At 33.5% G+C, this 72,089-nt stretch overlaps 3 protein-coding genes across 3 annotated transcripts in view; all 3 read right to left on the bottom strand.

The window, feature by feature from the left end:
• LOC145075743 (uncharacterized) overlaps positions 1-78 on the bottom strand; it is a 4,645-nt gene extending 4,567 nt beyond the window's left edge. Inside the window, exon 1 of the mRNA XM_079021872.1 lies at positions 1-78. This exon is cut by the window's left edge and continues 321 nt beyond it. The gene's annotated coding sequence lies outside the window, so the exon portion shown is untranslated.
• Positions 79-35,229: 35,151 nt separating this feature from the next.
• Positions 35,230-37,825, bottom strand: TDX (tetraticopeptide domain-containing thioredoxin). Its single transcript, XM_079021198.1, has 10 exons — positions 37,626-37,825; positions 37,478-37,511; positions 36,917-37,018; positions 36,732-36,819; positions 36,583-36,663; positions 36,396-36,460; positions 36,188-36,328; positions 35,963-36,070; positions 35,814-35,841; positions 35,230-35,700 (listed from the first exon to the last, which is right to left on the bottom strand). Exons 1-10 carry the CDS (start codon positions 37,733-37,735, stop codon positions 35,369-35,371), a joined length of 1,089 nt encoding a protein of 362 aa, XP_078877324.1. The 5' UTR covers positions 37,736-37,825; the 3' UTR covers positions 35,230-35,368.
• Positions 37,826-44,275: 6,450 nt separating this feature from the next.
• LOC145076767 (ankyrin repeat protein) lies at positions 44,276-45,981 on the bottom strand. The gene is made up of 6 exons (XM_079022560.1): positions 45,774-45,981; positions 45,625-45,695; positions 45,370-45,418; positions 45,177-45,283; positions 44,724-44,806; positions 44,276-44,643 (listed from the first exon to the last, which is right to left on the bottom strand). Exons 1-6 carry the CDS (start codon positions 45,820-45,822, stop codon positions 44,454-44,456), a joined length of 549 nt encoding a protein of 182 aa, XP_078878686.1. The 5' UTR covers positions 45,823-45,981; the 3' UTR covers positions 44,276-44,453.
• Positions 45,982-72,089: the final 26,108 nt, after the last annotated feature.

The following is a 72,089-nucleotide window of genomic DNA, read 5'->3' as shown; positions in this document are numbered from 1 at the left end:
TGAGCTCCAACTCGCCGAGTCCCTTCTCAAAACTCAAAATATTAAAACAATAAAATACCTGGAGATCCGGGCTGTTACAATTATGAATCTAAAAAAGTCAAAGTTTGGACTGAAAGCCCAAAAAATGCATACCGCAATGACCATTTTTGCAATTTAGTCTAGTTTCTAATGTTTAACAATTATAAAATGTTAAATAAGAATAATATTAAAGATCATAATATTTTCCGTTCGTATTTTTTTTAATCATATTATTTATGAATCAAATTATTTTGAATTGTAATATTTTGAATCAAATTATTTTTGAATCATATGATTCTGGATCAATAATATATTCAATTAAATATTGTTTTTTGTTCAAAAAAATTATGGATCATTATATATTTTGAATGATTTTATTTTAAATCATAAAATATATAATTAAGGATTATAAAATATTTGAGTCTAAATATTTTTTCTTTTTTTCTCCTTCTTTCCTTTTACCTATTTAACCTTCAAACAATTAATTTTTACAGAAAAATGTCAAAATCTCGTACAAAATTATAAAAACGTCATATCATCTCACGGGATAGTGACCATAAATAAAATCATATCTCCACCTTATATTTTTCAATCATGCGGCAAATATTTGTCATCGTAGTCCTCATTTGTGAAGTTTTTTTTTTTGCCACTTATACACTCTTATTCAATTTGTCAAATGTCATTTTGTGATTATTTTAAATTAAATTTTTTTCTACATGTTATTTTATAAGTTTTTCTATTTTATTAAACTTCACATAATATTTTAATGTAATAATTGTAATAAATGTAGTAATAAATAGATATTAATTTCACTAATAACTTACATTTTAATTTCAAAATTCCCAAAATTAAAACTCTTTAGTTTCTTTTTTTATTTAAATTATTTGTTAAAATTTAAAAAAGAAAAAACATTTCTTTTATAATAAATCATTATTTTTCTTATTTTTTTATAAATTCAAAATTCTCAAATATTTTAACTTTTATAGTTAATTTTTTTTTAAATTAACGTATATAATATTTGTGTCTCACAACTAGTATATATATATATATATATATATATATATATATATATATATATATATATATATATATATATATATATATATATATATATATATATATATATATATATATATATATATATATATATATAATTTCTTAAATAAAAGTTAAGGAAACATTTTTTCTTTAATATAATTTATCAAAGAAATAACAAAAGAGAAATACAATTTGCATTTAGTACGTGAGTACAAATCAGGTGTCCTTTTGAGAATACCTTACAGATCATTGTGATCATATTTAAAAGGTACAAACCTAACAACTATGGTTGAACATTTCAAAACAGTATTATTGTCTTTTAAGATACCCTCTTAAATATAAAATTAGAATTTATGATAGTTGAAGAATCAACCATATCGCTTTAACCCATATTTATAATGGCTTTGATGTTTTACAAAGTTTATTAAATTCATCCATTTTCCCATCCACAAAATTATATTAAAAATGAGTTAGAGAACTTACTATGGAGTGTATGAAAACCCAAAATACCAAACTGGAGCCAAAAAAAAAGCAAATTATTTCTAAAAAAGACAGAAAAAATGTCTTAAGATACAAATCAAATCGTTTGTTATTAAACTTAATTGTTTAGCTTATTAATCAATAGTTCCCTAACAAAGAAATCGGAAAATAAATCAATAACTCATCGGTTGTAAATATATATATATATATATATATATATATATATATATATATATATATATATATATATATATATATATATATATATATATATATATATATATATATAGGGAAGAGTTATTTGGAAAACAAAAAAAACTCTAAAAATCATAAAAATAAATAAATAAAATACCTATACATTACAAAACCTTTTTTTGAAAAAAAAATCGCAGCTTTTTTGACAATTTCGCTGAAAAAAAAATAAAAAATCAATTTCTTTTTTTTCGGAAAAAAATTTCAAAAAAAATTTCAGCGATTTTATGTTAAAAGCTGCGATTTTTTGATAAAAAAGTTTTGTGATCTCTAGATAATTTTTTTATACATTTTTATGATTTTTAGGTTTTTTTTTCCATAGAATATATATATATATATATATATATATATATATATATATATATATATATATATATATATATATCACTTTTTTAAAACAAAACCTTAAGTGAGTGATTCATTATGGTTTATTTTGATTTAAAAAATAAAACTAAACCAATAACATTTATTTTTTAATTTATGTCATGTACTCTGCCCGGCCCCCCGATTTCCTTAATGGTTTCTCTGGCAACTTTTTTGGTGTGAACCACCGTACTACACATGTGCTCTACCCTCTGCCCATTTTCATCCCCCCATCTTTCTATTAATTGCAAATTATGCTCACAAGTTTTTGTAATTAGATAAACTCCACTTTTTTCAATCAAAATTTCAGATTTCTTTTCGAAAAAGTTGATTTCGAGATGTGTTAGAGGCAGTAACATGAATATCTCTTTGTATTTTGCTTCTTAAAGTCCAAAACTTGGTATTTTATTGATTGCGAGTATATAATTCTTTTAGGGTTTGAAATATATATTCCAAATTATAACTTTTAATAGCTTTTAAAGCGATCATATCATCAGTTAAAATGTATATATACCTCGATGATTACTTAAGTCAATTAACTACTAAAACGTATGAAGATTCGAATAATTATAGGTTCAAGAAAATCAATTACTATTGAGTAATCAAAAATATATTTCATTATTATAAGAAAACTAATCTACTTACCAATGAATTTGTTATTATTATTATTATTATTATTATTATTTTATCTTTTTGAATAAGAGGGAACGTAACTATAGAAAGGGAAATTATTTTTTACATTTCCCTTATGTCTTATTCCTAGTTTCATTTCTAGATCTAGCGAAATCAAAAATCCTTTGCATAAACTATATTTGTATCAAGACAATGTTTTATCGTTATAATGCAATAACGCTCATATTTCACAAGGAATGTATATTTAAATATTTATTTATAGTTCTAATTTGTCGATTACATCTACATATTTGCAACATATAAACAAATGTTGGTATACATGGTAGACCTACATATTTCATCTACTATATACATGCATATTTAATATATATATATATATATATATATATATATATATATATATATATATATATATATATATATATATATATATATATATATATATATATATATATATATATATAGATTGTGCACAAAAAAGGTATCATACTAATGTTCTCCCTTAACAAACCCACGGTGGTCCTACTTTTGGTACCCTAGAAAACACTAGGACCATCACTTGTTGGCCTATAAAAATACATATACTTAATGTCTTGAGCATTCCCTAAAAAGATAGTGGGTATGTTTCATTCTGATGCTTTTATTCCATAACATCAAAAACTATCAGATTGATCTTTAAAATCTTCATATAACACGTTTTCCCCAAAGAGATGAAGGTAATGTATTTATTTTGCATATATAAGTGGACAATGGAGCATGTATATGTTCATAATATCCTTTCTCAATTCTGTCCAATTATTACAGTTTGGGATAGGGACTAACGAGAGGATAGAAGGTGTGGTGATGATGCTGACAGAAGATAGAGAGCACAGATGATGAAGATGCAGTCAAGTTTGTGCATCTTACTTCTTTGTGCTCTCTATGCTTCTGTCATTATCATGTATCTTCTTTCCTTCTTCTTCCTCCCCAAAATGTGTTTAGCACTTACAAATTTGATTTTTTTTTTTTTTTTTGAAAATGAGTAACTGAAACTTGTACATTCTATTCAAATCTTGAATCTACAGGTTCGTCTATAAGAACTTAATCCACACCCAATTAGTTGAGTATCATTCGGTTACAAATTTGAATTTTAATTCCTCAATTTGCTAAAACTATTTAGAATTTTTTATTTTTCCATTTGTTATGTGAAATGGTTCACATTTAACATGCTATAATAATGTTATTACTAATTCATCACTTGACCTAAAAACTATTTGAACATATCGAACTTTAAAAATCAGTCTTTTAGAAATCCGACTTCAAAACCTAATAAAAATGAACTATTCTTTTGCCCATTTGTGTTATCTTTCATTAAATGTCTTGGTCAACGTACTTTTTAATAGACGTTTTTACATATAGTGAAGGGTCAAAAACTTTATTATGACAAAGTGTCTATTGTTTACAACAGATAACATGTGAAACTTTTCACGAGGACAAACTTTTTAAAACATTTATATTTTTATTAATCCTTATACGGTTATACCATGTTACTAATTTTTCCTGACAAAAAATATTGTAAAATTTGTAGTGTATCGATCATATATGTAGGATACGATATAGATTCTATTTATTGCTTACGTTTATCCTTAGTTTTTGTGTTTATCCCTTTTAAGCTGTTATCTCTTATGCTTAGGATCTCGCTGATGTTCCCCTATAAGTATCCAATTGTTATGTGGAATAAAATTGCATTTATTTTAATTATTTTAAGGTAGCATTTGATGTATAAGACTACACGAGACTAAAAAGATCAAAGATGGTTTTAAGCTTGGTTTGTCATGGATATAACAAGAACAAAAGTTGTACCTTTTAAATTTTAGTCACATCTGAAAGGATGGAACAAAACAAGTTGACAAAAAAAATAATTAATAAATAAATAAACCCTTCATTTTCATCAGTTTCATCTTCCTCCTTCACTAATCTTATCTTCATTAGTGACATATTTGCATTTGATAACTGCCTCTTTTGTCTTTGCTACTCTATACATCAAGGACTGAAACCACCATGGTTTTTCTGTGCAAAACTCTTCGCAACATTAATATATTCAAGTCAACCACAATCTTCTTGTTTTACAAGAGTTCATGCGTACATCCAATTAAAGAGGGCTAAAACAATTACATCAAATTGAAATCCGAAACCAACACTAGCTTCTTGATTAACTAAATCCAAGTGGGGTGAAACCAAGGGTGAGCAAAAATATCGATGGTAACCAACTTCGGTTCTTTCTTTTCCTCCTATTAGGTACTCATTGCTGCAAGTTTAGGCCCTTATAATTCTTTTGTATGAAGCTCCCTCTTTGCTACATGTTAGGTTCAAGAATTAACTAATTTGGATAAGTATCCTTTGAGTTATATAGCCATAAACGTGAGAATTTGAAAACTTAATAATTTTTCCGGACTTAGTTTTTTTCCTAACCTCTACAAAAATTTTCTCTAACTTTTAAACATTTATAACTCTCTCATGTGAATGTGGATCGAGTTTTAAATTTGTTTAAGCAAATAACAAAACAATAAACACAAGAAAACAATCATTGTATCACATTGTATTTTAACTATCAATTTTTTATGATATTAGCTCTAAATTATTTAGAATAACATTTCACTTTTATACAATTCATATATGCAAAATGGAATTTGTGAACACTGAGGGTTATGCTATGGTGTCGATAGTGGCACCGGTAACATCTGTTTTCCGAACGCAATGCAAAAAATTTTGATTTTTTTGTTTTTTTTACTATTGTGCTGATAAATAAAAAAAATATATGTCATCGACAACATCAGTGGCGGAGCCAGGATCAAAGTAAAGGGGTATCCCAATCTTTTTTAGGGTAACCTAATTTTTTTCCCGGGATACTTGCGTTTCCCCGGTTCGGTTTTAAGCTCAAATCTTAATCGAATTCTTAGCTAACCTCAAGTCTTGTTATATAAATATGAAGTTGAAGTATATTTTGATACTTGAATCGATGTGAGACTCAAAGTAGATATCAAATAAAGCATGGGCATAACATGTTTATATAATAGAAAAAATGGCTGAGTTTACATGTGTTTAGCGACGTAGGATAGAATAGCTGGGAAAATAAAACAAAAGTAAACAAAGAATATGTAAGAAGCAAGAATTAATCTCGAGACCTTTGCTTGAATAAGCCAACGCCTTACCCAGCAAACCAACTGTTTGTTTGTGTTTATAAGTGGAGGGATGCGTATATATACATTATACCGATTTTTTTTTGAGGGATACGTAAACAAAAATTACACTACCGAAAAAAATTTGAGGGGTATCCCGGGCTACCTCGGGATCCCGTTGGATCCGCCCCTGGACAACACCTACTACGAAATTGTGGGTCTGTTCTTATATGTGAAATAACATTTCACTAGGACTATTATTTAGTTATTTTTTCGGATTTCAATTAATAGACTATTTTATGTTTGAAAATATACCTGATACGTAGGCCTTCCAGTATACATGCAACGAGGCCGGCCATGGTTGAGCTGGCCACGAACAACGGCCGTGCACACCACCCCGTTGTTTTGTGGTCAGCCGTTTCCAATGGCGGAGTCAGGAATTTTGATTTGGGGGTACAAACATTATCAATATATATTCAATATAGTTATCATATCTAGGACATTAAATACGTAGTAAAATATTTTAATCTGGGGGTACAATAACATACAACATGTTTACAAATAAATTTTTTTATATACATAAAATAATTTTTTAGGGATGCTGTAGTACCCCCAACGCCCTATCTAGCTCTGTCACTGGCCGTTTCCGTGATGGCTCGTGTTCAGAATAACGAGTGCAAATGACGAATAAGATTGCGACCCACTTTGACCAAATGTTTATAGCCGTTCAACGGCTAGTTTATTTTAAAAACAAAAATTAATTAAGCAAAAATTTAACCAATTTATTTATCTATAAATACAACATTTTTACCCTTTATTTCTTACACCATTCTTTTCTTTCTCTATATACAAAATACACACTACATCTTCACAACTAAAATCATGGATCCCGACCAAAATACCCCTCCAAACTATAAAAATCGCAAACTTGATAACACTTTTGCGTTAGATACAACTCCTCGCCAATTCCCGACTATGGAATCACCTCAAGACGGTTTTGTCAATTTGCTTCAAACCGGTTCCTTATCCAGCAAACACCACTTTTCCAACAACAACTTCCTAAACATACGCAAAAGCGGCTCGAACAATTTTGATGTCTTCAAGGCAGTAATGGATCAATTTGAAAAAAAACAACTCAAACACGCAAAGTTTTTCCGTATATGAAACCGTGACTAAAATTGAAAGATGCTCCAAAATGGAAAGAGTAAACGGAAGGAAATTTGTAATCTTCTGGTTCAAAGTGTTCGAGAAACCTCAATGGAACTTCCCAACAATCGGACGGCCTAACACACATCGACATCAACGATGATCCGCTAGATTTTGAAAACGAGCAACCTCTTTATCGGCTTGTTGGAAGAAATAAAGCAAAAAAAAAAAGTGGCTTCAACATCTTCGAGCTCTGGTGTTATGGATCTTTTGGCGATAAATTTGATCGATATGTGCAAGTTCAAGAAACTAACGCCGAGGTGATGACTCGAATGGAACAAAAAATGATTGAAGCACAAACATCATTTCAAGAAATACAAACGACGATACAAACAAAAACCGATTTGAAAATCTTGAAAATGAAAGCAGACGACCTTGACGGCGAAAACGTTAAGCTTTTTCTCGCGATGAATGAGTCACCCGGCGTAGGCGTAGGGGCTAGTTTATTTTATTTATGCTTGGTATTTTTAGGTTTTTTTAATGTTTTTATTTTATTTTAAGCAATGTAATTTTATTTTTAATGTTATTTTTTATTTCAATTAATGTAGTTTTTATTTAATGTAATTTGGTATTTTAATTTAATGGAAAACTAGTATTAAAAAAATGATTTTATTGTATTTTTGAATTTAAAAAAATAAAAAAAATTTAGGTTGAGTGGTTTGTTAGTTGTAAGTATCATATGTTAGTGGTGGAGAAATGTGTTGCTGAAGTGACACCTACCACATATATGGTATGTGATTGGTATAACAGATGGTCTTACTAAATTATATTTCTAACTACTTCTGTTTTGGGTTTCGTGATTTGGATTATGTGAGTCACTTATAAATACACTTGAATCCAATTCATCCTTACAAGATCTCTCTTTTACACGACAACAACAACAACAACAACAACAACAATAACAACAAAAAACAAAATAGCTAGATCCACATTGGCTGCAACGACTTACCAATCTTACGAAACAAGATTAAAGTTACTAAGATCGTGTCAAAATTATATTACAGATTCATATTAAAGACGTATACTGCCGTGAAAAAAAGACATAAAAAGAGTTAAAGTTTTCAAGAAATCAGTATAATTGCCCAATTTTATTTTTAAAATATTTATTGTAATATATATAAGTAGGATTAAGAGAGGACTTAAAAATCGGTGAGAACTGCGATATAAATCTTGGCCGTAAAATTTAAATATATTTATCGTCAAAATCTCACGAAATGATATTACTTTCGATAATTATTTGCGAGCTTTTATAATGAGAATAAATGGCATGGGACATAGGAGATTTTGAAGAGTTTTCAATGGCAGAGGCGAGAAGATTGATTGGCAATAATATTTTACCGACTATTATTTCTCAAAGCAGGTGGAATCGGTTTCTTCCCTAGGAAGGTTAATATTTTGGTTTGGCGTGTTACTCAACATAATTTAGATAAACGTCGTACTAATGTCCTGTATTATTTGTCCTATTTATGATTTGGAAGCTGAGAATTAGAGCATTTATTTTTCCAATATGAGGTGGCCGCTAGAATGGGGAATGAAATCTTTTAATGGTTTGATGTTTATCGATTCGGGTAGAACTTTGTTTATGTTTATCAACATTCTTGCATGGAATGCTAAAAATTAGGTTATTGACGCGGTGGTTTGTACCACAATTCAGTATTTTGACGATTTAGAAATAGTAAAGTTTTTTTTGCTGGAAATATCAGAAAGGATGAAATTGTGTATTCGATAAAGGAGTTATATTATTTTGTAGTTTTGTAATAGAAATAGAAAATGTTCTAAGATATTTTGTAATTTTGCTTTCTTGCTCTGTATTTTTGTTTTCTTGCTCTAGTGTATTGTCAGTATCATTTGTTTTAAATATATTTGGTTGTTTATGAAAAAATAAAAAATAAAAAACTGGATGAACCCGAATTTGTAACTATTTTTGACAGCTTAGGAATGTTTTTATAAAAAAAAAAAAAAAAAAAATTACGCCGAAATAATATTTTCAAGCTTTTGACGTTTTGTTAGTTTTGTGAAAAAAATAGTGCCAAAAAATATGTTAAATGTAAAAAAGCACCAGTAAAAAGTTTAAAACGTTATAAAAAGTTTAACATTAACTTGAAAGAAAAATAAAAAAATATATATAAACATTAATTTCTTGTAGAATAAAAACAAAATATATTATACTATTTATCAACGCCATGTCTCAACTTATGGTTATCACCTTCATACTTTGTAATAGCATTTTTTACATTTTACTTTATAAAATATCATCTTCATCTATTTAAATTATCTATTTAAATTTGAACAACGACATTTTCCACCATAGCATTTACTAATTTTGTTGATATTTACTCGGTATATTTTTGACCAAAACACGTGGGGCGGTCTTTGTGTATTTCATCAACTCGTAAACGAGTTAAAGAAAACACACGTTCAACAAAATACATGTACACAATGAGGGACGATTGCCAGCATTTTGTATAGTTGATATTTGTGATATAATAGTAAGTATGTAAATTATAATTAAAACATTAAACAAAAATTGAAATATTTTTATTGTATTCAAACTTGCGTTATGATCAAACTACCCAATGAGAAGTCTATTATGTTGGTCGTCGTCCCAAATAAACAAAACTCGAACAAGTGTACAAAAAATATGCTTACATAATGTACTATTTTTTAAATCTATTAACCAATTTTTTTTATTATGTGTTTTAACAATATTGTGTTTTACATATTCTTGAAGATAATATTTTTGTTTTGTTGTGTTAACTGATGTTAAGTTAAAACTCAAAATGTTAGAAGCTGAGAATAAGAGATAGGGAGCATATTCAATTTTTCTATAGTTATTTGTTTGAGAAGTTTCTGAAAAGGATATTTTTAGTACGTTTTAATATTTTATTAATATTAAGTTTATAAATTTTATTTTCTTTGTTTGACTATCCTAATGTATTTTTTTTTATGATATCTATTTATGTGTTTTTTAAATTATGGTATACATTAAATAAAAATAAAAATAATCTACCAAGAAAACGTATCTATATTATCCAAATATAAATCACTCGATATTCATGTATCCAACTTATCAATTAGATAATATGTAAATAAATTATTAAACATTAATTAAAGTTTTAGTACAAAAAAGCAAAAACAATCAATAATAGTTACTTCAACTCAATCAATGTTCGATTAATACATTAAGGTGTTGTTTGGTTTGCAGAATGTTGCCGAAAGAATTTGAATTGGAATTGAAAAATGAATATGTCAGGAATTTGAATCCAATTCCATATGCTGTTTGATTGGCAGGAAATGGAATTGTAATTAATTCCAGAATCTGTTTGGTTCGCTAGGAATGGAATTGGAATTGATGTAAAATGACATAATTACCCTTTTTCCTGTTTTGCTTAATTTCACCTTGTTTTCTAACTTATATGTAAAAATACATTATGAAAATTATAAAAAAAAAGTAAATTTTCGGCGGTGGTGGCAGTGGCGGTGACAATGGTGGGTGACGGTGATGGTGGTTGTGACGGTGGTGGTGACATTGATTGTGGTGGCGGAAGTGGTGATGATCGTGGCAGTGTCAGTTGGTGGTGAAAGCAATGGCGGTGATGATGTTGGTGATGGCAGTGAAGGCTAGTGGCGGTGGTGGTAGCGGCGATGGTGGCATCATTGGTAGTGGTGGTGGTGGTAGTGTTATTAGTGGTGGTGGGGCGGCGGTGGTGGTGGGTGATGGCATTAGTAATGGTGGTGGTGGTGGCAATGATGGCGGCGGCGGTGGTGGTGGTGGTCAGAGGCGGCAGCGACGGTGGTAACGACGATGATGGTAATGGTGGTGGCATCGCAGGCAGTGGTTGTTGGTGGCGGTGGCGGTGATGGTAGGTGGTGGTGGCGACGACGGTGGTAGTGATTGGTGGTCATGGCGGTGGTAGTGGTGGTTGGTGGCAGTGGTGGGGGTGGTGGTGGTGGCGGTGGCGGCAGTGGCAGTGGTGGTGGCGGTCGGTGGCGGCAGTGGTGGTTTTTTGATAAGTCAAGGGGTATTTTTGTAGTCTTCCACTTTCCTTGATAAGAATGAATGTTTTCCATCCAACTTTGGAAGGAATTCACTTTCCTCCATATGGTGGAAAGTTTATTTCATTTAGGAATCATTTTCCTTCCTCTAAGTCCAACCAAACGCATGAATTTGAGGCAATTGGAATCCTTTTCCCTCGAATTCCATTCATTTCCTGCCAATCAAACGCACCCTAATAAATATCGTACATTGATAATAGTTTTTTTACACTATTTTATGAAAAAATAAAAAATATATATTTTATTTTATCCCGGTGAATGAGCGTTACCACCTACACCTACGCATGTTATTAACTTATTATGTCATATTACTGGTCCTACAAGTTTCGAAGATATCTACACATACGGTACCAATAATTTTTTCCCTAAATTATATACCATATCAATTATAGTTTGTACAAAAAAATTCTACCACTACCGTACCAAGTATAGTTGGTATCAAATTTTTTTGGCTACCAATACGTTCGGTTGATACATGTTGGTAATGGTATATACCAACATGTATGAGGGTTTTTTATATGAGGATTTATATGTTCTTGAGCGGTGTGAAACTTAAATGAAGGTTTTCTAAATAAGAGTTTTGTAATTGTTGCAATTGAAAAGTTGATCCGAAAGGATTTCATTAATTTCTAACATGAAAGTGGAGGAAAATGAGACATGCCAACATGAATTTAAAATTTAAACTTTACTATTACAATAAATGCTAAAATAGAGCTCTTAAAATCTTAAACACTAAACATACTAAATGTTATATATATATATATATATATATATATATATATATATATATATATATATATATATATATATATATATATATATAGGGTTAGGTTATTTTGTTTTCACTATCTATTGTGTGCATGTATGACTGATTCTGGACCAATCATTTTAGTTATTTTAAGAAAGTAATTAATGCATATTACATGTTGAAGATATAATGAATATTAATTACATCTTCAGCATTTAATATGCATTAATTACTTTCTTAAAATAACTAAAATGATTGGTCCAGAATTAGTCATACATGCACACAATAGATAATGAAAACATTTGAACCTAACTATATATATATATATATATATATATATATATATATATATATATATATATATATATAGAATTGGTTCGTATTACCGTGGTATTGAAAACTTTGTATCATTATCGTACCACGATCACTCAATTTGTATGGTACTTTTAACCAAACATATTGGTTACCAACATTTTTGGTTCGGTTGATAACATGTTGGTTGATTTTCCATGATATATTTTTGTCAGGCCTACGTAAAACATACCACATTTATAAAAGCGGCTCCTGAAAGATGGTTGTTAATAAAGACCAATGATAGTTTATCGCAATGTCTAGCAAATGCATCATGTTTTAGTTTGAACTTTGTAGTATTATCGTACCACGATCACTCAATTTGTATGGTACTATTAACCAAACATGTTGGCTACAAAACATATTGGTTACCAATATTTTTGGTTCGGTTGATAACATGTTGGTTGATTTTCCATGATACATTTTTGTCAGGCCTACATAAAACATACTACATTTATAAAAGCGGCTCCTGAACGAGGGTTGTTAATAAAGACCAATGATAGTTCATTGCAATGTCTAGCAAATGCATCCTTGTTTTAGTTTCTCAGTGCTCTCAGAAGATTGTTTGCAACAATATTGATTTATTGTTATCGTGAAGATGTTTGTAAGTTATGGAATGACCACTACGATTTGCAATCATCTTCAAGATTACAATAAATCCATAGTGTTGCAAACAACCTTATGAAAGCACTGGGAAATTATAACAATGAAACATCTCCAAGACATTGCGATAAACTATTAGTGGTCTCTATTAACTCTCTTTCAAAAGTCGCTTTTCGAAATGGGATATGTTTTATGTAATTCACTATGTAGAAATCTTCAAAACATGTAGGGCCGCTAATATGACATAATAACAAGCATAGGTAGTATCGCTCCATTCAACAGGATAAAATAAAATATATAATTTTTTTATAACATAGTGTAAAAATTAACTATTATCAATATACGATATTTATTAGTTTATTAGTCGAAAAGTGTATATTAGATTGATTCTTACGTGAAATTCTTATCGTTGATTGTTTTAGTTTTTTTTACTAAAATTTTATGTTATTATAATAATTTATTGAAATATTATCTATTTGATAAATTGGATACTAGCACATGGATTGATTTACATTTGGATAATATAAGTAATTTTTCTTGGTAGATTATTTTTATTTTTATTTAACATATACCACAATTTAAAAATCAAATAAATAGATATAAGAAAACAAAAAAAAAATACATTAACATAGTCCAACAAAGAAAATGAAATTTATAAACTTAACATTAATAAATTATTAAAACATACTAAAAATCATTTTCAAAAACCCATCAAAAAATAACTATAAATTAAATACTTTCTCTATCTCTTATTCTAATCCTCTTACCTTCTCACATTTTTGGTTCAAACACAACCTTAGTTAACGCAGTAGAAACCAAAAAAATATTCACAAGAATATGTAATATAAATTTAATAAGGTATATTAAAATAAATACCATGTAAACAATGCATCTATATATAATGTTGCTTATAAATAACTTGCTCAAATTCCTGATGGACGAACTCGATACATATAAATTATGGATCAATAAATATTGCAAGATATAAAGATACCATCAATCTTATTGGTATATGATTCAACGTCATATATGTATCTCTAATTTAGAGAAAATGTTGTTAAAACACGTAATAACAACAAAATTTTGTTAATAAATTTAAAAGACATTAAATAGATTTGAAAGACACCAAAGAAATATTATATTGACCTATTTGTCTTCTTGTAGTTTGATCTCCAAGTTTTTGGAATGCTCCAAATTCTACTTGAGCATCAAAATTTGGGTCAATACAAGCAAAAACATATCTAAACAAGGTTCCGGCACCATACCAAATGTGTCCGAAGAAGAAGAGCAAAACAATTGAAGCATGTCCAAAAGTAAACCAACAACTCGGACTCCACATCGAACACAACAGACTTCTCATTGGGTTGCTTGATTGTCGTTTGAATACAATAAAAATATTTCAATTTTTATTTAATTTTTTAATTATATTTTACATAATTAATATTATATATATATATGTATATATATATATATATATATATATATATATATATATATATAAGATCAAGTAGGAACTCAAAAAATTGTAGTAATCTTAACTGTGTTAGAGAGCATAATTAATCTTAATTTGTGTTTGGTTGCTTAACTTGATCATAGGAAAATAACTACTATCATTCACAGTCCAATTTGTGTTTATTATCCATTTAGTGTTGAACTTGTGCATGATCATTGCTTGGTAATTCATAAGTTGGTAAGGCCTATATATTTGATCATAATATCTAGTTAACAAATTGGTAATCAATATAATCAATCCATTAGAAATCAGGAGAAAGTGAAATTGGATCTAAGCAGAAGTATCATTTTAATTCTTGAAGTTAATTTGTTTTCTTTGTTTGCTTGTTTGTTAGTTGATAATAAGTTCATCTGATCTTGTAAAATCAGTAAACCCCCCCCCCTCCCTACCCCCAATCAAACTTTGTTTCTTAGTTTAATTAGAAGTAGTTAATTTATTTAATTGAATTCCTTTCCCAGTGATCGACACCCGACTCACCTGAGCTATTCTATAATCTGACTAGGTACACTACATATAAGTGCATAGTTAGCAAATTAAGTGAGGTTATAAATTTAAGACTGATAGGTATATTTGTGCACATCAATGGGGGCTCATGGTAATACATTACAACCACCTTAGAGATCTGACTACCAAGAGGGATGCCTTAGAGTGATAAATAGAATACGTTAGGATTTGTAAAATATCCTAAAAGATAATATGATATAATCGTTAAATATCCTGCAAAGATAGTAAAATTAGGAAGTGTAAAGCATCCTATAGAAATAATAACACAGGATTAGGAGAATGTCCTAAAAAGATAATAATTCAACGGGTGATATAATAAAATATAGGAAACTAGGAATTTAAGAATCATAAAATTTCTAAAAAGTTTTCAAAAGAGTTTATTATACGTTTACCTCAAAACCTGTGAACTCACCAACATCAAGTTGAAGATTTCAAAAATCACATGTGGTCCTAGAAAGGGCGGCTCAACTAGTTTGGGGGCTCTAAGCGAACCGAAATTTGGCGGGCCGCTGTACTCACCTTATACTACAGTAAAAGTTGTCCTACTCATAACTTTGTAATCTTCTTGACTCTTCAATGAGGACCTAAACAAAATCAATATATTTAGTGTACACATTATTACGTTAAACTAAAATTTAGCATCTTCTATTTTATAACATCTAATTAAACAATTATTTACATTAACTTATGTTCATTTTTTAAATATGTATTTCAAGTTAGTTAACTTTTAATCATAATATTAGATACAATTAATGTACCTAGGTAATAAAATATTCAAACTTTTTTCTTAAGAATGTTTTCAATTTCACTTCATTACATGTCAAAAAAAACATAATATTTCATATTTTAAAATCCATTATGTTTTCTCAAAAGAATGATGTTTGTGATGCAATTACCATATCCTTGACTGGACATGCTGGTGTAGTGAGCTCAAACCGAAATGAAACCTGAGATATAAAATTAAATGTTGAGTGAGGTTTAAAATCTTTATGTATAGTCTTTATGGAACTCATTACATTCTGTTCTAAAACACCACTCCTGAAGCATCATCAACATGTAAGTCCTTCACAAATCCAAATGAGGTAATGTCACTTCCAAAGTCTAAATCAATAATCTGAGATAAGGCTTTTAAGGCATCGTTTTTAGCTTCTATTGTCAATAATGATGAAACATCAACTACAAACTTGTAGCAACACAGTAAGATAGCCATATCAGGTGTGACCGGATCAATAAAAAAATAACAATATAACATGGAGGTCAATCATCAAAATCTGATCTTTTGCAATATAGTTGTTAATAATCAAGTCTGTGCTATTTACTCAAAAATCAAAGTTCTCATGCCGAACTTAAAACTTATTAGTGCCATTTTGTAACATGTCGTTTAAATTAAATAAATAATAAAACCTAAACCCCGCAATGTAAATTTTATTTTATTTAGCCCTAACTCTGTAATAAGAAATCAGTATTAGCCATGGGAGTTAAAAGTAGTATTTTGGGGGCAATGAGGGTTAAAGTGTAACTTTCAGACTAGTTATGAATAGATTTTTGGATGCTAGGGGCTGATTGGTAATTTTTGGACTTATTATGAAAGGATTTTTGGAAGCAGGGACTAAAGGGTAAATTCTGGATTTAAATTGAAAAACCTTTATGGAGGAGGTTCTAAACTTGGAAAAATGAGTAAAAGTTTGGTAATAGCATGGGACTTAAACTTGGTGGTCTCGTTCCTCCCGTATTAAGGAACATCACCTCCAACCCTAACCCTAGGACATCACTATTCAGCTACCACCTTATTCCTTCCCTCCAGCCGTCGCCACTCCCCTCCGATGTCAAGGTTACAAACCACCAAGCCAATGCCCGTGGTTGCTGGTGGTGATAAATGATGGGGTTTGAGCACTACAACATCTCTATGGTGTACATGCAACCATAATGCTTTGGATCTATGTGTTTCTCAAGTTATACATGCAAATCAAGTTATCCAAAGCATGAACCCTAATTAGCATACAATTTTCGGAAATCATAACACAAATCTAAGTTAGAAAAATACCTTTCACTTGTAGCTTGTAGATCTTGTCCTTTAAGAGCTTAGTGTCTCAATTGTTACACCTCAAATGGATCACAAACACCAAGTAGCAAGTTGGAAGAATATGAGATAGGTTTTTAATTTGGAATCAACTTTATTATAGTTAAAAAATTTGGCTCCGTTTTTTCTTTTCATTAGTTCTAGAATATGATTTTTTTATATTAACTTAAAATATGTCACTATCTTAAAATAGATTGAGAATGAGATTTTTTATATTTACTTAAAATACGGCACCATTTTCTATTCAATAATATAACTAACAAAAATCGTTAAATATGTATTTTTATGAGGTTCAACATAAATAAACGACCACAAATGAGAATCCATATCTAATCAATCATCAACTAATTACATTAGATACTAATGTGTACATAAAAATTACATTTAAATTTTTAAACTAATAGTAAAAAAATTTCATTATTTATTATGATAAAAAATCTGTAAATCAAAAAATATACATGCTATTTAATCGCATACAAGTTTTATGTATGGCTTATTCACAATAAATTAAACCATATATAACCATATTAAACTACATAATTATCCCACTGCGCAACGCACGGGCATTCACCTAGTTTAGTATAAAGTAGGCGAATGTCGCGCGTTGCGTGGGATATAAAATATTTTATATTAAAAATAACTAAATCTTTGTTATTAACAATTTTTAGTATTTTTATTATGTTGAACTATATTATAAGAAATAAGGTTGGAACTTGAAGTTGTTTTGTATATACAAAGTTATATGATTAAAATAGAAAAAAAATAAAAAAAAAAATTGTTATTGTTATCTATTAAATAATAATTTCATATTAACGTAAAATGTTTATATTAAATATTATTATGTAGAAAATACGATAATAGAGACATCTTTTTATCTAGTTTAAATTTTATCATTGTGTACAACATATGATAATAGATACAACTTTTTATCTTAAATAGTAAAAAAATGTTTTGTATCATAGATATTACCATAACTAGTTTATAACCCGTGGGAACCACGGTTACAAAAGTAATTAAAATTTCATTGTAAAAATTCAAAATTGTTAATCAATTAATTTATATAAATTATTAATTAAGAGATATTTTTATTAGTTATGTAAAATTATATTTATTGATTCAAATAAATATGTGAAATTAATTTTTAATTTATATCGGATAACTTTTATTTGTGAATTAATGTAAACAATAATATAAAATTTAAAATGGAACATGGAAAATGGAAAATAAATAGATTGACAAGTAACATCACATTAATTAGGAGGTCTAATAAATTTGAAATGAAGAATTAAATGATTGACAAGTGGCATCATATTAATTAGGATGTCTAATATGGTGACACATGGTAAAACAACTACTCTTTTATTAGTATAGAGATGATTATGTAGAACATATGATAATAGTGACATCTTTTATAAGGTTAAAACTTTAAATTGTATTACATACAGGGTTGTAAAACTTTGCTAACACAACCAAATACTCGGCATGTTACTTAAACTCAGCCTCCAATGGAAGCGAGTTTGCCTAACTCAGCCAGAAGACACACGTATCTTTATTAAACTCGATCCAAATTTAAATAATACGGTCCAAAATCATTTTCGAAATTCTGAAATTTAATTGGTCACTTGTCAACAAAGACAATCTCACCAAAGAATACACTCAACGTCCTACAAAGTTAGATGTAAGGAAGATCTCATGGCATAGTCCCTTTAAAATATTTCATAAACTTTCCTATTGATAGAGGAGAATACATTCTCTTGTTTACTCTCACGATCAATGTGGGATGAAGACATTTTAATTAAACTCATTTCTTTATTTGCCAATAATTTCATTTTGTTAAATAAAATATTAAATAATTAAAATAAAACGTTATCTAGAAAATTTATTGTTCAATAGTTCCATTTTTCAGTAATTTCGTAAGTTGCTATAAAAAATCATGTTTTTATTGAATAACTTTTTGTTAAATTCTAAAATCATAAATTCAGTTAGATACTTAATATAGAAAGTTTGTTTATATGTATTTTTATGATTCAAAATGTCATTATAAAATGAATTTATTTATAAAATATAATCGAGTATATATTTCGTGCTTTTGAATCAAAGCGATTTTTCAAATAATTATAATTTTATGTTTAGGTAGATTTTTTTTATATTTATATAACATTATGTAGCTTATAATATTATTATAAACAATTGGAATAATCATGAGAGTTTCAAATGTATGTGGTGAAAGGAAAATGCTTCATTTGTCGGTCCAAACTGATCAAACTCAGACCGATTCAGCTTAATATACCAAACTAAATAACGTTTTTTCTATTGAAACCCGGTTTGTATATATTTTGTGTTTTTGAATCAAATTTATTTTTCAAACAATTATAATTTTATGTTTAGGTAACTTATTTATAATATTATTAGAAACAATTTGAAAAATCATGGGAGTTTCAAATGTATGGGCTGAAAGGAAAATGCTTCCTTTATCGGTCCAAATTGATCAAACTCATACCGATTCAACTCAATATACCAAACTACATAACGGTAGGCATAAGGAAGTTCTCATGGTTTGGTCCCTTTGAAACATTTCACAATCTTTCCTATTTATAGAAGAGGAAACGTTCTCTTGTTTACTCTCACCATCGATGTGGGATGCAGACATTGTAATAAAACACGCTTTCTTATTAATAAAACATTATTCAATTATTTAGTAAAACACCCTTTCTCTTGTTTACCCTTTCTTTATTGTTCAATAGTTCCATTTTTCCATAATCTCGTAAGTTGCTATCCAAAAAAGTAAGTTCTTATTGAATAACTTTTTGTTCAATTCTAAAATCATAAATTCAGTTAGGTACTTAATATAGAAAGCTTGTTTATATGTATTTTCAAGATTCAAAAGTTCATTATAAAAAGAATTCATTTATAAAATATAATCTGCGTATATATTTCGTGCTTTTGATCAAATCGAATTTTCAAACAATTATAATTTTATTTTTAGGTAGATGTTTTTTTTATATTTATATAACATTATGTAACTTTTTTAAAATATCATTGGAAACAATTTGAAAAATCATGGGACTTTCAAATGTATATATTTCGTGCTTTTGAATCAAAATGATTTTTCAAGCAGTTATAATTTTAGGTTTAGGTAAATGCTTTTTTATATTTATATAAAATTTTGTAACTTATTTATAATATTATTAGAAATAATTTGAAAAATCATGGGAGTTTCAAATGTTTGTTGTGAAAGGAAAATGATTCTTTTATCGGTCCAAATTGATCCAACTCCGGTTCAACTCAATATACCCAACTACATATTTTTTTTCTAACTGAAACACGGTTTAAACCTGAAAAAAATCGGTTCAAAACCATTTTTGGAATTCTAAAAGTTAACTGGACACTTGCCAATATAGACAATCTCACCAAATAATACCTTCAAAATCCTACAAAGGTAGGCATGAGGAAGTTCTCATGGTTTAGTCCCTTTGAAACATTTCACAACTTTTCCTATATATAGAAGAGGAAACATTCTCTTGTTTACTCTCACAATCGATGTGGGATGAAGACATTGTAATAAAACACACTTTCTTGTTTACAGAATATTATTTAACTTATTTATAATATTATTGTAAAGAAATTGAAAAGTCATGGGAGTTTCAAATGAATGTGGTGAAAGGAAGTTAAAAAAAGGGGTTTCAAATGCATGAGATTCAAGAAAAATGCTAGCTTTATAAGGGCATCTCCAACCCACCCCCATACCCCATTTCTTCCCCCATTCTTCTCCAACCCTACCCCATTTTCACCTCCATTTTTGGAGATATGAATAGTATTCCCCCATATATGGGGGAATACTATTCATATCTCCAAAAATGGAGGTGAAGTTTGGTTGTCAATTTTAGTCCCTCTCATTTTTATTTTATACATTTCTAGTTTATTTTATCTATTAATTATAATTTAAATGCAATATTTAATATTTATAATATCATATTGTATACTAATTTATATTAATTAATCATAAATATAGAGTTTAACTGGTAGAGGAGTGTATTTGACAATATATATATATATATATATATATATATATATATATATATATATATATATATATATATATATATATATATATATATATAAGTTATAAAAATGGAATATTCTAGGAATATATTTTTTGGGTTAAAAAATGGGGTACAAAATGGAGTAGGGTTGGAGATGAAACACTATTTACTCCATTTTTTACTCCATTTATGAAGGAAAAAATGGAGATGGGTTGGAGATGGTCTAAGTATGTATGATATGACCATCTTCTTCGTAATTTAAAACATAATATAACTCCCATTAAAACTTTAGAGAGAATAGATGATATTTTTGGAAGAGTGCAAATTAAAATAATAAAGTATCAAAGATTCATCGTGGAAACTACTCAACCACTTCGTAAGTGAGGCGCATATATCCATTGTATCAGGTGAGTGCATAGTTACTTTCAACTTACACATAGATACAAGTATTATTGCTTAACTACTATATTTGTTTATTACTTGTATTTACAATGCTTGTGTTCTACTTGGTTTATTTGGTTGAATTTGTTTTTGATAAAATATTAAATTATTTATTTTATCATATCTTAAACATATTGGATAGTGTTGCGTTCTAAAAGTTGAAATAATAAGAACGTGAGGGCGTTCAGGTACTATTGTACCAATGGTGAATTATCATCTAGCAGAGTATAGATGACGACCACGGACTATTCTAGACAGTCCAGTGGGAACACTAGCATGGTTGCAACCTGTATGTGTTAATGAACGGTATGTTCATTCGGTGTACTCTATCACCGAATGGTTTCCTTATTGACATATATTGCTAAGGAATCCCCGAGGCAACAATGTCTATTGTTGCTCGTAGGTGGTCTCCTAAGATCATCAATATAGAACGGGAGAGTAAGAGTAATGGGAATGGGTAAGTATGTTATTTGTTTATGGTGAAATGTATAATTAAAACAAATTAATTATATTATTATGGGTTGAAAACCCTATGTTTTCACTAGGCTTTCCTATGCCAAACCCACTCAGTTTCTTTGTATCACAGGTAGCGGCGTAAGAGCACAGGTGTGATGAGTTTAAATCTGGAGTGAGTTTTAAAGAAGAATAGCTCATTAGAACAATAAACTACTGTAAGGCCTGTAATATTACGTTTATGCTTATGTTGATGTATTGACCATGACATCCCAAGGTTTTCAAATATAAATGAAACACATTTCCTCGGAAATGCTTTTCTAATGATATTGTCATGTTTTTGGGAAAAAAATACCGCAGTATTACTCTTTGAAAAGAATACTCTGACTTAAATAAGCATAAACGAATCGGTCTTTTCTGGCCATTAAATTTGGGGATGTCACATGAGATTTAAAGAAGAATATCTCATTAGAATAATAAACTACTATAAGGCCGGTAATATTGTGTTTATGCTTATGTCGTTGTATTGTCCATGATATCCCAAAGTTTTTAAATATAAATGAAACACATTTCCTCGGAAATGCTTTTATAATGATATTGTCATGTTTTTGGGAACAAATTTTGCACTATTACTTTTTTGAAAAGAATACTCTGATTTAAATAAGCATAAACAAATTGGTCTTTTCTGGCCGTAAATTTTGGGATGTCACACCTGGTAGCTGTTTCATGTATACTGTTTTGGCAAGAGTTCCATGGAGAAAAGCATTATGGACGTCAAGTTGTCATAAGGGTCATCGCTGTGTGATGGTAATGGATAAAACAACTCATATGGTGGTTGATTTTACCACAAGACTGAAAGTCTCCTGGTAGTCAATCCTTGCTTGTTGTTGGAACCCTTTGGCAACAAGTCTTGCCTTATAGCGACTAATGGCCCCATTTTTTTCACATTTTAACCTGTAAACCCACTAACAATCAATAAGGTTAGCATTTGGAAAAGAGGGCACTAAAATCCAAGTGTCATTTTTTATAAGAACACTATAGTCATCCGCCATTGCCTGACGCCATTCTGGAGATTTATTCGCAATAGAAAATGATGACGAATCAGATACGTCGGTGACAGTGTGATAAGCGGAAGGATGGAAAGGAAAACATTGTTTTGAGTTTTGCCGAAGGTTGGCGGGACGTGGACAAGGGGCATATATGGGAGGGGAAATGGAGTGGAGGATGATGGACCTGTGGATTGAGTTTGAGCAGGTTGATCAAATGAGTTAGAGGTATTGGTGGGAGTGGAAGAGGGATGGTCAACCGAAAGTTGTGGGTCAGTGTAGGTGGGGAGAGGTAATGTATCAGGCATCTCGTGAGGAGATACCATCAAGGTATATGAAGATTTTGAGGAGATGGGAGATGAGGTTGACATATTTATATTGTAGAAAGGAAAGGAGGATTCATCAAAACGAACATGGCGTGCAATATAGATTCGTTCAGATGATAGATGAAGGCAACGATAGCCATGATGAAGAGGACTATAGCCAAGAAAAAGACATGGAGTTGACCTAAAATCCATTTTGTGAGAATTATACAGTCGAAAATGTGGAAAACATAATCAACCAAAAACTCGTAGGAAGGAATAATCGGGAAGACGATTGAAAACATGTTGAAAGGGAGATTTCCTTTAAGAGGTGCGAGAAGGCATGTGATTGATAAGGTAGATAACAGTTTCAAAGGCAAAGTGCCAGAAGCGTTGAGGCGTGTGAGATTGAGCCATAAGAGTGAGACCGGTTTCAACGACATGTCTGTGACGTCGTTCAACAAATCCATTTTGAGCACTTGTGTAGGGACAAGAACACTGATGAATAATACCTAGATTGGTAAAAAGGTTGGATGGAGGGCAGAATTCTCCACCACATTCGGTTTGAACACGCTTGAGTTTTGTGGAAAATTGTCTTTCGACCATTGTAATAAAATTTTGAAAGATGTTGAATACATCATATTTTTTAGACATAGGGAAGAACCATATATAATGAGAAAAATGATCAACACATAATAGAAAGTAACAATGACCATTAGAGGAAAGAACATGAGCAGGCCCCCACACATCACAATAAACTAAATCAAGTATTTTATTACTACGAAAGGAAGATACAGGTAAATGTAATTTTGAAGATTTTCCAAGTTGACATGATGAACAAAAACTGGAAGCAGACTTGTTTGTAACAGGAAGTGAAAAATTAGAAAACATAAAATTAAAAGACTCTGATGATGATGTCTAAGTCGTTGATGCCATATGACAGGAGATGCACGGGCAGCAAAGAAAGCAACATGAGAAGTAGACTTGGACTGGAACTATTGAGGTTTGAGCTTGTAGAGACCATTTTCACTGAGGCCCGTAAGAAGAGTAGTATGTGTAGACACATCCTTAATGACAAAAAAAAGAGTGTGAAATTCAAAAAAGACATTATTATCTAAACAAAATTTTTTGAACTGAAAGAAGTTGTTTTGTGATGTATGGAACGTGTAGGATGTTTGTGAGTTGAAAAGTTTTGTTTGGTGAGAAGATATGAGAGGAGCCAATGTGTAGAATAGGAAAACCCTTACTGTCACCAATGTGTAGATTGTCATTACCCTGATACGTGCGAGAATCGTCCATGCTGGCAAGATTAGGCGTGATGTGAGCATTGGCACCAGTGTTAGGAAACCATGAGTTGGAGCCTGTGGAGATATGACTCTTAGCAAGGTTGGCAGTGTTGTGTGGGCAGATAGTAGTTGGATCTCTGTTTAGACATTGTGATAGAAGATGACCAATGCCACACCGATTACATGTGCCATATACGGTGTTTTGGTTTGAAACCCAGCTGAATTGGCGGTCACCTCGTCCACAATTGTTGTTAGGGCGAGAGGATCCACGTCTTCCATGAGTGTAGGAGCCACGGTTGCTATTTCGAGATCCATAATAGGCTTGAGGACATGTTGGTGGAGAGCTAGAGATTGAGTGTGGTATAATGTTGAAGCCGAGGGAGTTGAGGGCAGTAGTAAGAGGAACCAATTGAGCTGCCAATGTTGACGCAAAGAATGTTGAGGTTGCATTTGTAGTTGTGTGAAACGCATGAACAACTGGTGTTGTAGGGTGTTGCTCTGATCTCCCCTACGCCTAGGACGTTGTCTGGGCCCACCAAACTTTTTCCTATCATGAAGTCATGATCACTGAGAAGAACATGTAGTTCAGTGAATGAGGTAGGACACTGTCTGGTTGTGATTGTAGATTTAAGACTGTTGTATTCTTCTTTTAGACCAGAAACAGCAAGCATGACAAAATCTTTGTCTGATACAGGAGATCCATTAGCCACTAAAGCATCAAAGTATTCTTGAGTGCGATTCAAATATGCATCAACAGATTCATCTCCCTTCATCTCGATTCTCAATAATTGTGTTTTGAGAGTATATTCTCGAGATGAGGAGTGTGGAGCATATGCACGTTTAAGAGAAATTGTAACGCCCGGGTTTCGGGGCTAAGCATTTTAGATGATGTAATATTCTAGGTCAACAATTGTAACTCTTTTTGAAGTAATAAAGATGAAATATTTGAATACTATGTGAATTATGTGTGCTTATAACTTAATTATAAAGGTATAATTAATAAAGAATAAAAATAAGCGTCAAAATTAAAGTGTGAGATAAAGCCGATATCTTTACATAAAGTTGTAGTGGTCCAAAAACAAGGATTTCGGGGATATAAAGAATGCCAAAATCCGAGTTATAACGAAGAAGTTATGACCCGTCGAAGTTTCGCGATAAAACCGGCACGACACCGGGAAGCGTAAATAGTAAATTTATGGTAGAGTGATTTTTAGCCTTATCGATCTAAACGAAAGTCGTAGAATACGTTAAACCAAGAGCGTCCATAAAAAAACGCCCAAATCTAACTTCGTATGAGGAAGTATGATTTTTCGAAGTTTCGGCTTAGCAGTGCACAGTCCGAAGTTCGAATATTAGATCGAGTGGTTTTTAGCCGACACAACCTAAACGAGAATCGAAGATCTCATTATTTGTAGTGTAACGATAAAAAGACAGACGAAAACGGACGTCGGATGAAGGAGTTATGAGATTTTAACGGACCAATCATGTCCCGGCCTATTAATAATATAACTTTTAAAATAAAGTCACAATTAGCCAATGGATTCTAAAAGAAAGTTGTAGAGTACGTTCCCGCCTATGCGTGGATATAAAGAACTTCGAAAACGGAGCTCGTATGACGAAGATACGAATTTTTAAAGTTGGAACTCAAATTTGCGAAGCCTGTTGCGAGATTAATGACGTGGCAGCATCAGGGCCGTTCATCGCTGATCAGGCCTCGCACCGGATGAAGATACGTCGCCTTCGCTCTACGCCCGCGTCCGAGGTTGGGTACGCCCAGCGTACCTCGATCTTATCCGGGTCTGATGCAAGTGCGAGCCAGCAGTGTGAAGCTGGCAATCTTATCCGAGTTACGCCCAGCGTAACCGAAGGCTACGCCTAGCGTAGTCCGAAGTTCCAGCACTATAAATAGGAGTGCGAGGCTGCCATTCTTCTTCACTCTATTCTCACTTCTTTCTCTCACTACTTTCTCTCTCTGAGGGTTCTAACCCCCCCCCCCCCTAAGCCTAGGTAAACCCCCTAGCACCTGAAGGAAGCCCCGAGACTCCCGGAGTCCCGAGAAAAAGAGTCTTTCAGTTCGGAAACGCTGCTTCGAACGGAGCCCGGTTTTCGAGAAAACCCGTTGTAAGTGGGCTACGCCTATGCTATTTTTAATATAGATTTTAAATAATTATAGTAATGTTATTAGGTCCTTAGAATATTTAATTGGGCTATTATTATGGGTTATATAATGTCGTTATAATATCTTTTTAACCACTCGCGATACGGGGGTTCCGGTTTGGAAGGCCGCTTTGGTTGCTGGATTCAGAAGTGCTTATATGCCAAAATGATCTTGCCCTCCGGTGTTCCATGTCTGGCCTCGTCTGTATATAGTGGGTGAAAAATATTATGTCGCGCTTATATAATAGTAATAATAGTTAGACTATTAATTAGTCATGGTTAACGTCAGACTAAACCCTAGTGATATTGATACTAGGTTTTGTCGAGGGGTAACTATTTTGAGATAACGAAGCGTTGTTCGAGTACAGAGTCACCACCTTTCAAGTGAGTGCATAGTTACTTTCAGCTTACACATAGATATGAAGTATCTTATATAAATTGTGTGTTGTGTGTGCATATTATCTGTATACATGCTATCTATGTTGGATGAACGATTTTATACATGTTTTAAACTGTATATGTATTTTATATCTACAAAATGTGTTGGGTAAACCAGAGGAAGATGTAATAGTTGCTGTGTGACAAAATAAAATAATAAGAGGCATCGTTATAGATGTTATTGATGATCCAGCACTACTAGAAAAACAGCCTTTTACGACGCTCATTGCGCATCGTAAAAGGCTCAGACGACGCGCAAACGCGTATCAAGGAAGGCCATGTCATAAAGGAAGACAACACGCATTCGCGTGTCGTAACCTTACAACACGCAATGCGTATCAAGAAAGCCCTTGTCAAGAAAGGTCATGTCATAAATGAAGATGACACACATTTTTGCGTATCATAATTTTAAATGTTTAAAAAAAATATTATTTATAGATTTAATTATTTTCAAATTAAATTTGTATTTAATGTTTCATAATAGAAAATAAAATAGAATATACAAAAAATAGAATCCATTGCATAAATTTAATGTCATACAAATAATCGTTCCATGGAAAAATAAAACAAATCAATAGAAATTGTAACAAAAATTTACAAACGATTTAGATACAGAAAATACAATCCATTGCCCCTTTGCTTATTCAAGATCAACCTGCAAGTAGCTAACTAATACGTACAAATTCACCCTTGTTTGTAATCATTTTCTTAAATACTTTACAAACATAATTCATCCATAGTACCTGAACTATAGTTGTAGCCTTGTTTCTTCTTCTTCTGAACTCATCTCTTGCAACCATTGCTCTAAGCCTAGTCTGAATAGATACAACAGCTCCTTGTCAATTATGTGAAAAATACAACCGGAGAGTGGCCTACCTTCATAATAGCAACAACTAACGAAGCAGGAATGAAAGAGAAGGCAATACTCACAACAATAGCTACACAGAATGCATCTAGGTCCTACAAGATCATACAAATCACTATTAAAATACACACTACATATAAAGGTTTCAATATTCTGATTGCATGTACTTAATATATAAAGACTCCAACAATAAATAGATATGTTATGTTACCTTGAGACACCTTTGAAGGGGATCCAAAAACTAATCTGTAGTCTTATCAACTTGGATGAATCCCATTGTTGTAACAGATATTTCAAGAAGAATATGACTAACCAGATATATAAACATGTATGTATAATTAATAAAACACAATTAAAAGATGAAGATATAAGATTCTGTTATTCAAGATGATGCACTTAGATATTATTATAGAGATATAAAGATTCATTGTGTACTCGAGTAAGCTCAGCGTCTTTTCTAGTTCTCTTATATTCCATGCAACACTCAGACGCTTCCAATAGCTTATGATGATATTATTATAGAGATATAAAACCTTAAGCATTCCCTCAATATTATGTTCACCAAAATACAACCGACACAAGTTCTGCCTTCAAGTAAAACAAATAAAGTAAAGCCAAACTAAAAGCACAATTGTTATTGCCCCTTCCCTGAAATATAATCATATACAAATTATAAATATATTGGCATTAAAAACAGAAGAAAATAAGCACATTGCTGATATAGGAAAAAATATTTCTCAAACTTTTAGAAAATAATCCATAATTAATGATTGCATACCTGAACCATTCAATTCAATTCCATTATTTGTTAAAATACCAAAATACCCCATCATATATATAATCAAATCCTTTGACACAGATTCCATTCCTTCTGATAATATTCTACAAATCAAATGCCTGTGATTGCTGCAAAACTGGAGAGAAAGTGTACAAGTGAAGAAAATTGAAAATAGGTGGGCTGGGCTTAAGCTTAGCAAGGAGATGGAAACGAATTAGGAGGGTTAGGTGACACAACTTCCAGTGCTCCATACCTGCATTGCATTGCATAATTACAAACATTATTAATTAATTATTTATGATTTATTTTAATAGCAGTTAAGTTTGAGCGGCTAAATTGATAAAATGGGTGCTAGAAATACAATACTTACAACCAATAACAGGGGCCTGTTTGTACTTTTCATGGAATGAAAGGCTTCGGGTCCTCTCCAGGCCCTCTGATGAACCCACTGCATCAATAAATTCAAAAAAAAAAGCACTTTCAATGATGAGGATGAGGTATATGTTATATTGACAGGATATGATAAGTCTTTTATTAATTATTATGCATTATGCAAAGAATGAAAATGAGTGACATACATTAATGATGGGGTTATGATTGTAGCCCTTTTAAGATCATATATGGCGATGAGATATAAAGGTAGGTGGAAAATAGATTGGGTCTTCCCTTTAAAACAACAAAAAAAATGTAGTTTCCTCCTGAGGCAAGAAGAGACCCGGACCATATGAGAAAGCAAGCAATCATATAAAGACAGCATGCACCAACAGACAACAATGTCCCCACTCTTGTATTAAAGAAGTTGCTTTCGGCTCATTAGTTGTCCATCACTTACACCATCCCTGCAAATAAAAAACAAAGTGAAGATTTAGTTTTTTTTTCTTTAATTGTAAACTTGAAATTATATTTATATATACCTGTAGAATATGATCCCTAGTGGTTTTTTCCCTGTTGCCTTCTCAAAGGTTAGTAAAAGCAACAGCGGAGAGTTAACCACCTTTTGTGAGAATTAATTAAGAAGCTAGCCTTTTGGCCTTGATTTGTCCTTGTAAAACAAATAGTTAGTTCACATCAAAGACTCGAGCTCTCATCCAAGAAAACCAATCTTGATTTCTACTTTTATTTATCTGAATATTTAAGATACAATTTTCTTGAAATTTAAAAAGAAAAGGGTAATAACAAAGACAGAAACTTGCCTTCAACAAAGTGTCTAGCTTGTTAAAAGGATTGACCATTTTTTGAACTTCCTCGGTGGCATTAAGACAAGGATTTTTTTGATGCAACTGCTTCAAATCCACTGAGGGCCCTTTCGTAATTTTCCAGATATGTATTCACAGTAGCAGAATTGAAATATAAGTTTGGGTTTGACTTCATGCTTTCATCTTTCTCCTGTTACATAATGAAAGAAAGAATATCAGATAAAAGTTGACTTTTTCAAGTCAAATCTACAAAGTAGATTTCCAACATACAACATTTTGGTATGCTTTTAAAGACTGATGTAATTTGTTGTGATCCCATGCCCCGTGACAAAGAAACATGTCAAACAAGCATTCCCCAAGTTGTCTGTTGGAAGAACAGAAAGGGTAAAATCGTCAATACACATAAATTCTTATGTCTTGATGATAAATTATGCAATAAACTTACACCATGAATTCCCATCCTTGACATCTAAAGCAATAGCTTCCTTTGCGTGTTTTATGCTTTCAATGACAATTTCCTCTTGATTATCAGCACCTAAAGATTTATAAAAAAAAAAAAGTTTAGATTCAAAAAACACTATATATATATATATATATATATATATATATATATATATATATATATATATATATATATAACATAAACAACAACCACACTGAAAAAACAAGAAATGTTTCTTGCCTTGAGCCATTTGTCTTTCAAGCATTGATAATTAGCTAAGTATCCTTTTGTTTGGACCCTGTATTACCATTAAAATGAAAAAAATTGGATGTTTATTAAGTGAATACTAGTAAGAATTTATAAGAATATATACAAGTGAAGTGATAATCAACCTTGCTTAGAGCAAGGGTAAAATAGTTTCTTGTAGCAGGTAAAAATGGAAAAAAGAGTTTAAATTTTTAAACCTTAATCCCTTAATATTCAGATGATTCAAAGTAAATCTATTTGTGGCATGGATCACATGTGGTACACGGGCCAACGAAAAGACAGTATCGATTATACCTATGATCAATGAGATAATTGCAGATGAATCAACTTGCATATCTTGCATTTCATCTTTCTCACTATGAATCAGCTGGTTGAACTCGTTCTCAAGTTGCTTTGATTTTGATCTCTTTATTTTTGCTCCATAACCAATATGATAAACATTGAGAGGAACACACTGAGCACCCAATGATGATGATGATGATGATGATACAGGTTCCTGAAAGATTATGTGAATTATGATGCAGTAAAGTTGCAAAATATTATGAAAGAAATTATATTATTTAATTTATCTATGTTCTTATACTGGAACCCGCTTTTTATAGATCAATCAGAGCCAAAAGAGCATTCAATTTCTCTTCATTATTTAAATCTGAATATTCACCTTCCATCAGTCCAGATAACCACATTTCTCCAGGATGAATCATTGGGATTATCATCAACGCTACCACAATCTTCAAGGTCAGATTGGTCATCTTCAGTATCCTTAACAATGGAGTAGGCTTGTAAAACATTTGGCCGGTACTAATTTAATTTTGTGTCGATTGGGGTAGCAACTTAATGAACGAACCTGCCATATCATAAGAAGAAAACACAATTTAGGTGAAATCAAGAAAGCACCAGATAACATTCTCAAAGTTCTTTTGTCGGCTGCTATTAATTTGAGAGAAGAAGCAGGAGATAGACAATCCATGTTGAATAACTTACCTGAAGTGGATTTCGAGACTCTTTCCATGCCAACTTTTGAGATTACGTCTGACTTTTGCTACTGATTAATCGAACTGAGCCCTAGGCTTTTGTTTCGCCTGAAGGTGAAGTCTTTTGATACGAAATCGGATCCTACCTCCACCTTCGTATCGTGGTTGGATGAATCTTGGAAGACCCTAAAATCGATTCACGATCGACTGTGAGAACGTGGGGGAGGAGTTGAAAACCGATTCCAATTCCTTCAGAATGCCAAATTGAATTCATAGAAATTTTCCAAAATCAGAAAGCAATTCTTAATTCGTAATTTCTCAGAATATTGAAAAATCGATTGGAAGAAGATTAGCGAAAGAAATCAACAGACCTGAAGAAAGGCGGCGATTTTGAAGGCGATATCGATTAGAACTGGTTTCTGAATGGTTCGATTGTTCAAATGAAATTGGGTTGGATCCATTGAACGAGAATGTAGCCAATCACAATCCAGCAAACTTCCTTCTCTCCTCTCGCCAAGCAATTAGCGATTTTCATTTAGCAACCCCCCAGCGAGTGCTAGGGGACGGTGTTTCAAGCTCGCTAGCGAGCCTAGCGAGGTCGGTGGCGAGCTCCACTCCGCTTAGCCTCAAATCGATCAAACCTTGGTGGTCTGGAATATTACGTGATGTACATCAGCGAGGATGTGAGCTGAAGCGGGCCCTCAATTCTTAACTACACGTCAAAGTACTTGATTTGAGATACGAGCTTGGTTGCGTTATTCCTTTAGGATAAACAAAAAGGATTCAGTAGTGGTGGAGGCGGATTAGGGTTTACAGAGAACAGGAGAAGGAGAGAGTGAAGATTGTCGGCTGGTGGAGAGGATGAATTTGTTATTCCTTCCCGAACAGCAACAAATTGATGAGAGAACGAAACCTACAAATGAGGTCTAGGGTTTACATGGAAACCCTAAATGATGGATGAAACGCGGGGTTTTTAATTTTTTTAGGATTTCATTTCCCTGCTATCAAAGAATGGAACGCGCGTTCCATTAAATTTTATAAAGCGACGGCCTTAAACGCCACGCATTTTATTATAGGTGCCCTTCGTGTTTATTTTAGACGCTAATTTAAGGGCACACAATAATGCGTGACATAAATCTTTAAATTTTTTGAAGAGACGACAATTTTTTAATGTCACTCTCTTTTGCGTAACATCAATCAATGAGTGTCGTGGTTTGCGCATCGTAAAAGGGCCTTTTTCTTGTAGTGCAGTCATCTAGCAAAGTATAGATGACGACCACGCACTATTCTAGACAGTCTAGTGGAACGCTAGCAGGCTCGCAACCTGTAGGTGTTTATTTGAACTGTGGGTTTACCAGCAGTACTCCATCCCCCACATGGTTGCCTTATTTGACATGAATTGCTGAGGAATCCCCGAAGCATGTGTTGTCACCCCGATGAAAGTCCTTAGACTAATTCCCTTGTGTTAGATGTTTTAGGGACGTAAAGTGAGGATAACAGGAACGGGTAATCGGGTTTGTTTGGTTTGACAAAGTTAATAAACTTATTTATTGTGGGTTGAAAACCCTATGTGCTCACCAGGCTCCCAAGTCTGACCCACTCAGTTTCTTGTATTACAGGCAGTGGCGCATGAGCATAGATGTTTGGATGAGAGATAAGGGATTATAGGCCTGTAAATACGAAATAATGTAGTAAGGTTTATGTTGCACTATTTATGCTTTTGATCTGTATTGAACATGACATCCCGGGTCTTTTAATGAAATACATTTCGTTGGAAATGCTTTTGATAAATCTTTATCATATTATGTTTTGGGACAAATTCTGCAATACTTTTATTTAAAATGTTACTTTGATTTTCAAACAAGCATAAACAAAAAACGATCTTTTTTGGCAGTGAAAATGGGGATATCACAGTTGGTATCAGAGCATTAGTTTAAGCGAACTAGGAATTTGTAGGATTTCTAGACTTAAACTTAGAATGCTAAGCGATGATTTTGAGATGTGAGCACTAGTTTATTTTAGGAATTATGCCTAAAATGTTTTTATGTGCTAAATGTTGTGTGTCTGATATGTTGTTATTTGTTCGGATCTATGGTTTGTTGCCGACCGGATCTGGAAACCTTATATGTTTAGGATTCTAAACGTACGACTACGATATTAGAACTAACATGTAAACGTTTCAGAGGGATAAGGATGATTTAAACGACCATCCTAAATAAAGATCTAAATTCACCTTATTCGGTGTATAGATCAAAATGGCGAGAACCCACAATGGAGCCGGGAATGCAAATGGAAACAGAAACCAACCTCCAGTGATTGAGCAAATACCGGTTGATATTAAGAATTGTACACAATTTGATGTGTGTGTATTGATATTAGATACCCTCTATTATAACAATATTATAAATATGTCTAATAAATACACAAATTACGTTCCAAAAAAAAAATGAAAGGTACAGAGGTTAGAAAATACTCCAAGCATTGATTACTCATTTACTAGAAATTGGAGACATCATGGAGGCCGCTCAAAACCGACTTCAATAACACTATACCCATACAAGAAGAAGACGGCAACTACAAAACTTCATAAACCATCATTGAAGATGCAAGAATCAAAGATATCTCTATGAAGACAATATATCGTTTATGCTTGCATCAAGAATTGGCGAGTATAAACAACTAATGAAGACCTTATCAGAGGAATGAATGGTTGTTATATGACTTTTTTTCAAATGTGTAGTTTCTGTTTTTTATGTGATTCCGATTCAGTTGTAGTCGCTCCTTCCTAAAGTATGTATGTAAAATAAGTATGTGACGTAAATATTTATAACTTGTGTACCTTTTCCTGTTTTGAAACAGGACATTAAAAGAACAACACAAAAAAATGAAAAAAAAAATGTCTCTTTGTTAAAAGAAACATAAATCACTATACGACCTACAAGATTGTCATCAATAAGCTACCACTTTTGCTCGTACCACCAATCTTTTCTCTCTCTTTTAAGTTAGTGAATTTCATATGCTGCCATTCTTATTTTACTAAATGCCTTTTATCTAACCTTTTATCATATTTTATCCCCTTAGATGTTGTTACTTTAAGTTTTTAAATGGAAATAGTGACGTATGAACTTTGTTTGCTATTTTATATTTATATTTTATAAGACCACATTTTTCTTTAGAAGGCATTTAGTTAATATTGATGATGGTCTTGTAGGTGTCATACTGATTTATGGTAAATTTGTTGTTCTGCAATATATAGAAGATATGAGGTCGTTTAGTGTTAACATTCGTTACATGATGCATGATAAAAAAGGTTAGATAAAATGTATGGTAAATTTGTTGTTCTTCAATAAATAGAAGATATGAGGTCGTATTTTTCAATCCTCTGTACCTTTCATTATCTTTTTTGGAACGTGATTTGTATTTTGATGTATGTATGTCAAAGCAAGGCATGTTTCCTATATAGTGTCAAAGCAAGGCATGTTTACCAAAAAAAAAAAATGTTTTCAACACAACCACATATAAAAGGAGTCCCAGAAAAGATTTCAAAAAACTTAATAAGATATGTGCAAGATCCATATATGATAATATATCACACTCACCAAGTATGACACTTTAAAGCAAAGAAAAACAAGTTTCTACTTTTCTACACACACCATTTCAAGAGTATAAAACTAAACTCATGCAGAAGCATACTTAGCTATCTTTGATTCAAGTGAAGTTTTATCAGCACCAACAACTTTATCAATCTCCTTTCCATTTTTAGTAAAAAAGAAGGATGGAACACTGCTGATATTCCATTGTGCAGCTACATCTCTCACTTCATCAATGTCAATTTTCAAGAACACAACTTTTCTGTGTTTTTCTGCCAATTTTGCATAAAGAGGAGCCATGAATCTACAGGGCCCACACCATGTTGCTGTGAAGTACAGAATCACTAGTTGGTTTGACCTTGAAGAAGCAGTCAACCTTGTTTCCAACTCAATTGCTTTGTGAATAGCAACTACTTCACCTAAAGATCCAAATACAAAAAAAAAAAAAACAATAAGTCATTCTTTCTGCATTAAATAAAAAGAAACACATATGTATAGTAACATGAACATAAAAGCTAAATAAATGGCATACCATTAGTTTGAGCTGGAGTATGCATGTCCTGCAATAAATAGAAGTTATACGTGAGACTCATATAAAGTTATAAAACATCCTAAAATTTTATCCAATATGAAAAGGCCATAATGGTTTTATTTTTAATAACAAGTATCAAGTATGCATGCCTCAGTTTTAGGCTGTGATTTTTGCTTCTCACGTTCATTTGCTTTAACCTTCCTTAATCTTTCATACTTGCGTCTATGCTCTTTGATCTTGTGAACATTAGGTTCAATCTGCAAAATCCATATCCATAAGAAAAAAAAGTAAATGACTTTGATTTATTTTTCACCATTACACAAAAGAGCAATAAATAGTAGAGTGACAAACAAGTTGAAAGCTAAAAAAAGCACCTTTTTAAGAAGTGAACCAATCTCATCATCATAATCTAATGATGATGCTATACCCAGATCATATGCTGCTTCTTCCCAAAGACCAAGCATAGCCCTAGCAATTCCACGCATTTTATAGCCTTTTGCTGAGTCAGAATTGATCTAATTATTCATAAAATGTCAGAAATTAGTTAACTATAATCATACACGAAAAAGTGTATATACAGACCTGTAAAGCCACATCAGCATCTCGGATCGCAGCATTTGGTTTTTGTAGTTTGACATAAACACTAGCTGCAAGTACGTGTAACCAAAGGAAACATAAGACTTATTCGTCAAGTTACAATAGTAGCAATGCAAAATTACAAAAATACCCCTGACTTGAATCAACTTAATGAGTTGTAAATAAGAAGTACCTCTAGTTGCATATAATATGGCTGAACTTGGATTCAGTATAATAGCTTCGGTTAGGTGTTCAATGGCTTCATCAAGTTTACCTGTAAGTAATGACAACAAAGTGAACATGAATACTCTTTAAATTAATAGTTGACAATAAAGAACATACCTTGAGAGATTGCATCAATAGCTTTTGACTTCAGTGTTTGTGCAAGATCACGGTTTTCATCTGTAACTTCAATTAAGAGGTCTCCCATCTGGCACATAGGAGAAAATTGATGATAACAACAAGAGGAAAGAAGGGTAATTGTGTAATTTTACAGATGATGTGAAAGTTCGTCACTTTTTGCACACCTTTTGTGGAGGGTCAATGTCGGGCTTTACAACATCAGAATCATCTAATTCGAGGTCAGACTCGATGATGTCTTCGTTGAATGTATGTCCATTTTCGCCATTCTTCAACAAGAAAAGATACATTAAACCCAATGATGTTAATATCGTGAACACAATAATCATTTTTCTTATAGTCAATTTATACTATATTACCCAAATCTAACTACTTTGGGACAAAATTATCAGAAAATGGCTTAAATCACAATCATTAGTTCAAAATTCAAATGCACCCCCAAATACCCCCTAGTGGCAGATGCTTAAAGCACCTCAACGAATCAACTTATTCCTCTATGCAAAATGATATAGGACTGTGACAAATGAACACGAAATTACTTCTTTAGTTGCAAAATTAGAGCCAAATCGGTCAAACCTTCGAAAGGCAATGTAATTCATTGACATATCAAGATCACAATCTTTCGTATTTGGTAGAATTTCTATATAAGCATAATAGGTAAAGCTAATTTCAAACCGAAACAGACTCTCTGATGAAAAGGTGCTATAAAATCAAAATTTGGGGCTTACCGATGTTGATGTTGGTGGGATTTTGGCGCCGAGACTGAAAACAAATAAATGAACAGATCAATATACTCAAAAGGTTACTAATCGCACATAAGTAAGCTTTAAGTTGATCTTAAAATGGTATCATAATAAATAAGCGAGGTGATTATACCTTTGGAGAAAGGTTTTGAAGAAACCTAGAGATGGGCTATGGAGGATTGAAGGGTCGGATTGGCAGCTCTCGACGAAGAGCTTGAGTTCTTTAATCTTGGAATCATCCATGACAGTCGTCTGCTTCTCCGCTCTAATTTGGGATTTTCTCGGGAACAGGGGAAGGGGAAAGACCGAACTGTGAGAGTGTGAGTTCAGAAAAGTATATATTTAGAATATATACCAAAAGGGAAAATGACTCTCTCGAAGGAAATTAAATTTTATATACCAAAAGGGAAATTAAATTTTACGTTAGTACTTATTTGGTTCATTTTTTTTTTTTTATTTAGTATACCATTGAACTTGTTGTTGGTGTTTATTATAGTCCTTTTGACCGGCTTTTAGTCCTTTTGACCGGCTTTTGACCTGTGATAGCCGGTCAAAAGGTTATGGTGAACACAAACAACAAGTTCGATGGTATATTGACTACAAAAAAAAAAAAAATGACCAAATAAGAACAAACGCAACAGTTGGTTACCCTCCTGATTCATTTTCCATTTACTCATTTACAACAAATCTCACATCATCTCCTACTGATATTAATGACTTTATAAGATTCATTCTTGCTTATCTTCAAAACATAACTTACGAAAGGACATTATTCATACATGTACAACTTTATAATGCACTTGAATATTTATTAGGGGAATCTTGACTAAGCAGGCACATTTCATGACTACATTTACATTTCCAATCAAATGATTTATCGTACCATGGATTCTAGACAAGTCTACAAACGAGTGGATTCACAAGTGCTGTGATTTTTGAGTTTACTTAGCTTTAAGATCGAACTCATGGGATAAGATACAACATCAATATGTACAATATTATGGTGATGTGTCTACAAAAGCAACATGATATTGTATATATTGATGTTGTATCTTATCCCATGAGTTCGATCTTAAAGCTAAGTAAACTCAAAAATCACAGCACTTGTGATTCCACTCGTTTGTAGACTTGTCTAGAATCCATGATATGATAAATCATTTGATTGCAAATGTAAATGTAGTCATGAAATGCGTCTGCTTAGTCAAGATTCCCCTAATAAATATTCAAGTGCATTACAAAGTTGTACATGCATGAATAATGTCCTTTCATGAGTTATGTCTTGAAGAGAATCAATAATGAATCTCATAGTCATTAATTTCAGTAGGAGATGACGTGGAATTTGCTGTAAATGAGTAAAGAGAAAATGAATTAGGAGGGTAACCAACTGTTGCGTTTGTTCTCATTTGGTCCATTTCCTTTTTTTTACTCAATATACCATCGAACTTGTTGTTTGTGTTCACCATAACCCTTTGACCGGCTATCACAGGTCAAAAGCCGATCAAAAGGGCTATGGTAAACATCAACAACAAGTTTGATGGTATATTGAATACAAAAAAAAAATGACCAATACAAACGCAAAAGTTAATTACCCTCAAGAGTCATTTTCCCAAACCAAAATGACCATTTATGATTTACTAGCATTTAAGATCAACATTGAATTCTTGTTTTCCGTTTTTTACTTTAAATTTATAAAAATAATAAATATAAATAATTTTTTTTTAACCGGCAAATCCCTATACTAATAAAAGAGTAGCTCTTTTGTCATGTGTCATCATATTAGACATTTTAATTAATATGTTGCCACTTGTCAATCTATTAGTTTTCCATTTTAAATTTATTAGACCTCCTCGTTAATATGATTCTATTTTAAATTTTAAATTTTAAATTATTGTTTTCATTAATTCACAAATAAAAAATATCTAATTTATATTAAAAATTAATTTTATATATTTATTTGAATCAATGATTATAATTTCACATAACTAATAAAAATATCTCTTAAATTAATAATTTATTTAAAATAACTTATTAATAATTTTGAGTTTTTACTATAAAAGTTTGATTAATTTTATAACCGTGGTTCCCACGGGTTATAAACTAGTACAAATATATAATCTACACCTAAAGTAACACCTAATTCCACGACAGGACTTGAACCATCGACCTCAAAGAAGGAGGGCGCCACCTAATACCGTTGGCTAGAAGTCATTTGGTAAATATAAATAAATAAATTCTTATATTTAACTCTACTGAAAGTAGAAAAAAAAGGTCATCCATATTTTTTATTTATTTATTTATTTATTTTTGCAATTTAATCATTAGAATTAACTACTACTTGCAATTTGACTTAATTTTTAGAGTTTCCTTTATTTTTTTCAATGGATAATAATTTTTAAGTTCAAAATCTTATATATTGTAAAATAAATTACAGAGACGGTCCCTATGGTTTGGTTGACTTTGTAATTTTGGTTTCTAAGTTTAAAATTTGATAGATTACATCCTTATAGTTTGTGAAAATTACACTATCATTGCTCCATATAAATCGATCAAATTACCTTTTTTTTGTCTTTTTTCTTTTAACAATTTATATATATATATATATATATATATATATATATATATATATATATATATATATATATATATATAATCTTATTTTAATAGAATGCATATAGATTTTTTATAAAATTATATTTATTTTTTAAATCAATTATCTAAATTATATAAAAACACATTATTATTTATTTTTAGATTTATTTATTTATCTTTCTTTTGGTGATTTTAAAATCTTTTAATATTTTTGATGTTTTATTTAAATATGTTATTTGATGTTGTTTTTTTTAACGTTTTGTTTGTTTACATTATATAATGTTTTTATATATATTTTTTCGAATAGACAAATTAAAATAATAAGTAAGAGATTTTTGACGTTTTATTTAAATATATTATTTGATGTTGGTTTTTTATAGTTTTGTTCATTTACATTATATAATGATGTTTTTTTATATTTTTAATAAACAAATTAAAATAATAAAATTTATTACTATATATCGTCCAATATAATTATTTAATGTTGTTTTTATGTGTTTTTTGCTTACATCATTCATTTATATATAATGTTTGTTCTTTTATTCAGTTTTAAGAGGTTTTATGTATTTTTCTTTTACTTCATTTGTTTATATGTCAGTGCTTCTTTATTTATTACCTAAATAATTATATTTTTCGTATAACTATTTATGAAAAAAAATAAAGTAAAACTATTCAATCTAATATATATATATATATATATATATATATATATATATATATATATATATATATATATATATATATATATATAAAACGTCAAAAATATTAAAAGATTTTTAAACAACAAAAATAATGATAAATAAATAATAATATGATTTTATATAATTTAGATAACTGATTTAAAAAATAAAAATAATATTATAAATAATCTATATTAAATCAATTAAAAATAAAGAGAAACAATATTCTCTCTCTCTCTCTCTCTCTCTATATATATATATATATATATATATATATATATATATAGTTAAAAGAAAAAGAAATAAGAAATAAATGGTAATTCGGTTTTTCTATATGGAGCAAGGACCTGCAGTGCAAAATTCATAAACCATAGGGATGTAAACTATCAAATTTTAAACTTATGGACCAAAGCTATGAATTCGATCAAACCACAGTGACCATTTATGTAAGTTACTCTATATTTTAAGATTAAAAGAGTGTTTGAGATTTCATTTTCAACCTCAAAATGATTTTTAGGCAAAACGACTTAGTGACATATGGTGTTGAGAAATTGAGTTTTTTTAATGTTTTGATTAGTTGTTGTGGTAGGGAAAGTCAATAAGTTGTTTTTTTTAAAAGTGTTTGTCTTAACTTATACATGTTTTAAGGGAATATTTTACTTTTACAACCCAAAAAGTTATAATGAGTTTTAAAAAAGTTAGAAATCATCACTTATTGAAATCTCATTTTATTGTTGTTGAACACCCCTATCTTATAATCTATTTTTGTTGAAACAACCATCACAATTTATTTGATTTTTAATATATGATAATAAATAAATTATACTTCTATTTAATAAAATATAAAAACCGATTAAAATGTAAAAATATTTTTATGAAATATATCTTGTCACTTTTTGATGATGGAACTAAATCAAAATTTGATATGAAATATAAATCAACATACCAAGTACTTGGTTGAAAACAGTACACTAATTGATCCATAGATTGATGGAAATTAAAGATGCAAAACAGTCTTGTTTGCATAACATAGAAGCTATATTCTTATGATAACTCCGCAATAAGTATTTAATTTTTATATATATATATATATATATATATATATATATATATATATATATATATATATATATATATATATATATATATATATACACCACGTTCATACCAAACCAATATGCCTACAATTTTAAAAATGCAAACAATAACGTCATGCGATCTTCTTTTTCTCTTGGATTTTCATACTAGTTACCAATATCAATAGTAGTTTCATAACTGTTTAAAAACATATTTATGCATATGACAAAAACAATTCATATGCATATGACAAAAACAATTCATATGGGGATCATCTTCATTTTAATATTGGTTTTGATACAAACCAATCCACATAAAAGATTTTCAACCAAATATTTGATATGTGGATGTATTTCATATCAAATTTTGATTTACTTCCATCACAAAAAACTAATGACACATTTTATAACAATATATTTTACATTTTAATTGGCTTTTGTATTTGATTAAATAGAAGTATAATTTAAAAAATATATTATATTATTATTATATATTAAAATTCAAAAAAAACGGTAGTGATTGTTACAACAAAAATAGATTATAATTTAATTTTAAAATAGATAGGACTTGTGGTAAAAGTTATTATGCATTGAAAAAAAATACTTATATTTTGGTCTATTGACAAAAAAGTCAGTCATTGATATTTTGTTTATAATTTAAGCATCGAAACATGCTATTATTTGTGGTAACCTGGAAATTGAGTTAAATTGCAAGTAATATATGGGGTGACTTTTTTTTGTCGACATAACCAAACTGTAAAGATTTTTTTTTTAATACTTTTGCAAATTTCATAATTTATAAAATCTAGATGTACTTACATCCAAAAATCTAATATAGAAATATGTACTTAATTCAAAATTTAATTAAACTTGAATTGATTTATATATTTGGATATTAAAAATTTTAGATTGATTTTAATTAGAAACAAATTATTATTTTATATTTTGAGTTTTAGTTGTTATTCAAAGGCAATTGTTATAAGTTTATGCTTCATCATTCAGAGCTATATTTTTTTTTAATAAAAACCAAATTAATAAATAGGTCCAATCAAGTTATAATATGGCTTTTGCGGATGGGGTTTTAGTTTTGTTTGTACTATTTGGATTTTCTTGATCAGGTCGAATCGAATTGATCCATTGAAATGGACATCCTCCCATTAGTGTGAACTTCAAATTAGATTTGCGGTATTTAAATCTAGAGCATTTTTCGTATATCTATGACCATCTACCTTTGAGAGCATTTCATTATCTCTTATCAAACATGACTAGTAAAAACATAAAAATTAGAATGAAAATCAAGTCAAACATCTAAGCCAAAAGTAACTTTAAGTCATTATAATCACTCTTTTAATGCATAAAAACATGATCAATCGATATTTTTTGTATTAAAGAAATAGCATTTACATGTAGATGAAAGGCAACTGGCCATTTTAAGTAGGAAAACGAATCATTTTGAAAACAATATCTATAAATCTTTAGGTCATAACATTAGAGAGCATGACATGTTATACTATACTACATTGAGGAACTCCACAACCCCTAAACCAAAGAAACAAAAAGTATAAAATATGAATGATATAAACACACATTGATGTTTCGGTGCATACCATTTTTGAAAGAATATTGATATTGCATTTGTGTGAAAGGTAATTTCAAAAGGTCACCTAATACAACTCTAAGAACACAAGCATTTCACTAATGTGGATGATTTTATCATCCGGTAAGTTGGTGATAACAATAATAAAAAAAATTCTGTCCATTGGCAAGGGAAAACTCATAATATAAATTATATAATGGCAGGAATGATGACGCAACTATAAATTTGTTCCCGATTGGGGTTAAATTGATATTAAAACAACCTAAAAATGAATAACATGATAAAGAACTACAAATTCTTATGGAAAGCTCAACATTAGTAAGAAGATTGATAATTTAGAAATATAGCCTTATAATCAATAATGAAAAATTATAAACTTCTTGTGGATTCATGTTTCATTGATGATTAAATACTATAAACCAGACACCAGTAGCCTTATAAATATAATGAACTTTATAGATTTATTGATTTGCATACTTTTTTTATTCTTATCTGGGAATATATACCAAAAGTAATTCTGAAATTTTTTATGATGTATAAACAATCTGCAACACTTGGAACTATTAAATGACATAAATCTATGTTAATTCACCCACCAAAACTTTGATTCGATGCCCAAAAAAACAATTTTCGCTGATTGTTTATTATAACATCTTAGATTTACTTATTCTTGTTTCTACATAGTAAAAATAAAACTTCCCATATAATTGCATATAGTAGAGCTATTTGCTTAATAAATAAGTATAAAAAAACATTGTAATAATGTAAATCTTAAAGCTCTTAACAATATAAAACAAGATCTAACAAGTAAATAAAAAGTTTGCCTTCAAAAACACTTGAATTAACTAACATCCATACCAATTATCAAATCAAAATATTGTTGACATAAATGTATAACATCAAAGTAAGATCAAAATTTTCAATCTGAATTTTCCATGGTTAATTAAGACTGCTACTAACTTTGAAACTACAATTACAAAAGTTTTATAGAACCATTCACTGTTTCATCAACAAACCACTTAATCATCATCATCTGAACTCTCATATGCTGCAAGTAAGCTCTTAATTGGGTTCTTATCTTCTTCTACATTATTAATCTGTGGCTTCTTACATTCTGATGAAACAGTGGACACGTCACCACTACTTTTTGTTGAAACCTTCTGCTTCTTAGGCTTCACTTCCACAACTTTTTTCAGTAAATCTTGTTGTCTGTACAAAATATTACATCATCAGAGGATATTTTGGGTATTTAAGAAAATATTTCTTTATGTTTAGATTAATTACATCACCTTATTCCAGTCTTTGGCTTTGGCTCAACTCGGAGTGGCAATGGAATTGAAGCTGGAGCGGAATCAGCTAAACTTGCAGCTTTGTTATAACAAGTCAAAGATAAAGCAATGAAAAAAATTCCACCTTTAATACAATTTCAAGAAACCTACAATTTGTGGGGTATAATATCAAGAATCTAAAGGGCTAAAATGCAATAGATAGCAATGTACTTTCCATTTTTTTTTCCTTATTAAGTAATCAATCATACATATCAGATTAAGTACATTGCTATTTCTTACATTAAGTACTTTTACAGTTTTACTTATTGGCAAAGTGATCAATCTAAGTGCTAAATCAAATATTTTAAAGAATTTGGAAAGATTTCTTATTGAACTACTAGCAAAAGGGAATGCATATATTATGGTATTGTTAATGTCGATTATAAATAATTGTTGAAAGTTGAAAAGGGATATTTTAAATGCAGCAAATGCTCGTTTTTCAGTGCGACGTAGCAGGCGTTCTGCATCCTCTTCTGCTTCCATCTGCTCCTTGAGATAGAGCAGATCATCACTGTCCAATGCTGCAAATTCAAATTTAAGAAAAACCCTACAGATATATGTGAAGAAAGACGATAATAATCTATGAAAAAAAGGGAGTTTACTATACCCCCTCGACCATGGAGGTAGCCACCACGTTCTCCTGCTACCTCTTGCATCTGTGTACATTAACCAGCCAAGATCCCTGAAGGGCATGTTATCAGAATAACCTTCTAAAACCACATTGTTTTTTATCGAATTAAGCATGAATTTCGAAATCAAAGAATGGGTTTTCATGAAACCAACATGAGGCGATGGCTATACCCAAAAGAACACGAAGAAGAAGAAAGTAAAAACGATGAGAGGAGAAGCGGGATTCGCTAACCTTAGCAACCATGCGTTGAAAAGTGATATCTTCATCATCTATTCTATCTTTCCCCTTTCCTAACTTCTTATCTGCAATTCACATAGGAACACAAAAATGAACAAAAATCGGAACATGTTTTGGGGTAAACGGAAAACCCGTTGAATTACCTTTCGGATCTGAAAGATTGGTGTATTCCCGGACTTCTCTTCCGGCCATATTTCAAGAGGGTGTCGCCGTCGATGATGGTTGTATGAGATGAAATCAACCTAGAGGGTGATTTTGACCCACTTAATAGAGGAACGATTGTACCGTTTCTGTGTGCTATCTTGTTTGAAGAAAACCTAACCTTCTTTTAAGATCGTCACTCATTTTGACATATGCGAAATCGACTTATTAAAGCAATTTACCTTTTTGTTTTGTTCATCGTTAACATTTTAATTTGTAATGAATTTTTTTAAAGTGTTCAATATTATTATTATTATGATAGGTTGTAGCATATTATATCTAATTATAATGATTATATGTATATATTTCTATCAAATTCATTATTTAGATTGTATAAAAAAATTATTCAAATCTGAACAAAATCAAAAAATAATTATTATAATAAGTTAATTTCTTTCCTTTTTTATTTTACATTCTAATTTTGGGTGCTGTGTGATTTTCTGAAGCAAAAATTAATGAAGTCTACGGACCACATCTACAACCCTCTGCAGTAGAAGATGTGGACCAAACGGTTGCAGACTGTAATAAAAAGCGTGTTTGTTTTTTTTAACATTTGCATACTGCTGCAGATATTAAAATATTAAAATAAACTAATTTTATAAATCAAAAATAGTTTTTTAATACGGAAAATTTAATAATGTATAACATTTCGGCAATAATTAATGATATTTCAATAAAAAAAATAATGATATTTCAACAAAAAAAAATAAAGATATTTAGTAAAAAATAATGATATTTCATCAATAATCTATCATTATTCAATATAAAAAAATCAACAAGAATAAACGAAAAAAAAAGTGAAATAAAATTTCAACAACATATGATAAAAATTTCAGCAAGAAAAAAAGAAGAAGAAGAGGTTGTAAGAGGTTAGGAGAGGCAGTACAAGTGTTGCGCCAAACAGAGCACGCGCATATGTTTTTGACTCTGAAGACTTTTAAAAAACAAACAACTGCGAGATGAAAAGTGTTGCGTGTGTGCTGCGCTGCGCAACAATAAGAGTTCTGAAAAGATTTTTTTCCAAAAAACAAACAGCACCTTGGTTTTGTATAAAATTTAATCTAAATGGTATATATTTTTAAAACCGTGACATTTTGGTAAATATATTTTTAAAATCTACTACTTTGGTAAAAAAATAAAAAATAAAAAAAGAAGAACTCTAGATTTGACAGAGAAAAGAACATATCATCGTTTTATAGAATGTTATTTTTTATGATATTAAATATTAAAAAAAAAATAGTATAAACTAAAAATACCGATACCAATAACATGAAGAAGAACAGTATCTTTAATGAAGTTTACTCCATATATTATGGGAATTTACAATACAAAAAAACAGAAGTACCTTTTATCTACATCGATAACATTGCCCTTGTGTTATATATATATATATATATATATATATATATATATATATATATATATATATATATATATATATATATAAGATTAAATATGAACTACAAATATTATGTGAATGTATGACCATTTCTTCTCCATTTGATTTAAAAAAAAAGGAATGAGTGAGATTTAAGGATACATATGATTAATATAGGATAACTTTCACTATATAATTAAACTTATAATTAATTATTTAATTATAATTATATTCTAGTCTATTAACTTATATTTAAAAAGGAAATATTACTATAATTGCATAATTTAATGAGATTTTTATTAAATTACTTATTTATCTTATTTTACAAAAGTAAACATGGATAATTAAACATCATTTAAAAAAAATGTAAGTCCATAAAACTATTTTCATACGTGCAATAGATTTCATTCTTTCAGAATGATTCATGAATATTATATATCATATTTTTGAAGAAAATGCAATATTCCTTTTACGCAACCAATGTAATAACACCAACTGGGAATTCTTGAGGAATATGAAATATTCATTTTACATATAATCAAATTTTAAACAATATATCATATTTTAAAGAATATGTAGTAACTAAGTCATTCTTCGTATGAATTTCAAAAGAATGACCATTCTAAAAAAATGAAAAGAATTTGCATTATGAAAGAACACAATGATAAGGCTTCTTTCTCGTAGGGTACTATTCATCATCTTCTCCGATGTTATTGGTCATCGTCTTCATGTTCTTGAAGAGTACGATGCATTCTTAAAGACTGTGAAATATCTTAGAACCCGATTAGTAACAAACACTAACATGCAAAATCAAAACATGTAAATAGAAATATCGGATTCTAATTCTTGTAAGTAATTTTGATAAACATAATAGATGATTCTTACAAAAAAAAATTAATACATAAAAATTCATAAAGAATGTGTTTGGATACACACAAAATTAATCGTGGTAAACATAAATATATTCTTAAAGAATATGTTTAGTTTCACATAAAATCAATTAAACATACAATGTGTAGTAAAAATAGATACATTCTTAAAGAATGTGTTTTGTTAGACACAAAATCAATTGTAGTGATAATAAATATATTCTTTAAGAATCATCTAATCCACTACAACTAACCTCCAACATCGGAACCTTAATTGCATACAATTAGCCTCCAAAATCGAAACCTTAATTTATATTTTAATGATTTTTTTTAAATCAACATTCATTCTTTAAAGAATTAGCATTAATTGTAAACATAGAAAAAAAAACCATGATTTCTCTATTTTTGAAATAATCAACGTCAAAATCCATGAAGATTGAAAATGTTTTTTCTCATTCTCTAGTTCATTACCTCTTGTAAGTTTTTTTTAAATAGTTATGGTGAGATTGTTATATGAGAACGAATGTGATGAATATTTGGAAACAATTGAAAATTTCAAACGAAATTTTTATTAATTCCATATATATTGCTTATTAATTAATGAAAAATAAATAAACTAATTGCAAAATTCCATAATTACTCCATACTATTGATTGAACCAAAATTGGTCATACATTTACATAATATTTGTTGGTTTTATATATATACTAGACAAATGTCTGCGTGTGGCACAGGAACACCTATATAGTTGATGTTTTTAGAAAAATATGTTTTTTTTAACATAACAATAATTATTGTTAAATTTGATATAATAATTCGTATATTAAATTGATATGATATATTGATTATTTTGAATTATATGATAATATATACATCTATTATGATTGCATAATCTCAATCGATTAAATGACTTCTACCCGCATGTTACATATGAATAAAATTAAATATAATATATGGTTTAATGTTATTTATAGTTGTTGTTATTGTTATTTAATTTCTTAAAATTTATTTACTTAATGTTTTAATTTATATCATTATAATTATTTAAAACATCAAAGATTATTTTTTGATTTTAAAGGTAATAATATAATCATTTATATAGTGTTATTTTTAAATGTTGTTATTGTAAGTTATTTTAAGAAGCTTATTTGAAAACTTTTAACGATTACAAAAATATCTTTAGAAACTATTTTAGTTAAATTGAGATTACAATTTAGTTTTTGCATTTATCACTACAATTTATCACTCTTAATTATTTACAAAATATTCTTTGGTTTTTTAAGTGAAACTGAAATTTATATTTAAGTTGACATTGTGATGTTATATTTAAAATAACAATTTAAGTATTTTTTCCAAACTGTTAAAAAGTTATAGCTTTAAATCGATAATGATTTACACACAACAACATATTAAATCTAATAAATTCAGTATAATATTTAAAAGTTAAAGACATAACTTTATAAGTAAAAGTAAAAATATTATTTTAAAAATTAAATTTAGTATATTTATGATTACACTTTAGGTTTGATATTTATTTAACCTTATTAACCAACTTATAATCATTATTACGAAAACACTATAATTAATCACTTTTAACTATTTATAAAATATTCTTTGGGTTGTTTAAGTTAAACTAAAATTTATATTTAAGTTGACTCTGTAATGTTATATTCAAATTTATGTATTTTATACGAATTGTTCCAAAACTGTATCTTTAAAATGATAATGGTTTGCAACTAACAATACCTTAAAACTAATAAATTAAGTAAAATATGTTAAAAGTTAAAAAACATCACTTAATAAGTAGAAGTAAATATATTATTTTAATATTTACATTAAGTAAATATATTATTTCAATATTAAAATTTAGTTTATATATAATTACACTTTATGTTTGATATTTATTTAACCTTATTAACCAACTTATAATTATTATTAGAAAGAAATTGAAAAGTCATGGGAGTTTCAAACGAAATGTGGTGAAAAGAAAAATGCATGGGAGTTTCAAATGAACGTGGTGAAAGAAAAAAAAATGATTCATTTATAATATAGTATGACTAGGCGAATGTCCGCGCGTTGCGTGGGATATATAAAATATTTTATATTAAAAATAACTAAATCATTGTTATTAACAATTAAATAATAATTTCATAAAAAATATAAAAAATGATTTTTAGTATTGGTATTATGTTGAACTATATTATAAGAGATAAGGTTGGAACTTGAAGTTGTTTTGCATATACAAAGTTATATGATTAAAAGCAAGGGTGAGACGAGGATGCGTCTCACATTCTCCTTTTGGGGAGGAAAGGTAGCCTTAGGGGCCGACTGAGTATCAAATGTCATGGGAAGGGAGTTCGGGAAACTCCCTGGCATTTGGATTGTGTCGTTCTGACATCATATTGCAAGCTTCGGGGGAGGGAACCATGCTTCCAGTCAGTATTTGAGTTCAGTTGGGAGGATAGACTACGTGGGTGCTCAAAATTGAGATGTGTTTGGACGGTCAGGGTGAAAGTGTTGTAAGACTACGAGGTAGCTATAGCATTCACGAATTCTTTCAGGATATTAAGGCTAGGGTAGATCAGTTCGCAAGGTTGTGGGAAAGCCACACCTTAGGTAGAATTAGGAACAGAGGGATTATTCGATCGATTATCCGTGGGCAAGCCCGGTTGGTTATGGGAATTCGGAATGGAAATGGTAGAGACCGTTGAGTCAAGGGTTTGGATCTTGAGTTACAGGATCTTGTGGACAAGTGGTACGTGACGCAGTATGGCTACGACTGGGTAGTCCTGATTTTTGATCTCTTGGGAACCTGGTGGTTGGACCGGGGGTGAGACAGGTAGTCTTGGGGATCGGCTAGGGGTAATTACTTATCGGTCAAGAAAGGGATGTCGGGAGTTATGGTGTATTATGGATCTCGAGTTAGTAGCGGGGTATCGACTCATTTTAGAAAGGATTCTGAATCGGGGTTCGTGCATGTTCAATACTGGATTTTGTTTCAGTGAGATGAGATTTGGGAGCATAAGGATGCCAAGGGCATCAAATGCAGGATACCAGGGTAATGAATGGATTTGGTTCGATGGTAGCTCAATCCATCACGATGTGACTCGAGTCGATTCTATCAGTAATGGGACCACGACATGTTGAACATGGAAAAGACAGGTCAAGGGAGGCCGGGTATGATGTAAGACCACAGTTGTTCTTGTGGCATTTATTTTTGCATCGGATTCAGTGGCGACGGGTTGTCAGCCAGTCGTGATTGAATGGATCAAAGGATGGAAGAGAGTTGAGAGAAGAGGTATCGCCAGGGCAATGATTGTCAGACAAGGTGCCCTTCGGAGGTCATGTGGGATTGCGGAGCGTGTGTCTCTAGCTCAGCAATCGGGAAGGTTTCCGGTGTTCCGGATAGTTGGCAGGCAAGTTAGGATCAGGAAGGTCCCAACCGTTCTTCAGGAAAGTAGCCATGTGGTAGCAACAAGAGTAGGAGCGAATTCAGTGAATGGGGTTTGTGTGTCGAATTGTTGGGTATTCGGTAGTCGCAGTGATCGGTGATTTCGTTCTTTAAGGAGACTTAAGATATTACGGGTGGAGAGTATTCTATTTAGGCTAGTTTTCTTATAGAATCAATTCGATGATGATTCGGTGTGGGCAGTATGTCAGAGAGACAGACCATCTTAAAACTTCAGATTTTAGGTGGAGCAGATGTGATCAAGTTACAAGGAATTCGTTCATCTCCAGGTTCTAGAACCCTTCAAGGGTTGGTTTCAATGCCTTGTGAAGGTTGTGCTAATCTCAGGTTTGTGGTGGTGTGGCTTAGGTTGTCTGGTACATCGGGGATGGTAATGCATGATTTCAAGGACCAAATCTAATTTAAGTGGGGGAGAGTTGTAGCACCCTGTTCTGAATCGATTCCTAGCCTGAGGGTGTGGGCCGAATATTGGTCATCATAAGGATTAGGTCCTTTGAAAAGGTAGGATTTAGGCCCATTTGGGTGCAGGTGGTGTATTAGAAGTGATTTGGGTGTTCGGTTCGTGTTTTGGAACCTAGGGGTATTTCTATAAAGTGGCAGTTCGGGCTTTTGGTGGAAATGGATTTTTGTTCGGAAGGTCTTAAGAAAGGTTTGATTTGTTAGAGGTGTAGAGCTTCTCGTCACCTTGTCGTGGATATAAGGATCATCGAAATCGGACTTGTAACGAAGAAGTTATGACCTTCGGAAGTTTTGTGGTTTTCAGGCTTAGCCGAATACGTGGGGCGTACACAAAGAGTACGCAAGGCGTACTAGGGAAAAAGGGATTACGTTGGGCATACCTAGGATTACGTTGGGTGTAATGACCAGGAGTGGTCGCGAAGGTTCTCTGGAGTACGTTGGGCATACCAGAATTACGCTGGGCGTAATTCCGTCAGATCAGAACCCTATTTTAGGGTCTTGGACCCTATTTAAACTCCTTATATCATAACCAAACCCCAATATCTTCAGCCTCCACCCCTCTAAACACTAGAAATCGTCATATAGCAACCATGGTGGCATTTTGGAGCTTATAGAGTCCATTTTTGGGATGTTTGGCCCATTTTCAAGAAGATGGAACTTGTTACAAGGAAGGGAGTCAAGGAGGAGCTTATGGATCTGGCTTTTAGGACTCATTTTCAGTTTGATGAAGGTATAAAGCTTTGAACTTGATCATTCATCTCTTAGATCTACCATTTTTGGGTTTTGGTTTCTTTTTGGTCCCAAGGTTGAAGCTTTATGGTTCCAAATCCGTTTTTAGGCTTGGGGTTGCCACCCTTGATGCTATTTGAGTCCCTAAGACAGAAAGTTGCCATCTTGATGGTCTTAATGGGTTTATGCTTGAGTTAGGGTCACTTTTATGGAAGTAGAATGCCATTTTTGGAGTTTGGGTTTGTTTGGTGCATGCAAAGTCACCAAGTCAGTGGCTTTATGGGTTTAGACGTTAAGTATAGCTCAGATCTGTGATTTGGACTTATTGGATCAAGTATTAAGCACTGAATGGATGTTGTGCATGAGTTGTTTGTATGTTGGGCATACTATGTAGTACACGGTGCGTACAGTCCATTTGCTCAGTATGCTAAGCGTACAGAAGAGGTATGCTGGGCGTACGCTCTCAGGAGGACTTGGGCCTTTGTAGACTTCGGACCTTTAGGCGCTAATGGTTTTGGGCCTGGATTTGCTGATAATTGGGCCTGAATGCATCTTTGGGCCAATAACGGAATAGTTGGGCCTATTGGGACTTGTGACCCAATATAGAAATGAACTTCACATTATGGGCCTCGGGTTGGGCCAATTTCTGGACTAGGTTGTTGTGGGCCTTCGTGGGCTAATTGGGTTGGGATTATTGTGTAACAACGTAAATTTTCAAAACAATTTTTTTCATTTTTAAATCATACTTCATTCACACGATAATCATAAAACATAATGTATCACTGTATCATAACATAACATGTCCCCTGAATCTAAATGATAAAACTCTATAAGTGTGTATGGATCATGCCGGCGCCTTCCCGCGTTCCTCGCTAGTACCTGAAACACATAACACAACAACTGTAAGCATAAATGCTTAGTGAGTTCCCCAAAATACCACATACTACACATACGCCTTTCCAGGCCATAACTATGTAGGATCTTCCGATCCATATGTCTCAAGGGACTTACGTCCCGAATCCCGGTAGACCTTCCAGTCATACCCGTATCGACCTTCCGGTCCGTAACCTCTTGACCTTTCGGTCCATAACCTCTTGACCTTCCGGTCCATAACATACATAACATTCATAACACCTACATATCACATAACAACATATAACTCATACATCTCATAGCATATAAGACCTTCCGGTCACACATAGGCATCCTTCCAGGTACAGTATAGTGAGAAGACTCACCTCAATGAAGTCGGATAAACTCTCGTGCTCGACGTCCCGACTTAGCCTCCTCCTATTATTCAAATAACATCCTGATCAGAATTCTCTCATGATCTTATCTCTACAAACTGGGTAGAAGGCTATTCTACCTTACCTTGAACTCTCCTGAATCGACCTTGACCAAAACCCTAAAGTCAACGAAAATCAATGGTCAAACTTTGACCCGACTCGTCGAGAGCACAAGGGCGACTCGGCGAGTCCATGCGGGTCCTCTGAATCCTTTCAGCCTCTCTTGACTCGTCGAGTCATCCTTCCACTCGACGGGTCACACCTGTCACGAATCGCGGGGCAACCCCGACTCAACTCGTCGAGTCCACTTATGGACTCGGCGAGTTGCCGCCATGCTCAAACTCAAATGACCTTATGATGTCAGATCTGTTCCTCTAGTCCACATATCTGACCTTCCCAAGCTCAATAAACACGTAAAGGTTCGATCTTGATACTCATGCAATGTCCAAATAACTCTACTTGATGAAATAGCCCCAAATACAACATCCTAAGTCCATTTCTTCCATAACTCAACATAAAGAAAGATGGATAACATTCTCTGGACCAATATGGGTCCAGATCTGAAGTCTAAACATGATAAGGAGCCATATTCCCAACAAATCAACCCAATAAAGGGTAAAGAAAACCCTAGATCCATAACAAAACAGAAAAAGGATCGATATGTTACCTCAAGGATGATGTCCTTTGCTTGCAATCCACAAATAAGCAACCTCATTGGCCTCCTCTAAGCTAGAATCAACTTCTTCTTGCAAAACAAACCCAAAAAGGTCCAATAATGGCTTCTTCTCTCTCACAAACGCTCAAGCACTATTAGGGTTTCTCTCAAGGGTCTGGTAGCCACAAATGGTGGCTATAAGGGTCCTTAAATAGGTCCCAAACCCGAGAAATTAGGGTTTCATTAAACAGCGTGGACTCGCTGAGTCCACTCATGGACTCGCAGAGTCCTTCATTAAATCAGACCAAAAATGCACGATCCCACTCGGCGAGTCTGAGCGCCTACTCGCCGAGTTCCCCTCATAAATTAAATATAAATACTTAACATAGGATACCTGGGAATCCGGATGTTACAATTCTCCCCCACTAGAATCAGACTTTGCCCTCGAGGTCCTGCTCGACAAACAACTCTGGATGCTGCTCCCACATCTCCAACTCCGGCTCCCAGGTCTGCTTGGACCCTTTCCGATGTTGCCACTGGACCTGCACCAGTGACACATCCTTGTTCCTCAGAACTTTGATCTTCCGATCCCGGATCGCGATTGGCCTTTCAACATAATTCAGACTCGCATCCACCTGAATATCCTCTAAAGGTACCACTTCCGACTCGTCGGCTATATATTTCCTCAACTGCAACACGTGGAAGGTATCATGAATTTGGCTCAACTCCATAGGTAGCTCTAACCTATATGCTACCTTGCCCACCCTTGCGGCCACCCTGAATGGACCGATGTACCGGGGCCCCAGCTTGCCCCTCTTCCTGAATCGAATCACTCCTTTCCATGGAGATACTTTCAAGAGTACAAAGTCCCCCACCTGGAACTCCAGCTCGGATCGTCGCTGTCACACCCCAAAACCATGAACGGCGGAAACGTTCTGGGGCGGAGGACGTCATGTACAATATCACAACAATGTAAAGTAGTAAACAAGCAACAACATCATCCATTGCATTAATAATATAATTATTATACAAGTGTGTTCAGTCAAATTATAATAGACACTAAAGCATAAATCAAAATGAAAGATGAGTCTTGAACGAGCTCCATCTTCTCTAAACCTTGCATCTACACCTGTCTATAGATGACCTGAGAATACAAGTAATTTTGAAAGCGAGTATCAGCTTTAAAGCTAGTGAGATCATAATTATTTTAGTGTCTTAATTTGTAAGTAAGTATTTGTATGTATATGAATTGTGAGTATTGAAAGTGTATATGAACTGTAAGTATAAAAATGTATACGAATTGTAAGTATGAAAATGTATATGAACTGTAAGTATAAAAATGTATACGAACTGTAAGTATGAAAATGTATATGAACTGTAAGTATGAAAATGTATACGAGCTGTAAGTATGAAAATGTATATGAACTGTAAGTATGAAAATGTTTGTAAAACAACTGCAAATGTTTGAAAAACCCTAGAAATCCCTATGATTCCTACTATTATATGAAGGTGTCTTCTACCAAGACCTAACTGCTCTGAATGTAGTCTTCTACCAAGACCTAACTGCTCTGAATGTTTGTTTCTTGTAAAAGTGTGTAATTTTCCAAGTATAACTATCATTAACAAAATATAGTTTTACATTCAATGCTTAAGTGAAAGAGTACTTAAATATATGTAAAGGGAAAAATTTATGTAGTACTGTAGTGTAGTTCTATAAGAACTATTGCTGTACTAACTACCTTAAACCGGATTTATATTAAGGCATCATGTGATTAATTGCACCATACTATTGACTGGTAACAACGACATAAGTATGGTCGTAAAAAGGAATGATGTTTGGCACCCGCAGACCTGCAGGTCCGGCTGTAGCTAGCAGCAAGGTGTAGGATAGTCAATCCAGTATAGATCTATACGCAAACTCACACTCTCCCTCCAAGAGACTCTGGCTACAACTCGGGCCATGACATTTAAGGCATGCTTCGATACAGTGGATCACAATTTTATCAACGTATTTATGTATATGTAATGTACTGAAATGTTCTACGTGTGCTAGTTGTAATGTGTGTTCTCTCTCTATCTAGCAAGTATAGTAATGTATTGTTTCTCGTTCTAGTATCGTTGTATATGTTCTCTTTCTAGTATAGTTGTATATGTTCTTCCCCTAGTATAGCTGTATATGTTCTAGAAAGTATTGACTCATGAATGAACTGACTCATTGTATGATATCGCGTTCTAGTAATAGTCCTAGTATCTTCCTAAACTACCCATATGGTAGTTTACTAGTAATCTAACTGGTACGTATGAACATGGATGTATACCCTTGTTACCCAAGGGCATTGGATGCACTAGAAGGACCTTTATGACTATATATGTACACATGATATATAACTAATATTTAAACGACCTTCGGACGGGTACCCGATATCCTATCAAACCACATCCAAATCGAGGAAAAGGAAACAAGGTGGATAGCCTTCCTAAGTCTTTTACACATTACTTATATAACTATACATATAGAGGCATGCAATTTATAATATAAAAGCATAAAATAAGTTTTGTAAAACCTTTGAACATAAATATTTTCTAAGAAAAGATCGACTGGATGTCAATCTATAAAACGGTTTGAAAACATGGGTTTGATAAAACAGTTTAGTATAAAGAATCATTTGTTTGAAACACAATTGTAAATAAGTTTGAGATGTAACATACAGAGTAAAATGTATAGTGTAATAAGGAGTTTTAAACACATAAAGTGTTTATGAAAAACATTTGAAGGAAATTGTTTGGTAAAACGGCTAATGAGTAGCCAATCATTTGAATGCTGCTTATTAATCACATGTGATTGATATAATAAGTAGCATGATTCTACTTGTATCCCCCCCATAAAACATTTAAAAATAGTTAAAACATTGATTAAGGGGTATGAACTCACCTGTAGTAAGTGGATCGGAAGGAAGTGTCGGATAAGTGCTTGGTGTCAAGTGAAGATTTAGACACGCACAAAGATCCTAATAACATATAAGGATATATGTATATACACAATTAGTCTTTAGACAACTAATAAACAAAGTTAAGACATTCTAGGACATGCTAAACACTTTATACAAGTGTTATAAGTCTCAAGGGTTGCATCTAAGTGTTGTAAGGAAAGGCTAGTGTGTTTGGGGTTCAAGGAACACTCTTAAAATGAGTTTACTCCCTAAGAATAACACCCCTTGAGTTTACGGTCGTAAACTCTTGAGTTTACGGTCATAAATTCCTAACCTTTTGACCATTTGGTGATTTGAAGTCTTCTAGGCTATTCCAAGCATTCCTACTTCATGAATTAGTCTTAGGAAGTGTTGTGTGGCATCAAAACACTCCTAAATGGAGTTTACGGTCTAAGGACCATTTCTCATGAGTTTACTACCTTAAACTCATGATTTTACTACCTTAAACTCCTAAGTTTATGGTTTTTGGGGTTTTCAAGTCCTTAGCTCAATCATGGCACTAGTCTCGGTTAGATTTAGCCATAAGGAACAATCATGGGACTTTTAATGGACATTTACACACCTTTTGGGGTGTTTACGGTTTTGGGACATCCCTAAACCGTAAACACATAAAAGTGGGGGTTTTGGTGTTTTTTCAAGGCTTAAACACTATAAGGAAGGGTTTAAATATGTAAAGGATGGTTTAAACATCAAACTAGGGCTTAGATAAGGACTTAGGCACACTTTGGTTCCCTTTATGGTGTTTACGGCCCAAGAACATTCTTGGACCATGAACACCTCCAATCTTGTGTTCTTGACATATTTTCTTGATGTTTAAATGTAGAACTAGCTCAATAATGCTCAAGGATGGAAGTACTTACTATTGGAAGGCTTGATTTGTGCTAAAAGGCCAAGAACACTTAGTGTGTGTTCTTGGTGTTCTTGGTGTTTTGGAAAATCTAAACAAAATACATAAATGAATGGATGAATAGATGCACAAACACTAGATTAAGTGTTTTACTAAGTTGAAATGGTTAGAACACTTACAACTTTGAAGATTTGGAATTAAATCTTGGATGATACTTGAGAGGATATTTTGGAGTTTACTCTTTTGACTTTTGGGGAGTAAACACAAATGACTAACTTTTTGGGGAGTAAACTCATACATAGGCATGAGTTTACGGTTTTGGGTGATTTCTAAACCCAAAACATAAAAGTTTGGTCGGGTGTTTCTAATACGCGAAGTGTTTGCGGTTTTCAAAAATCAAAACCCGAGATGACACTTTCTTTCACCCGTTCGTTGAAAAATAAAATTAAAAAAAAATCAAACGAACTTTATATTCCTTAAAAATAAGAAATAATGACTTTGACTTACGATACGAAGTGGTTGACCTTTAGGGTTTGACCAAATGGAAATTTCGGGTTGTCACAGTCGCCGATCCGCATAACTCTTCTGACGACTTTGAGTCGTCAGTAACCTTTGTCTAACCCACTGAATCTACTCTGCCGTCTGAAGTACTATCTCAGTGCTACCCATCACGCGCTGCCCTACCTCTCCCCAACAAATGGGAGTCCGACACCTCCTCCCATACAACAACTCGAAGGGAGGCATACCAATACTAGAATGGTGGCTGTTGTTGTACGAAAACTCAGCCAACGGCAGATGCGTGTCCCAACTTCCTCCGAAGTCCAACACACATGCTCAGAGCATGTCCTTGAGCGTCTGAATCGTCTGCTCACTCTGCCCGTCCGTCTGTGGGTGATAGGCGGTGCTGAAATGCAACCTCATACCCAACTCCTCGTGGAACGTCTTCCAGAACCTGGAAGTGAAACGCACATCCCGATCGGACACAATTGAAATTGGTACCCCATGACGCGATACCACCTCCTTCACATACAATTCTGCCAACCTCTCGGCAGAAGAGCTCTCACTGATAGCAAGAAAATGTGCGCTCTTTGTCATCCAGTCGATGATCACCCAAATTGCATCGACACCCCTCACGTGCCTCGACAATTTGGTGATGAAATCCATGGAAATATGTTCCCACTTCCACTGGGGAACCTCAAGCGGCTGCAACTTGCCATGCGGACGCTGGTGCTCGGCCTTAACCTTACGACAGGTCAAGCACCTCTCAACAAACCACACAACATCCCTCTTCATACAGGGTCGCCAATAATCTTTCTTTAGGTCCAAATACATCTTTGTGGCCCCGTGATGGATCGAGAATATCGATCTATGCGCCTCCTCCATCAGAATGGTACGTGCCCCACCTGCATATGGCACCCAAATCCGACCTCGAAAGGTCATCAGCCCTCGACTATCGGTAACAAACCCAGGTACCTGTCCAATCACCCGCTCCCTCTTGCGGTTCTCCGGTCCCACGACCTCATCCTGGGCCTCCCTAATGGTGTCCAACATCGGAGTCATCACTGTCAATCTCATACAAGTGCCTCAAATTGGGGCACTTTCTGCCCCTTCGGCTCAGCGCATCAGCTACAACATTAGCTTTGCCCGGGTGGTACAGGATCTCACAATTGTAATCCTTTACCACGTCCAACCATCTCCTCTAACGCATATTTAGGTTGGGCTGATCCATCAGATACTTTAAACTCTTATGGTCCGTGTATATGGTACACCGAACACCATATAGATAATGACGCCAAATCTTGAGGGCAAACACCACTGCCCCCAATTCCAGATCGTGGGTGGGATACCTCGTATCATGAGGCTTCAACTGCCTCGATGCATACGCTATCACATACCCCCTCTGGATAAGCACCGCACCCAGCCCCGATATCGATGCGTCACAATACACTAAAAAATCTTCTATCCCTTCCGGGAGAGATAACACTGGGGCTTCGCATAATCTCTGGCGAAGTGTCTCAAACGAGGTCTGCTGCTCCAGACCCCATGAAAAAGCAACACCCTTCCGGTTCAACCTAGTGAGTGGCACCTCCCACCTCATGACTGCCTCAATCTTGGCCGGATCGACCAAAATCCCATTCTGGTTGACGAGATGCCCCAAGAACTGGACCTCCTGTAACCAGAACTGGACCTCCGTTAAATGCTCCTCATGCTGCTCTCTAGATCTCAAATATACTAGTATATCGTCAATGAGCACAATCACTGAACGATCTAGCATCGATCTGCACACCCTATTCATGAGATCCATTAACGCTGTTGGTGCATTGGTGAGCCCAAAAGGCATCACCACGAACTCGTAATGCCCATAACAAGTCCTGAACGCCGTCTTATGGATATCCTCATCACACACTCTCATCTGGTGATATCCAGACCTTAGGTCAATCTTGGAAATCCAAGACGCTCCTTGCAACTGATCGAACAAATCGTTGGTCCTCGGTAATGGATAACGGTTCTTGACCATCAACTTGTTCAACTCCCGGTAGTCAATACACATCCGGTGTGAACCATCTTTTTTCTTGACAAAAAGGATCGACGCTCCCCATGGCGAGCTACTCGGTCGAATAAACCCCTTCCCCAGCAACTCCTGAAGCTGCGAGGATAACTCCTGCATCTCTGGCGGCGCTGCCCCCAGATTCAAATCAATGCGGAACTCTACTTGCCTCTTGGGAGGTACACCCGAAAACTCCTCAGGAAAAACATTCGGGAACTCACGCACTATCGGAAGGTCATCAATCGAACTTGGCCTCCCAGCAGCCTCTCGTGTGTCCATCATATAGGCTACAAACCCACTGCAGCCCTATTGTAAACTCTATCTCGCTCTGGCAGCCGAACAGAACGCCGACCCACATCGGGTACCCTCGCCGTACACCGTAAGTACTCCCCCACTAGGGTCTCGTATCGATACCAACTGCCGGTCGCAGTCTATCAAAGCCCCAAATCGGCTTAACCAATCCATGCCCACTATGACACACACGCCCCCCATTGCTATCGGGACCAGGTCTATCAGGAACTCAACACCGAAGATCTCGAGTACACATCCTCGTATCACCTCTGTAGCATACACCGCTCGCTCATCAACTATGGAAACTTGCAGAGGTCGACCCAACGCCTCTCGTCTGCTACTGATGTGCCGACTAAACGTTATTGACACAAATGATCGACTCACACCCGAGTAATATAACACTAAGGCAGGTATAGAACTCACAAGAAAAGTACCTACGCATATCATCATATAAGCACAAAATCTCAACTCAGCATAAAATAAATAAGAATACATACTTTCCACTACATCAGGCGCTGCGCGGACCTCCTTCGCTGTCAAATGGAAAGCTCTCCCGCGAGCTCTCGATGCCTTGGCCTTTACTGGCCGAACCTCGGTAACCCTAGCAATAGGTGTAGATCCTGTTGGATATAGTGTCTAAGTCCATAACTTTATTTGGTATGTATTTGATCCGACCCGGCATGGTCCATTTGGGTTGCATGGCATTGTAATACTTGGATAGACTAAATGAGAGAATATGGCACTTATGATTATTAATATATTATAAGTTCTAATATATTAATAATAGTATTATTTAATTAGTATTTGATCAAGTATTAATCTAGTACTAATTTGGTGATCAAAGTGAGACTAATTAAATATATAAGGGTTGATTATGACGATCATCAATTCTTTTATGGTGGATTAATGATCCATGGTTTATGGGTTATGGATGTAACCATTTGGAGCTCCATGGATAGTCCATGGGAGTTACAAACCCATGGGTCATGAGAAATGAAGAGTCATGACAATTATGGGTCTTCTTAATGAAACCCTAATTATGACACCACTATAAAAGGAACCCTTTGGCTAGTAAAATCGGACCTAGTAAGGTTACTAGAGAGGGCATAACCGATTTTGAGTGCTAGAAGTATTCTCTCAAGTTATTCCAAGTTTTGTGGTGTTGTGTGAAGCATTTGAGGCACAACATTTGGGGTGCTAGGCTCACAAAGTCTTGAAGGAATCCAAGCAACAACAAGGTATGTATTTCTACTAGTTTTTATGTTTCATATATTCCCCATGCCATGCTAGTTAGGAAATAACCTTGAAAAAGAAATTTGCATGTATATAGAGAAAACATAGATTCAAGGTTATTAGGGTTGCATGTACACTTAAGAAGTGTTAGAATGCTCAAAACCCATCAGATCCCTGTGCTGATCCCTGATGTAACTGCGGGCACTCGGCCTTCCGATGGCCAGTCTGGTTGCAATGAAAGCAAACCATAAATCCCTTGGGGCAATCCTTGGCGATATGCCCCTCCTTGCCACATTTGTAGCAAGCACCCGGTCGACAGACCCCATCATGACCCTTGCCGCACTTTCCGCAAGTGCGGCCCTTCTGGCCTCCAAATCTCGTATCAGCGGACTTGGCCTGCTTGGCTGCCGACTGGGACTGTGCCGGCCATCGATCCATCCTCTGAGTTCATGGGGAGGACTCGCCGAGTCCATGTACAAATTCATCCTACTCGTCGAGTAGGATCATGCACTCGACGAGCAGGTGCGTGCTGGGCAGTCTTTTCGTGTTTTGTTGCTGGAAATGGATTAGAATCATTATCCCAATCTGTTTTGGTCTTGTAAAATCTGTTTTTCAAAATGATAATGATTATGTTAACCCATTTTCACATGACTTTTAACAATTTCAAAGTATTATATATGCTTATATGATTTCTTGAAATTTCTTGACATGAATTTGTGTTCTTATGAGTTTTTAGAAGATCATAGGAATTATGTGTAACCACCATGTGTGTTTAATTCTTGATCTTAATTGTATTGATGGTGTCCATAACTTGTCCTCAAGTTATGGATAACCAAAAGTCACTTCTTTTAATTGTGATTAAAGAACTAAAGAGGTTTCATAAAATGAAGAGTCTTCATTTTTATGAACCATTAAAACTCATAAGTTACAAATTGAAGAGACTTGGAATAGTTTCAATTCTTGCCCTCAAGTTTTGGAATTTGAAAAGTCTTACACTCTAATACTTTAATTCCAAATTAAACCTTAGATTTTTAAAAAGTTAAAAAAATCAACACTTATACTATTATTATAATTTTATTATATAGATATGTATAACAATATGTCATTATTACCGTTAGTAGGCCTCATTCATGAAGCCGGTCTATAAGGGGGGGTATAAGGTTGTTGCCTATAAAATGGTGACTTAATGGGTGTCCACTCTCACCCACCGCTTCCTTGATCGGTGGAGGGTCGTTAGCCGAACGGGTAGGATATGACTTTAAATTCTCATTAAAAGTATAATTAATTATAAAGTAACTATACATTATTAATTCCCAATCTTAGTTACTTTAGGAAAATGTGAAATTGGTGCTGGCCCATAAAATTACACTTTGTACCTTACCAAGTCGTTAGTGGTGCGTGTGTAGTTAACCGACACACTAACATGGACTAGTGAGAGTGGCAAAGGGTAACTTGACTTTATTATAGATCAGTGGAGCGTGTGTGGTTAACCGGCACATCGATTAGGTAATATTGTTAAGGGTACCAAGTCAATTTGTATGGTTATTCACACCTTGTTTGTGATCCTCGACATCCCAGTCACAAACTTGAGAGGGCACATTCGAGATTCAAACATGCCATTGAAAAGTTCAATGTATCTCAAAAGATCTAGGAGTTTCAAAAACAATAAAACCTAATAATAAAATATTTCTTCTTATGGTGGAAATTGGTAAATCGTCATTTACCTACCTTCAAATATTTTATAGTGTGGATTACGGCATCCCTCTTCCACCTATAAATAGTTTGTTGGATCCTAGCCTTAATATTTCATTTGGGTGACTTATTAAGGATTCTTAATCTAATGAAACTTATCTTCCTTTTATTCCATATGTCTTCCAATAACGCTGCTGGCTCAAACCCTACAGGCTCCTTTTCCCTAATGAACTTGTGTGGTAAGGTCATTTTTGATGGATCCAACTTTAATGAGTGGATCAGAAATATCAGGATGATTACCCGCTATGAGGACAAAGAATATGTCCTTGATAGGGAGCTTAAGGTTGTTAATGAAGCCACTGCTACTCCAGAAGAGCTTGCGGAGTTCATTGCGCATGAGAAGGATGCCACCAAGGTGTCCTGCATCATGATGGCCACAATGACTCCGGAACTCCAAAAATCTTATGAAGATTTCTACCCCTATGAGATGCACCTAGATCTGATGGAAAGGTACCATCAGAGCGCGCGTCAAGAGAGGTATGAAATCATTTCCTCCATTATAACAGCAAGGATGAAGGATGGTGAACCCATCACCGATCACTTGCAGAAGATGCAGAGGTTCGTTGACCGGTTGCTAAAGCTCAATGTTGACTTCCCTGAGGAATTGGCGATTGACATCATTCTCTATTCCTTACCTTAAAGTTATGATCAGTTTCGTATGACTTATCATATTAATAAGGAGGAAGTCACACTTAGCAAACTTCAAGGACTCTTAAGGACAGCTGAAAATGGCCTTAAGGGTAAAGCGGTTGCTACTTCTACTCCTTTAACAGCCCCTGTTCTTGCAATTGGGCAAGGGAAGGGTAAGAAGAGGAAAAGCCCTTCAAAGGGTACCAAGGGTAAGACTTTTGATGGTTCCTCTTCAAGTGGGATAAAGAAAGGTCCCATTACTCCTTCTTCGAACCCAAAGGAAGCACAATGCTTCTATTGCCAAGATAAGGGACACTTCAAGCGAAGTTGCGCCAAATATCTGCAAGATGTAAAGGATGGGAAGGTTAAACCCACCCATGCAGGTATTTACACAATATTGTCTAACAACTCATCTAATGCTAATTCTTGGGTGCTTGATACAGGGTGTGGTATTCACATTTGTACTGATTTGCAGGCACTAAGAAGAAGTGAGCAAGTAGAGCACGTGAAGATAAACTTAGTCATGGGCAACAGGAAAGCATCACCTGTTACCAAGATAGGATTTTATTCTTTATTGCTTAATAATGGGTTAATGTTAGATTTGAATAAGTGTTGTTACTCGCCCGAAATGGCGAGAAATATTATTTATTTTCATGGCTTGTACAAACAAGGTTTTATATTTTCATTTGATAATAAAAATGGTGCTATTAATGTTTATTACAATGATGTATTTTACTTTAAAGCAATACCTTGTGATGGTGTATATGAAGCCGTGAATGTTGTAGACAATCTAGGAAATAATGTGTTGTATATTGATTCTTCTGATAGCTTGGATAAAGCATCCTTGTGGCATTGTCATCTTGGACATGTTAGCAAGAAGCGCATAGGCCAACTCCAAAAGGCGGGAGTCTTGGAATCATTTGACCTCAAGTCAGATGATAGTTGCGAGTCTTGTTTACTTGGAAAAATGAAAAAGTCGCCCTTCACAGGTACTTGTGATAGGGGTGAAGGTTTGTTGGACCTTGTACACACGGATGTGTGTGGGCCCTTCAGAGTTGCTACAAGGGATGCTAATCGTTATTATGTGACTTTTACTGATGATTACAGTAGATATGGATATATTTACTTAATCAAGCATAAGTCAGAAACCTTTGAAAAGTTCAAAGAGTCTAAGCAAGAAGTTGAGAATCAATTGGGTAGGAACATCAAGATGCTCCGATCCGATCGGTGAGGAGAGTATCTTAGCATTGAGTTCCTTGACTATCTTAAGGAATGTGGGATTGTCTCACAATTGACACCTCCCAGGACACCACAGTTGAATGGTGTGGCTGAGAGGCGCAATCGAACCCTGTTGGATATGGTTCGTTCCATGATGAGTCGAGCTTCGTTACCAATCTCTTTCTGGGGGTATGCCTTAGAGACTGCCGCCCATATCCTTAATCTAGTCCCTACTAAAAAGGTTGCCAAAACACCTCACGAGATGTCGACTGGGAAAGTGCCCAATTTGGACCACATCAAGATTTGGCGTGAGACTCATGACAAGCTTGAACCCCGAAGTGAGAGGTGTATTTTCATCAGCTACCCACAGAGATCCTTTGGTTACCTCTTCTACAGACCCAGTGACAATGTGGTCTTTGTAGCAAGAAGAGGAGTCTTTCGTGAGAGAGAATTCATAAGCCAAGGGGACAGTGGGAGGCAAATTGACCTTGAAGAGCTTCAAGAGTCAAGTGGTGAAGGAACCTCAAATGCTGTCAGCCAACCTGAGGAAGAAACTCCTGTTGAGCCGATAGATGAGTCTGTACCTCCAAGACGTTCCACTAGGGTGAGGAACACACCTGAATTTTATTATGGTTATCACATCACCACTGAAGGTGATACATTTATCATTGATAGTACACTGATAGATTTGGATGAACCTAATAATTATAAGGAAGCCATGGCAGGCCCTGAGTCTGCGAAATGGAAGGAGGCTATGGACAGCGAGATTCAGTCCATGTATGACAATCAAGTTTGGAACTTGGTTGATAATGTACCAGGTCGTAAGACATTTGGGTGCAAATGGATCTTCAAGAAGAAGACCGACATGGATGGGAAAGTACACACTTATAAAGCGCGACTGGTTGCGAAGGGCTTTACTCAAACTCCGGGAGTTGACTATGATGAGACCTTCTCACCAGTAGCTAAGATTAAGTCTATTAGAGTGTTGTTAGCCATAGCTGCATTTCACGACTATGAAATATGGCAAATGGATGTCAAAACCGCTTTCCTTAATGGGAAGTTGGCTGAGGATGTTTACATGGCTCAGCCAGAGGGTTTTGTCGATCCAAAATACCCTAATAGAGTGTGCAAGCTTGAAAAATCCATTTATGGATTGAAACAAGCATCTCGCAGGTGGAATCTTTGCTTTGATGAGAAAGTCAAAGAGTTTGGCTTTACTAGGAGTGAAGATGAGTCTTGTGTATATGTCAGGGCTAGTGGGAGCATAGTTAGCTTCTTGGTGTTGTATGTGGATGACATACTTCTCATAGGAAACGACATCCCAACTTTGCAGGAGGTTAAGGCCTGGCTTGGGAAGTGTTTTGCTATGAAAGACCTTGGGGAAGCTACCTATATCCTAGGGATAAGGATATTGAGAGATAGGAGTAAGAGACTAATTGGACTTAGTCAAAGTACTTATGTGGATAAGGTACTGAAGAGGTTCAGTATGCAAGATTCCAAGAAAGGAGAATTACCAATCCAGAGTAATGCCAAGCTAAGTAAGACTCAGAGTCCGAGTACAGAGGCTGAGATAGCTGAAATGAGTCAGATACCATATGCTTCCGCTGTGGGCTCGATCATGTATGCTATGAGTTGTACTCGCCCTGATGTGGCCTTTGCTTTGAGCATGGTCAGTAGATATCAAGGGAACCCTGGCAAGGCACACTGGACAGCGGTAAAGAACATTCTCAAGTATTTGCGGAGGACTAAGGACTGGGTCCTTACGCTCGGAGGAAGTGATGACTTGCGAGTGGAAGGATATAGTGATGCTAGCTTTCAGACTGATAGGGATAATTTCCGCTCTCAGTCAGGCTGGGTCTTTATCCTAAATGGAGGTGCCATTACTTGGAAAAGTTCCAAGCAGGAGACAGTAGCTGATTCGACTTGTGAATCAGAGTACATAGCAGCAAGCGAGGCAGCAAAAGAGGCGATATGGTTGAAGAACTTCATCGGAGACCTTGGAGTTGTACCAGCTATAAAGGAGCCAATGGAAATTTTCTGTGACAGTGAAAGTGCGGTTGCTTTGGCGAAAGAACCAAGAGATCACGGGAGATCTAGGCACATTGACAGAAAATACCATTTCATCAGACATAGAATAGAAGAAGGACTCCTCGTGGCAAAGAGGGTATCATCGGATGAGAAACCGACAGATCCCCTCACGAAGGGACTGAGCAGGGTTAAGCATTTACAGCATGCAAGGCGCATTAGGCTGAAGGATGATATTAGTTTCAATAATTAGATTCCTGAAACTTGTAAAATGTAATTGACATTTGATGATAAATAAAAGTTGTTATTTATTTATGAGTAAGGTGTTACTATCTTGTGTTGATTGTTTACTATGTTTCAAATTTTACATGTTTTTACTTCCAGAATAATTATGTTATGGTATATATCATATTATTCAAACCATCCACAGTCGGTAAAACTTTGGAAGTAAGTATTGATTCAAGACTGTCATGAATTTGGCTTGTATGATTTGTCTAAAGTGCTTTAGACAATGCAATGGTTGCTACAACATTCATGAGTACTCATAAGGGCTGAGTATTGGATTCAACCCACGCTCACTTGCATCACTTCATGGAATTTATCTCGAGTGATCGTGAGACGGTAATATCATATAAATCTTCAAACCTAGAGATATGAGTTGTTGACTATGAGTTGGTTATTCATTGATTGTACGAAAACGCATTGGTAACTCAATGTTATAAAACGTGCCTTTATGAGTAATTCAACAAGTAGTTAGTACAAGCATATCAGTCAAAGTTTATCTGTTCCTTCTAGAAATAGAAGCGATATCTGGGCCCCTTGATGATTTGGTTTTGACCTATGTACCGGGCCTGTTCAGAACCTAATTGATATGTTCAATTTAGTTCTATGTCGAAACAAATCGGAGATCGAGAAACAAATGCTGGACAATAAGTAAGACCATGTTCCATGTGTTTGTCCGGCTGATATCATGAGAGCAGAGGATTATATGATCACTTATCTTAAATGGTGTATCATCATCATCTCAGTTCCGAGAGACTTTGAAAGAGCTACGATTGCTAGTCGGATTTTGAAGTCATATTTGCAAATATAGTTATTAGACTTATCCAAGTGGGAGACTGTTGGATATAGTGTCTAAGTCCATAACTTTATTTGGTATGTACTTGATCCGACCCGGCATGGTCCATTTGGGTTGCATGGCATTGCAATACTTGGATAGACTAAATGAGAGAATATGGCACTTATGATTATTAATATATTATAAGTTCTAATATATTAATAATAGTATTATTTAATTAGTATTTGATCAAGTATTAATCTAGTATTAATTTGGTGATCAAAGTGAGACTAATTAAATATATAAGGGTTGATTATGACGATCATCAATTCTTTTATGGTGGATTAATGATCCATGGTTTATGGGTTATGGATGTAACCATTTGGAGCTCCATGGATAGTCCATGGGAGTTACAAACCCATGGGTCATGAGAAATGAAGAGTCATGACAATTATGGGTCTTCTTAATGAAACCCTAATTGTGACACCACTATAAAAGGAACCCTTTGGCTAGTAAAATCGGACCTAGTAAGGTTACTAGAGAGGGCATAACCGATTTTGAGTGCTAGAAGTATTCTCTCAAGTTATTCCAAGTTTTGTGGTGTTGTGTGAAGCATTTGAGGCACAACATTTGGGGTGCTAGGCTCACAAAGTCTTGAAGGAATCCAAGCAACAACAAGGTATGTATTTCTACTAGTTTTTATGTTTCATATATTCCCCATGCCATGCTAGTTAGGAAATAACCTTGAAAAAGAAATTTGCATGTATATAGAGAAAACATAGATTCAAGGTTATTAGGGTTGCATGTACACTTAAGAAGTGTTAGAATGCTCAAAACCCATCAGATCCCTGTGCTGATCCCTGATGTAACTGCGGGCACTCGGCCTTCCGATGGCCAGTCTGGTTGCAATGAAAGCAAACCATAAATCCCTTGGAGCAATCCTTGGCGATATGCTTGGCTGCCGACTGGGACTGTGCCGGCCGTCGATCCATCCTCTGAGACTCGGCCTCCTCCCTAGCCTGAGTCTCCAACTCAATCTCCTTCTTCCGGGCATTTGTCTGAAGCTCAACAAATGTTCGATAAGTCGAGTTTGACACAAACTCCCGAGTGTCTCTCCTCAAAACGCCCAAATACTGGCTCATACGTGTCTGCTCATAAGACACCTACTCAGGGCAGAACATCGCCCTCTCATGAAACTTCCTGGTAACCACAATAACCGAATCAGTACCCTGCTTGAGGTTCAAGAACTCCTGCACCAACTTTTCCCTCTCTACTGGGGGAACATACTGATGGGTTTTAAGCAAAACATCAATCCTATGGTGTACATGCAAACCCTAATAGCTATTGGATCTAGTTTGTCTAATGAACATGCAATTGAATATCCAAAGCTATAAACCCTAGATCTAACATATAATAAACTGAATCAGGGTTTAGAGAATTACCTTTGATTGTTATATTCCAATAACAATCAATTCCTTACTTTGATTGGCTTCAGAAAGCTTAGTGCCTCAAGTGCCGCACCTCTAATGGAGTCACAAACACCACTAAGCAACTTGGATGAAGAGGAGAAGAGAAGAGGCTGCCCAAAACGTCTAGATACCCTAATCTAAGAGTTCACCACGTTTTTAGGGCCATAAGGGTCCTTTATATACTCAGGCAATTAGGGTTATCAAGCTAGTAAACCCTAATTTGAGTGCTTAAGCCCTAAGCAGCCCATGGACCATTCTAGAAGGCCCTTGGACGATTTCTTTATGGATCTTCATATAGAATTCGTCCATTGCCATCTAATGGATCCTTAGCCCAACTTTGTAACTATCTTATAATTACAATATCAATCCCCTAATTAATTCTTGACTAATATTAATTAAATAATATGATTTCTCTTTTAATATATTACTCTCATAATATATTAATAAATCATATTTAAACCTTTCTCTCCTTAATTCATCCTACATATTGCTATGCTGAAGGAAACCCAAAAGGACCATGCTTATAATCGGGTCAAGTACATACCAAAATAGTTATGGACTTAGACACTAATCCAACAGTCTCCCACTTGGATAAGTCTAATAACTACTTCCCGTATGACTTCAGAACCTGATCAACAATCATAGCTTTCAAAATCCGTTGTCAACTCTGATCTTATCAGATAGCGTGTCCTTTAGATAAGACATGAATTTCAATCATTCTATCTATACTGTTTCCCGACTTCCGATTTATGACGACCGATAACAGACTACAATTGAACACATCAAATTAGTCTCGGCTTGGCCAAGCACTTAGGTGTCATCACTAAATCATCGAGGGGCCCACATATATCGCTTTTATCCCACTTTGGGTAAAAGGAATGGATAAACCTCAACTTAAATGCTTGCTTGCATTTACTTATCGAATCATACACAACAATAAGTTTTATAACACCAAGTTACTGGTGCGTTTACTTATTATCAATGTGCAACCGACCAACAAATAACAACTCACATGTCTCGGTTTCAAGAATATACAATGTTATCGTCTCACTAATCACTCGTGATAAATCCATGACGTGATCCAAGTGAGTGTGGGTTTCATCCAATACTCTAATCTTATCAAAGCACTCATGAACCCTGCAACAAACTTGTGCTATGTCTAAACTCTTCAGACAATCTACAGACTCTTCATGACAGTCTTCCTTCATACTTACTTCCAACCTATGACCGACTGTGGAGGTTCGAATAACCCAGTTATTCTGGAAATCAAAACATGCAAACTGAAACACAATAATAATACTTAATCCTATATGGCCCTAAACTTGTGAGAGTAAATAAAACACTTCTATTTAT

Source organism: Lactuca serriola, chromosome 9, assembly GCF_051521515.1.
Source record: "Lactuca serriola cultivar US96UC23 chromosome 9, Lser_US96UC23_V15, whole genome shotgun sequence".
In the NCBI taxonomy this organism is placed as follows: domain Eukaryota; kingdom Viridiplantae; phylum Streptophyta; class Magnoliopsida; order Asterales; family Asteraceae; genus Lactuca; species Lactuca serriola.
This window is presented reverse-complemented; position numbering and strand designations above follow the sequence as displayed.

What these genes read in the sequence shown, in the direction of transcription:
- TDX (XM_079021198.1), bottom strand. Translation starts at nt 37,735, where the DNA reads ATGGATGATTCCAAGATTAAAGAACTCAAGCTCTTCGTCGAGAGCTGC. An exon ending in TATTGATGCAATCTCTCAAG is followed by an intron (nt 36,664 to 36,731) that starts GTATGTTCTTTA and finishes CATTACTTACAG; the next exon opens with GTAAACTTGATGAAGCCATT. An exon ending in CATATTATATGCAACTAGAG is followed by an intron (nt 36,461 to 36,582) that starts GTACTTCTTATT and finishes ACGTACTTGCAG; the next exon opens with CTAGTGTTTATGTCAAACTA.
- LOC145076767 (XM_079022560.1), bottom strand. Translation starts at nt 45,822, where the DNA reads ATGGCCGGAAGAGAAGTCCGGGAATACACCAATCTTTCAGATCCGAAA. An exon ending in GAGCATTTGCTGCATTTAAA is followed by an intron (nt 44,807 to 45,176) that starts ATATCCCTTTTC and finishes ACTTGTTATAAC; the next exon opens with AAAGCTGCAAGTTTAGCTGA. An exon ending in AAGCCAAAGACTGGAATAAG is followed by an intron (nt 44,644 to 44,723) that starts GTGATGTAATTA and finishes TATTTTGTACAG; the next exon opens with ACAACAAGATTTACTGAAAA.